Raw genomic sequence first — 72089 nt, forward strand, 5'->3', positions numbered from 1 at the left:
ACATCACCTTCACTTCCCTTGCAGCACTACTGATCGCACACTTGGTTTTATTTTTTTTGAATGATTACAAGATTTTTTTATAATTTTGTTTTCTGATCTGGTTTAACTCTTTACTCTTATAAGGTTGTTACATGTTACTTCTATTTCAACTCCTCCTATTCACATATCAATTTCACTAATATTTTATTTACTTCCGTCTTAAGGCCATTAGTAAATGTTTAATTAATAGGTCAGAAGTGCAATCTCTGTGGCTTAATGATACATTGTTTGGATGCATTGATAATTCAGAGGGTGGAGTATTAATGATTAAGTATTTAAATAAATTTTGAACCCTACTTCTTCTAGTTATGAGGGGACACTTTGCCCCAGTACAAATATATTTTTATACATGCAATAATAAGAGTAACTCAATTTACATACTTATAATAGTATCTTCCTTATGAGGCACTGAGATGATTACAATTCCATTACTATCATCATCTCTTTTCATAGATAAGGAAGAAGAAAAAAACACACTCTAAGCCTTAACTGTATGTTAGTAAGACAGTGAAAGACTTGTGAAGAAAATACAGGCCTTTTCTTTATTAGCTTATTGTCAGCTCAGTCTTTATAAAATTGTTGAAAAGGGATGCTGGGAAAAGAAGCAACTGGCAAGTAAGAGGCAGCATAGAAACAGAGTCATAATTGCATCTGAGGGGCAAAGCAAATGTTGGATTTATTCTCTGAAGACCCTGTCTAATCTTCTTGGACCTTGACTGTACCTTCTTGGATGTAGTTATCCTTAAACACACTCCATCTCTCTATTCTACTCTTTTTTCCCCAGCAGATGATTTCCAGAAATTTAACGCTTCTGTTGTTGTTCTTGTTGGTTTTTAAATTATTTTTTTAATCTTACTAAATATCACAGGTACACTGGCTAAGAGAAGCGGCATATAAAACCAGACTGATAAGAAATGGCTTCTTGGTTAAATATTTAGAAATAATTTCATGTCCTTGTGGTTAAGAGCATAATTTAGGTTACTGAAATCTAGATATTAACATCACTTTTTCAGGACCAAATTCACAATTGTATGCAGTATCTTTTCTTGCTTTCACTCTTTGTGGTAAAGGAGACTTTTAACAGTTGCAATGGTATCAGCAGTTAACAGTCTGCAGAGCACCATGGCCAACATTTTATAGCTCTCCCAGCCTCCTAAAGACCCCACATGGCCACATGGACTCACAAATTAGCAGAAACAAATCTGTATCCTATTTTCTGGATTTATCTGTTAGCTATTTTCTGTTATTTATCTGGCGATAAACAATATGGTTAGCTTTTAATCTTTTTTTTTTTAGACAGCGGAACAAGAAGTGTCTGATGCCACACCTGTATGTCCCATTACAGCTATAATGGTGATTGCTGCTCAGATGGCTATTACACCTCTTTAGAAAGACACACGTTAAAGTGACTGATACACATTATTGCGTTATGGCCACCTCCTCTCTGAAATACTCTAATAATGCAGTGAACAATGGTGATATGTTGTAATAACTTTAAGCCCTGATCTGGTATTGCACACAAATGCATCTTTCACCCATGCACATCCTTAAATTTACTACACTGAGCTGCCCAAGTAAAACTACTTTTACTTGGTTCTTTCTGATAGTCTAAGTATTTTCTCCAAAATCTAACAATAGCTGTGTCTCAAGTGAGGAATTTATGAGGGAAGATGTCTAGAATAGATGTTGAACAAACTCAGGTCTCAGATTTCTTAAACTGGGTGGCATTCACCAATTATATCCCTCTGCCCACACCCCTTGTTTTCATCAAAAAGTAAATGGGAGTCTCTCAGGGCTTTCTCACTCTTTAGGGAGTGGCAAAAATAGATTCAAGTTTCTCTGGCCATGCTTAAGTAATCACATAGGAAGCACATGCAGTCTAAGGGCTGTGCAGAGGAACTCTGCACAAACCAGCACATGCTGCTTTCCAGGCAGGTGTCAGAGGACTGTCCCAGTACAACTGCATCTCTTCTGAACTGGACTTTTTCATGTCCAACTAGAATGTAGGCAGGAAAGATAACTTGTGACTATCTGACTAATTGGCCTAAATTGATCGCTTTTGCCAAAGCTTTAATCTCAGAAGTAGCAGAGAGCATTATTTACAGTTTTAAAGATCAAACCTCAGATTTAAAATTTCACTAAGGAATTGAACAGCACACAGTGTAACAAGTTTGATAGGTTTTAATGCAGTTAATATATGTTATCTGACATTTTTAGAAATATTTAAGAATGCACTAATATAAAGTGTGCAGCAGTAAATATGGGAACTGTACCATGCTTAGCTTCTATAAAATGGACACTTGAAATTTCTGACAGACAGATATATATATGTTTTATTTTAATTTTTTTACAGGGACATTCAACAGAACCCATGGATCCAGCATGACCCAAAGCTGTGAACCAGCACAAGCAACATTTTATGATTTCTCAACTCTGTTCTTTTCTAGTTATTTCCAGCCCACATAAATCTGTAACTCAGTTTGGTCATAAATGAAATAAGCTGCTGAACAGCACCAGCTGGATCTGATGAAATCAGTGTGTACAGCTGGGTATTATCCTCCTACTGGAGGTACCACAACTCTCATATCATCACGGATTTCCTGTGTGGCCTCATACATGCATTAGACTGGCCAGATAACAGAACAAAACACAGAAGAGCTCCAGCTGAAAAGCCATCCATGGCAGATTACTAATTATCTAACAGGCAGGTGAGCAATCATCTTTGTTGTACTCAGTGTCAACCTGGTTTACAGAATCCCCTGAGAGAAGTCCTGAGGGCAAAGGAGTCCAGGATGGTAGGACATTCTTCACGGAAGAACTCTCACAGGCGTAGGAGCGGGCCATTCCCATGTGCCAAAAGGTGAGCCAGCAGGGAAATCTGGCCTGGTAGAACAGAGAGCTTGGGCTGGAGTAAAAAAATAGGGTGTACCACCTTTGAAAGAAGGAGGAGGCAGCTTGGAGATGCTACTACACAGATGTCACAGGGTTATGCAGGGAGAAAGTTAGAAAGCCAAAGCCCAGTCAGAACTTAATCTGGCTACTGACATAAAAGACAATAAAAAATGTTTCTATAAATATACCAACAAAAGGAGGGCTGAGGAGAATCTCACAGAATCTCACAGAATGGATAAAGTTGGAAGAAAACATAGAGCATCATCTTGTCCAACCTCTCTGCTCAAGAAGGGTAATCCTAGAGCACTTTGCACAGGATTGCAACCAGATGAGTTCTGAATACCTCTGGTGAAGGAGACTCCACAACCTCTCTGGGTAATCTGTTCCAGTAGTGGTCACCCACACCGTGAAGTTCTTCCTCACGTTTTCCATCCTTTATTGTATGCAGGGAAACAGTGACAAAGGACAAGGAAAAGCCTGAGGTACTAAATGACTCCTTTCCCCCAGTCTGCAAAACTAGTAGTTCTCTCAGTATCCAGCTCCCTGGGGTGGAACACAGGGACCAGGAGGAGAACTAAGCCCCCAAAATCCAAGGGGAAACAGCAATCTGCTACACCAAACACACATACACAAGTCTATAGGGCCAGATGGGATCCACACAAGGATACTGAGGCAGCTGGCAGAGGTGCTCACCAAGCCACTTGCAATAATTTCAACTATCTGTGATCCACATATTACAGGTGTTCTGGAGTTCCACTGCAGTCTGGATCCTGTCCAGTTTTCAGCTGTTTGGAGGGCCTGGAAGGGCCCGGAGTGGCCTTGGGGCAGCCCGCGTATCAAAGGACGAGAAGAGGCTTCAGTTCTTCTTTCGGTCTCTATGTTTATTAATTGTTTATCTAAAAGATTTTCTTTCGGCCCGACAGAGGTCTGCTCAGCAGCCAGCCATGAGCACACTGTCCTGCCCTCCGGACAGTCACCTATCTTTATACCCATAGTTACGTGTACAATATTTATCATTTTTCCCCAATACCTTTTATTCTTATTGTCCGGTGCACTTTCAGTAATGACCAATCCCAAAGTGCCACCATCACCACAGAAGATGGAGGAGAAGAAGAAGGACAGGACACGCCCCAATTCCTCCATCTTACTTCTCTAAACCCCCCTGTACAGAAATCCTAAACCCTGTGTCTCACCCTCTAATTAACTAATCCCTTCACCACTCACCCCGGTGAAATCCTCCTATCCTCATACAGGTGTCGTCTCCCGTGTAGGATCAAAGTCCAGCCACCAGACACTTCTGGCAACATTCCAGGACTCCCGAGCCCCCCAAGGGTGGTCTCGGTGACTCGGCACCTCAGTCCTGAGGTGCTGAGATCCCACAGGATCCCTCTGTGGCAGAGGGTAGGGCTGTGTTTCCACTCTCAGGACAGTCAATCCCAGGTGCACTGGATGCCCCGTGAGCAGCGTCCTGCACTCTGCTGCCAAAGGAGTGAGGAAAACACATGAGCAATGTCAATTGTGATATGCTTGTTGGCTGCCTTTGACTCCAGCTTGTGTTGAAGTTCCAGCATGTCCAGTATGGCAGCACTGAGTGGTGGCATGACTTCATTCAGGCCACAGGAGTCCATTGTGCGTCTCCTTTCTCTGTTAGACTTTCACACTGTCCATATGGGACTATTAAAGGGTGAGTCCTGCTGATCACTCCTTGGCTCTCCACCTGATGAATCAGCTCATGGATGGGAATCAGGGAGTCTCAGTTGGTGTGATAATGCTGCCAATACACTGCAGTGTTAGGAATCAGAACCTGCTGTTCTTCAGCCTTCAGCAATGCTGAAGGGACCTCTGAGAGACCTGGCAAGATACAGAGATGCCTAATTCCCTCCTTCTCCAAGGCAGCTATACTGAAAGCCCACCAATACACTTTTAGTCTTTCAAATACCCTCTCCTGAGATGTCTACAGGGGAGATACATGGAGCCTCTGGGCCAGTCACAGACAGGGGGTTTTGCCACTCATTCTCAGTTAGACTTAATTCAACCTTCAACATAGACAGATCCTGTGATCTCCCATTACTCCAGAAACACAGGTGAGTTCTGCCTCTTTGTGATCTGATGGCATTAGTGGACACTGTGAACTGGTATTTACTAGAACCTTGCAGTCCTGTGGATCTGATGTGGGAGGCCATTGGGATCCACATAGTCAGTAAACCAGGCTGTCCCCTTCTTTCACCTAATTGCAGGAAGAGCTCCTCTAGTACTGGTGATAAACGTCTCCATTGACTTGTAAAATCAAAATTAATTTCCATAGGATCAGAAGTAAGACCAACCTTTCCACTCTGACTGGGGAACTGCCCAATGGAGACTGGAGCAGAATTTTCCTGGAAGAACCTGCATTTATGATTGCTTTTCTTTGCAACCCATGTACCTATGCCTCTAGAGTCAAGGTAGACTTTCTACCCCATTTCCTCATGTCTTCTTTGTGGTCCCTCAGGTAAAACCACAGGGTATCTTGCGGTGTACACTCTCTATATCCTCCCTCTTGAGCAAAAGAACGCTCACTGCAATAGCTGAGATACTGGTCTGTACAGGTGATGAGTAGGACCTATCCCCTCTTTGTTGCTGAAACTCCTGGAACAGCTCTTCCCACTTTTGGACAAGTTTTCTACAGCCAACATACAGCTTAATAGGGAAGAACAGAGATTTTCTTCACATTGCTGGAGTTGGTGAGCCACTAAATCCATCATTGCGGCCTCTGTTTTTCCAGATAATGACTGCCAATGAGGTGGCATAGACAGAAAGTGTGTTCTGTACAAATGTCTGCCACATGGGTCATGTACATTAGATTTCATCTTGATCTGTGAGTGACTGCCTATTGTTTGGGGCAGAATAAATCATCTCTAGCATGGCTAATTCCTGAAGGTACTGGATACTTGTCCTCATGGTGGTCCATCTGTCTTTCTTGAAGGGATTCCTTTCCTTCATGCCTGACAGGAATCATCTCCACCACAGGCTGAGAACTTGTGTTCCTCTTTCCATTTGCCTTATCAATACTCCCTTTACCCAGAAAGTGATCCCAGCTGCTTGGCTTCCTTACCCTCTAATTCCGGGATACTAGACCCATTATCCCAGCACTGGAGCAGCCAAGTGACCAATGTGCTCATCTGGATGATGGCTGAAATCTTTTTGCATATCCTGCAGATCATCAAAGATAGGGATCAGTGGGTCACCTCTTGTTCTGCTTTTTCCTCCTTGTTCTTTTGGTAACCCACCTCTGTCCTTTGCTAAGTGAACTTTCATGTCCATTTCTTCTCATCTACAGGAGCATCTGACACCAGCACGGGTTGATTCTCACATTCAGCTGCAGTGCCTGTCAAGGGAGTTGGATCAGCCGTGGTGTCTGTCCCCAGGGCTGGGGTAACCACAGTGCCTGTTGTTTTGCTCTTTCATCCAGAGACTTTTTCTTCCCTGCAAAACACTGAATAGTGATGAACTTGGTAGGTAAAAAAGTTATCGTTATTAATAGTCTCCAATAGATGGCTCCCAAAGTACAGTGGTGACAGCGATGCTGAATACAAATACTAGATTTGTTTCAGGACCAGCAATTCTGTCATACCATAAGCCAGTGCTACAGAGTAAAGCAACATGATAACTTTAGCTCAGTTCCCATGGGTGAGATACTGCAAGTAAGGTATGACATAGCACAACTGAAAGAACAAGCACACCAACTTTGAGAGCAAATAAATCAACACGGTGACCAGGGACTATTAAACTGATATAATAAATGCTTATGATAAAATTGTTCTAACACATTCTAGTCAGATTTGTCATTGTCTCAAGACATCATGCCCCATGTTGGGAGCCAAAAAGAACTGCTAAGGTTATGGTTAAACCACAGCATCTCTCACCAGTCCCCACCCCACCACTGGTGGTATGAGGAGGAGAATCAGGAAAAAAAATGTAAAATCCATGGATGAATTGAGATATGTACAGTTTAATAATTTAAGTAAAATAAAACAAAAAACCCAAAATAATTTTAATGCAAAAAGGAAGACAAAAATAAACCAGAGAGAAATAAAACCTAAGAGAACAACATGATGCACAATACAATTGCTCACCACCTGCTGACCAATGCTAATCCTGTCCCTGAGCAGAGATCAAGCCCTTCCAGCCAGCTCCTCCTAGTTTATACACAGGGCATGATGTTCACAGATATGGGATATCCCTTTGGCCAGCTCAGCTTAGCTGTGCTGCTCATGCTCCCTCCCAGCTTTTTGTGCCACTCCTCACTGGCTGAGTATGAGAAACTGAAAAGTCCTTTACTTAGGGTAGGCACTACTGAGCAACAAACAAAACATCAGGGTGCTATCTACACGATTCTCCTACTAAATCAAAACTACAGCACTTTACCAGCTATAAGGAAAAGAATTCACTCTATGCCAGCCAAAATGAGGACAATGTGGCACTTAGGGACGTGACTGAGTATTGCACCTGCCTTTCTCTGTGTCTGTCTCCCCCATAGAGAACCCGCCTCTAATTCCTTTTTCTCCATTGGTCCCAGTTTTGATAAATCTACATTCACATCTGGTATGGCTGGCACCATCACCCAGGTGACCTCATACTTCTCTGGTGCTGGTATTCTTAATGTGGTTATGTAGGTGCTCTTCATGCTGTATGATCCTGCTACATGAAAGGTGACCTTTTCAAAATATTCCACTTCAACACCCGTGAAGTTTGGCTGTCCCTCACACAGCTCCTCCATAATGACACGTGAGATCCAGCCAACTTTCACTGTTTGATCTGTAGCTTTCATCAGCTGCTTACAATGCTATGCTCAGCAACTTCTCATTACATTCTCTACATTTCCACCTCCCCTCAGGCAGCCTAACCTCCATCCAGGCCCTAGTCAAGAGCCTGATCATTTGCCTGCAGCCTTAACACCATCTCTGTATCAAGTTAATCACCAAAATTTAAAATCACCACTATAATACAGACATCACAGTTACAGCCAATCCATGAGGTATCCGTCCTGACATGAACAGCTTGAACACTTCTTATTGACACTTCCTTTTTGAAGTCTGCTCATTAGCCACTTTCTACATCAGTATTTTGTGTGCATGAAAAACTGTGCATTTTATAGATCTCCAGCAGAAATGGAATCGGACAACACAAAGAAGACCAAAAGAGCAATGGTTCTCATTATTTTATTTATTGACTATGACCATCAATATAGAAAAAAGGTTTACTTTCCAAGACCAGTCACAAAGCATGCATCCATTCTGTAAATTAAGAAATACCATGGAATAAGATCCATTGATACACAAAAACAACAAGAAAAAAATTACACATAAATCTCAAAGTAGTCAGTAGTGACAAGGAGTAGTATGTCATGGAAATGTAAGATGTAGGAGGACTGGGAATACCAGACATCTGGTGATTATTTTTGCTGCTCAAAATCTTAATAGTAGTTACTTACTCACTGCTTTCAGAACAACTCCTCAGTCGTTGGGGTGACTCTGCCATCTTGAATGTTTGTTTGCTTCTTCTCACGGACATCCATAGGTTGTGGTCCTGCACTGGAAGTCAGGAGTAGTCCAGATACTCTCAGTAAATGATGCCCATGAAATACTCAGCAAAGCTTTCTCCAAATGCACTTTCCACCAAACCAACTACACTGAGTGTCTGACAACAGTTGCAATCAAAGACCTATCATTTCTTTCCCTTTAGATAAGCCCTTCATAGGCTTCAGACATTAAACCGCAAGTACGAAATTTAGAGGATGGGGGAGTGGCTGCCAAATTTTCAAAAGGAGGAAGGCCTCTCTGTCCTGGGGTGACGATGATGCTTGAATCCCCATTCATCTGTTCTGTGCCTTTAAGACCGGCTCTGAAGAGTGGAAGTTTTGTTTGGGTTTCTCTTATCAGGGACACAGAGACAAGCGGTACATAGGGCTGTTTTTTCACTTCTGGCTTGTTTGCTGCTTTTGCTTGCTCTCTTTTTCTGCTCTTGCTTCTGCTCTGCTTTCGCCTCTGCTTATTAGCTAAACAGTCCACATTCCTTCCTGGACTGTTTCTCCTCTCCTGTTTCTGTGACCATCTGGAACCTGCTCTGGACTGGGACCCGGGAACACCGAAGGTTCGGCTGCAACGGCTGGCCCAGCGCCGGAGGGACTGAAAACAGAGCAACCACCCCCGAAAGAGACTTTCTGATTTTGCCATCTTTCTCAAAGCGGTGTCATCGGGTATTGCTCATTTTGTGTGCTGGGGGGTGCTGGGCCAGTCAAATAAACAGGTTCTTTCCACCTCTCTCCAAGGAATTTTTTCCCGAACCAGTTGGGGGGAGGGGCCGTGTGGGTTTCGCTTTCTGGAGGGGCCCTCCTTTGCAGATTCTTTAACAAATTTGCCCTAAACCAGGACACTCTCTCTTATATCTATTACAGAAAACACCATAGTGTGGTACAAAGATTTTACCAACATTTGAAAAATCCTTCATGACTCACCAGTGCATTTGTTACATTTAGATTCACAACACCATTATCCAAAACAATATCAAATCCTACCATAAGATGAGGTATTTAAAAGAGTCAAACAAGACTCCCCTGATGGTGACTCATTACAAAGACTGACCTCTCTCTCCTTTTGGTGGTTACCCAGTCTAGTACTTGCTTTTGCAATTCACAATTCACTTCTGTCATTCAAAGTGGAATTACCTTCAGGTGGAGGCTACAGTTCATACACTTCTTAAATTCCCTATGTATCTATGACTTTATACTAAACAAAATGAGAAGCATAAACATGTATAAGCAAATAAAGAATGGTTCCACCAACCATTCAAAACCCATACATATTTTATGTTTTGTTGAAGAATGCTAAATGGAGGTTATTTTCTTTTTTTTTCCATGAGGATTACAGCCTTTCTTTCTCTGACTCTTTTGTTTGTTTGAGGCGTTTTTTTTCCCTTCAAGATCTATTCCATCTTCCTTCTATTTATTTTAGTTTTCCCAGGAATCTATATGGTATTGATATTTCTTGTCACAGCTACAGAAATCAAATGACAGCTCCTTAAGGCATTTTTCACTTACTAAAAGAATACCACTTTCCTCTCCTATAACACCCATCAAAACTCCTGCTAATAAAATAATCTGCCTTTATGTCCCTCAAGCAAAGCCAAATGCAGAGCAGATTCGTGCAACTTGCGCTGTTTCTTTACATTTTCACTAGATTTGGATTTTGGTGGAATGCAAGATCACCAACACAACAAACCCATCATATCCACCAAAAATATGGAAGGATGAGTAAGGCAATGCTAAAAAAGATCATCTCACTTAGCCTTAGCTGAGAATTAGAACTGCTCTTATTTAGTACAGAAACACCGGACCTCCATGGGATTATCCATTACATTCTAAAAAAGGTGTTTGGACAAAATGTCCTTGTTGAAATCCTTTTGTTGAGTGTAGAGTGAGCCTGTATCACTAGATGAGCTGAGCTGAGCTATTTAAAATGTAGATGAATAAAGAAAAATGAGATAAATTGCAATGAAAGGCCAGAGTAAGTATCTTTTATTAGACATTATGTCCAATGTCTATGGCAAGCGACTAATTAGCAACTTACCAAATTAATAAGGAATAAATACACATCTGAGCTTTATAATGTGCCATCAATCTTGAAAATACACTATATCTAGCATAATAGTGAATTCATTACAAGCAGCAGAAGAACCACAGCTGCAGAGAACACAAATTATTGAGTGCACCCAGAATGCAAACCGAGAGGCCGAAGCGTTCTGCTAAGTGCGTTTGCTCTGCTCTAGCCCAGGAGCGGGACGCTCGGAGCAGGAGCTGCTTGCAGCAGCCTTGGGCACACTGCAGACACGGGATGGGCCCAGGAACGATTCCACGGAGGGAAAGGTACAGGGAGACGTAATGTTAAGGACACACAAGCAGCTATTCCGTTAGTAAATGAGCTTCAAACTATAGCCGGGCATGGCCAAACGGGGAAAGCATTTCCAGATAAATAATTTAAGTCAGCCGGCGCGGCCCCGTCCCCGCGCTCCCCATCCCTCACCAGTAGCGGGCCGCGGCGGCCCCAGCGCGCCTGCGCACCCGCCCCTCCGCCCGGCCCCACAGGGCGCTGGGACCCGCGGCCGCCGCGCACGGCGTAGCCACCGGCCAATGGGCGGGCGGGCCGCCCGTGTTTCCCTCCTGCAGCCAATCAGCGCTCGCTTCCTCCCTCCCTCCGGCCAATGGGAAGGGCCCTCTTGGGGCGTCGGTCACATTCAAACCGGGGGCAGCGCGCGGACGCGCTCGGTCGGAGCCGCGTCCCGGCCCCGTAGCGGCCTCGGTGAGGGCGGCCAGGCCGGGCGGGGGTCGGGGCGGCCGGGAAGGACAGCGAGGGGGAAGGGACCGGGCCAGGGAGCAGCGCAGTGAGGGAAGGTGGGTGACAGGGCTGGGGGGCAGCAGAGGTGCTGGTCTGCGGTGAGGCCGCGGGGGTGCTGGGCCGGCTCCTCGACAGCCCCGGGGCTGCGGCTTCGCTGGGCTTCCGCCCCTGAGGGGAGGAAAACTGCTGGTGTCTTCCGCCTCACGGTCATTGTTTGTGCCGCATTGCCTCACCTGCTCCGCTGCTGCTCAGTCTCTCTTACTTAGCCCAACTTTGCATCCTGGTGTCTTATCCTTCCTGTGTCTTACGTTAGATTTTAATGTTTTTCTATTTTATTTCTTTCTTAGTGTTGCTAATGTTTTTTAATTGACGACGGTTTTTCTTATCTTGGGAGTTTTTGTTTTCCTTTAAAAAAATTTTCCTGATTTAGGACTTGTAAACAAAACAGAAGGAAGATGATGCACTTTTATAGGTAGTATTTTTTAAAGGCTGGGTAGATGCTTCAGAAACAGGAGTTATTTTACCTCTCCTCTATAGAAGACATAAACAGAACAAGTAGTGTAATGCAGTATTTCAAGACTGGATGCTGTTACTTCTTTGTATTATCAATGAGTATTTTTGAGTGTGTTATATGTGGACTTACCACTAATTTCTGCTGCCACTTATCCATTTGCTGCTCTCAAGTCTCTGTCCTGTGGCTCCGTAGGAGGGGTTGAAGTTACTTTAATAACTATACTTTATTTAGAGCTAGTTCTTGCTGATCTTTGCACTGTGTGTTCTCCCTGTTCCCTGGTTCTCCCTAACCTTCTCTCCTGCAGGCATTTCTGCATCTCAGGTATGCTGCAGTGGAGCTGGTGCAGTTACTGCCTCAGTTCCCATTCAGTGCCTTTTAACAGCGTGTGCCTGCTTTAGGTCTTCACTGTTGTCAGATTTTTGCTATATGTATACATACCAGTGAAATTCATGGGAAATGATTTCTTTAGGGGTAATTATGCAGCAGGTTAACAGACAAAAGAACCTGTGAATATTTGCTTATGGTTGAACATTGGCATGAGTAGAAAGATTGCTGGCAAATCATGACACTATGAAGATGAATATGCCCTCAGTGTACTTACTCTGAAGGTCACAGCAAGCTGACACATTTGGAAGTGCTTGTCCTCCTTCAAAATGTTGTCTTTAAGCTTTTTTAAATTGTTTTTATTACTAACTAGAAATAGTTTAATTGATTTTGATGAAAACTGTATTTCTGGGATATGAAGATTAGGCAAGCTTGCACAATAAGCTTTCAGTGTTTCACCCATCAATTTTTGATGCGCAGGAACTTCTTGAGGATGGAGAACTTCATTTCTTGCCTTTGGGTTCTTGGGATCATCTGAGGTAGTCTGGCCCTCATCCATCTTACCTTTTTGACAAGACACATCCATTCTTCAGGAGAGTTTTTCTCTGTAACACCTTGAATCTAGAGCAGTTAAACAGCACACCAGAAATGTAAGTTTGATGTGTATTGTTGTGACTTAAGATCAAGTTTTACAGAAATTTATTTTTCTTGTTGTCTACTGCATTTGGGAAGCTGTTGCTGCAGGAAGAATAATGAATCTTTGATATTGGTGGAGAAAATATAAAGACTATGTTTAAGAAATCCAAAATCCATCTGGGAATTCTTAGCAGTTATTGTTGTAATGAGATATTGTGGTGTTTGTTAACATGAGGTAAATTTCTTTTGGTTGTCTTGGTGCTTCAGGTTCTGGAGAAGCTGACTTCATACTTTGAGGGAGTGGGTACAGTTGAAAATCAGATCTCTGTGGATATTCTCACCCATAAAGAGGTGATCTGGGGTATCTGATTTCCTGTAGCCCATTCTACAGTGTTTTTAAAAGGCAAAACTGCAATGTGTACTAAAATTTTCCTTATGAAGTGAATAAGTATCATCTGAACAGTGTTAGCTATAGTAATCACCTGTGTAATTTTTAGCAGTGTGATCCCCAAAAGATGTTTGGGGTGGGACAGTTTGCAGACCCATTCCCAGAACCTGAATTGGCTCTGCGGGGGAAAGAGATATTAAAGCAAATTCCAAACAAGCATTGAAATTAAAATCTATTCAGTGTACATTTTTGAATATAAATAAGAGAAGGGTTCCTTTATTTGCTTCTGTTCAGTCAACCAAAAATAGTATTTCAGATACTACTGATTTAGCATACAGTCTTTAGCTTTCAAAAGATTTTGGGGTGTTTTCCTCATAGGTCTTGCCTGAGGCTATTTGAGTGTCTCTCCAGACCCTTAATGTGCTAAGACCTCTTCATAGGGGTAATGTAGATGGTGCTTTTGCTGGACTAAGTCTTGGAGTTTACACAGTGCCACTGTGTTTTGAACCTACAAAACAACTCTTCCATATAGACAAGAGCAGGCTTGGTGTACCTGGCGGGCCATATTTAGGTCAGGATGAACATGGAATATGCCTGCTTTTGCCTTATAAGCAAACTCTTGTAAGCATGATAATCTTTCTGATTTGTGGTCTTTGCCTGGGGAAAGCTGGGAGCCTGGTGCTTTTAAAGACATGCCAACTTCTGGTGAATAACGCTCTAAAATTTATTTGTGGGACTTCCTGAGAGTGGTGCCTGATGCATTTTTTTAGATAATGGAGTTAAAGGTAGATGAGCTTCATTCCATTAAATTCTTTCTCTAGCAATAATTAATCTAAAAGTAGATCTAAAGTTTCTAACCCACTAGCAACTTTTTGATTTGTTTTACACAAGTACAAGAGAACAACAACCAACATTTCATTGTAAAACTGAACTTAGTCTTTCTTTGAGCCTATTTAATCTGTCTGAAGTGCATTACTTTCCTTGTTTCTGGGCCCAACTTCACAGTAATTACAATGTCAAACCCCCTGAATATGCACTAAATTCACCACAGTTTTTACTAGAATTCTTGTGTTCATTAGATGTGGGACAAGCTGTTTATTGTAGGCAGAAAAGGAAGAAATCTTTAGGGTTTTTAAATTTATTTTAGCAGTCTTGCTCTGCTCAGATTGCCTAAATTCTTACCTCTGAGCTATATACATGTATTATCTCAGATGATGATAAACTTTCAGAATGTTGAGGATTTGGCATAAGTTTCTCATAAGAAGTCTTTGAATCTCTAAACCTCCTTTCAGAAACTTAAAAATAGGTGTCACTTGTCTTTGTCCTTTGAACAGAGGAGAATGTGAATTCTTTTCTGCTTGACCCACTGTGAGAACTAATTGCTGTAACCTGTGGGAAAGAGCGTGGATTAACACTGTGCTAAACTAAAGCCAGCCTAATTATGAGTACAGAATGTGATTTCATGTGATGGACTGGAAGCTATTTCAGGCAACGCATCATACTCCTCATTTTATTCAAATGCTGAATATACCTGATTGGAAAGGGCTGTTGTGGAGCATGAATTAGGATTTGGGTGGATCATTTAAGTACCAATTCTTTTTATTTGTCCAAGTTGTCTTCTGCAAAGTAGTTTACTTGTATAACTACATTGGCAAAGGCTTAAATGGAGTATTTGTTACATAATGTCCTTGAGTCTCAAGCTCCAAATGATACATGAGAGGCTTTCCCACGGTAATTCCAATCAAAGTGAGCTACAACAGGGTTCTTCAGTAACTCCATTGTTTTTTAACCTTGTGCCTGCAGATGGAGGAGACAGACCTAAGTGAAAGAGGATTGCCACAGATTACATCAATCATGAATAGAGTTAGAAACTTGAAAAACAAATACAGAAACGAAGAGAATATCACAGATGAATTTAACTATACTAAAATCTCAGCTGATACAACAGGTATTTGGTTTTGTTATTCTACTGTCACTCATGCAAAAGATCTTAACATTGATGGAGTGAAAGAACCATTAACTGAAATGATTTCAAGTTTAATGTTTCTTTAATATTAATGACCACAAAGCTAATTTAATTTCTCCTTATTTCTTAGCTCTGTTGCTTTGATCTTGTTTAAAAATAGTCAGTAACTGTCTTGCACAAAAGCTTATAAAAAATATTTTCTTCTGTACATGTTTGCTGCTATTTTAATCAATCTCATTTTTTGTTTTCTGTCAGATAACTCTGGAACTGTCAATCAAATAATGATGACAACAAACAATCCAGAAGATTGGCTATGTTTTTTACTTAAGCTAGAGAAAAAGGGCGTTCCTCAGATGGATGTTAGCCTACTCAATAGACTCATTGGCCGTTACAGTCAAGCAGTGACTGCCTTGCCTGCAGAAAAGTACAGTCAGGATGAGAGCTATGCTCGCATCCTTGTGAGATTTGCTGAGTTGAAAGCGTAAGTATAAATTTTCAATATGAGAACTATTAATTCTATTTTTGAATTAAGGTAAGAATACCTTGTTTCATCAGTGTTTTCTGCAACAAATTCTCATTTTGAGTGTGGAAGGTAAGTAGCTTTGGTTAGTCAGCTTATCTGTTGTTGCCACAGTACTTGTATTTTTTGTATATGCTAATAAACATGATTGTTTAGAGTTATTTGATTTAGAGATGTTAACACTACCTTTTTTCTTGGTTCTTTATGTAAGGTACAAGAGGGAATAGCATGAAATGCTTTTTTGAGCTTTACTTTAGTATGCTTTCTCTCTTACTGGACAAGATCATCACAGTTTAAGTTAACTGCCTTAGGATAGGAAGAATGTCTCAAAACATCACTCTCTAGTTCCACACTTTGAAAATTAGTTTTGGTTGTGGTATTTTATTGCTTTATTCAGTCCAGATTCAAGCAGTGTGGTTGTAGAGGCATGTTCAGACACAGGGTTATAATTGGAATTTTTTTGATAAGAGGTTCTTTTGTCACTTGAAATAGTACAGCAAATATTTTGATGAAGAGCTGTATTTAAACAATGCAGCAGTCTATCAGAGCTGAGCAAGTTATCTTCCAGTGAATGTAGCTGATCTTTTTCTTGTATATTCTTCCTCTATTTGACTTTTTGGCATATGGTTTCATCTTGCAGTGTGATAAATGTTTGCTTCTCTGCACTGTCCTTTGCATGGACCTTTCTGCATCACTGTTACTAAAAGCATGCAGTGGAAGTAATCTGTTGAATCTCCTGCTGAGAAACAGGAGTGAATAATGACCTTGTCAATCTTCAGTATCTTGAAGGAGGAAGGTGGTTGTAAGTGGAGTAAAGAATCTCTTCCAGAAAGGTTTAAAGATACATTGCAAGATGGCATTCTTATTTGAAGATCAGTTTGTTTTCCTCACAGCAGGAACTGTTATTTAGGTTTCTGGATCCTAGTTTGGGGAAATTCTTTTCCTTAATAGTGATCAAGTCACATCTGTTATCTCATTGTAGGCGAGTTTAAGTTCAGAAAGATTATTTCCCACCTCCCTAATCACTTGGACCTATTTTCACTTGATCTTAGAACATGGTTTGAAAGGTGGGATACTTTTAAGATGCGTGCAAGAGCATCATCTTCAGTATTCTGTGTGATGTATTGCAGAAAGCAAAACCAAAGGGGCTGTCAGTGGCTTGTTGATACATCAATAGTATAAACAGTTCTAGTTGTGATGTCTCACTGAAATATCTTCAGTTGTTTCGCTGCTACAGCCTCTAGGGACCTTTGTGGGAAAGTAGTCTGTCTTGTTTCACTATTAAAATGCACTCAGCAGCTGTACTAAAATATCTTCTACTTTAGTAGCCAGCATTACAGAATTTACCTATCTCGTGAGGTGGCTCAGGTCTGCTCTTTCTGTTTTCTGCTGCATATTTTTTAAATGGCAAATATTATCAGTCATGTTTCTTGAAATAATTGTCGGTTCGGCTGTTGAAGGGCTGGAAAGCGGATTGGCTTGGGGCAGCGCTTAAAAGGATGAGAAGAGGCTCATTCTTCTTCGTCTCTAGTTTATAATTGTTTTTAAAAGATTTTCTTCAGCCCGACAAGAGTCTGCTCAGCAGCCACCATGAGCAACTGTCCTGCCCTCGGACAGTCACCTAATCTTTACCCATAGTTGAGGTAAATTACTTTCATTATCCCCATACCTTTATTCTTATTGCGTGCACTTTTATAATGACCAATCCCAAAGTGCCACCATCACCACAGAAGATGGAGGAGAAGAAGAAGAAGGACAGGACACGCCCCAATTCCTCCATCTTACTTCTCTAAACCCCCCTGTACAGAAATCCTAAACCCTGTGTCTCACCCTCTAATTAACTAATCCCTTCACCATTCACCCCGGTGAAATCCTCCTATCCTCATACAGGTGTCGTCTCCCGTGTAGGATCAAAGTCCAGCCACCAGACACTTCTGGCAACATTCCAGGACTCCCGAGCCCCCCAAGGGTGGTCTCGGTGGCTCGGCACCTCAGTCCTGGGGTGCTGAGATCCCACACCTAATGAAAATTACTTTTAAGAAGATGAACAAGCCACTCCAAACTTCTTTTAAAAACTGTACCCACCAACATCTGATATAGCATCAATCCCACTGGAACTACACTATAGGATCTCCCTAAATGATGATTCCTCATTTGGAAATTACTTTCAGATACTAGCTTGTTCTTAATAATTTTTATAATCTAATACTTTCTTGTCCAGAATAGCATAGAATATCAATTATTCATGTGAAACTACATTTATGAACTACATCTGTAATCTCATCAGCAATGAAATTACTTTTGGCTGGTTGAACCTAAAAACCAACAATGTTGATTCTAATTTTTGGAGATTAACTTAATCAGTTGCTACTTATTTGGATCTTTTGTGTTTGGCATGTTTACTTACTGCTCATAACTTATTACTCATAATTTTTTTGTTCTCAATTTCCCTGGTGTCTACACTCTACCTTCTCTGTTCCTGGCAGTCAGTTTGTCTAGTATTATATATTTTTTCTTGGGTTTAGGTTCTGTTAAAGAAAATCCTCTCATCTTATGACTTTGTCGAGTGCTTCTAGTTTATTTTTTAGCTACTGCAAGTAAAGCAATATTGATACTACAAGTTAAGTGACACTGATAGGTGCTCTGATACTACCTTGAGTGAGAGAAGAGATGTGCTTTTCAGTAGAATTGCTTGCTGTTCTCCCAAATATTCCATGTAAGCAAGGTGGAAGAGCAAATCAGCATCACAGCCTTCAGAAGCAGTGGCAGTGGCTTGAGATGTTAGTATCTACTGCCATCAATGCTATTTTGTTCTGATTGTAGAATGCTAAGTGGTTGGAATGGATCTTGAAGATCATCTAGTCCCAAGCCCTCCTGCTGTAGGCAGGGACACCTTTCACTAGACCAGACTGCTCAAGGCTTTTTCCTGCCTGGCCTTGAATGCTTCCAGGGCTGTGGCATCCACAGCCTCCCTAGGTAACCTGTTCCAGTGTCTCCAGGATTACCTCTTTATTGTGACTACCATAGTTTAGGCCACCCAGCTGAAGTTCCTTCTTGCATTTTGTACCCATTTTTCCTAGTTCTGCCACTAGAGTTCCTGACAATAAGTCCCTTTCTGGCTTCCCTACAGGCCCCCTTCAGGTACTGGAAGTTTGCTATGAGGTCTCCATGCAATCTTCTCTTCTCCAGGTGACCAGCCCCAACTTTTCTAGCCCATCTTCATGGGAGGGGTTCTCCAGTTGCCTAATCATCTTTGTGGCCCTTGTCTGGACTTGTGCTAGGTCCCTGTCCTTTGTTGGGAGCTGAATGTAGTGTCTCAGGTGGGATTTCCCAAGAGCAGAGGGGCAGAATCGCCTCCTGTGACCTGCTGGCCATGCTCCTTTTGGTGTAGTCCAGGATTCTGTGTGGCTCTCTGGGCTCCAAGTACCCACAGCTGGCTCATGTTGACTTTTTCATCAGCCATCACCCCCAAGTCTTTCTCCCCAAGCCTGCTTGCAATCACATCTCTGTCCAAACTTTAGGTGAGAAACTGGATTATTCCATTCTTGGCGCTGGACCTTTTTTGTCCTGGTGTCTGCTTTAGCTGCAGTCTGGCTGTGCCAATACCTTTTGACCTATTGTGATACCAAGATTGTCTGAAGAACCATTGAGTGTGCTCTGAAATAGTTGAAGACAGTAAATGCTTCTATGATTTTCTGTGTTGTACATTTTCAATGCCAAACCTCTTGTGGCATGCTTCTGGCTGTAGCACAGTGCCACCAAGCGTGTGACACTCGGTGCCTATTGCTGGTCTTGGGTCTGTGTATTGCTATCCAAGCTGTTGCTGCTTTCTACAGGAACCTGAATTTTAACAAGCTCTTTGAAAGTGAATGTAATACAGTACAGCTTAATTTCTCTGGCTCAGACTTTGCCTGCACGTGGGTTAGTCTGTGCCCGTCCTATTGTTTTGGATGATCAGAGCTGAGTTCAGTAAACCCATGTGACTGTAGTTACATGCCTAAGTTACATGAACAACTTCTTTCATTCAAAATTTCATAGAATTCTACTGAAAATGTTCTTTACCTTTCCATGTTGTATTTTTCTGTACTTTTATTTTGAGCCATGGTCATAATTTTTTTGCTCTTCCCACTTCTCTAAGTGGTATCTTTGGGTACCTGTTGAGTCAAGGGGGAACTTAGGAAAGAATTCTTTTATCTCTTGATTACAGATGTTGCTGGTAAAAGTGTTAAGCTCCTTTTTTTTTTTTTTTTTGTTGTCAGTTGAAACATAATGTATTACATAGTGGTGTAGATTTAGGCCTTTTGTGTCTTGACTGGTATTTGCAGAGGCTGTAGTTGCTCTCAGATATTTAGATGTTGGTGTGCTGTGTGTAAGTATGAACCTTCTCAGCAATCTGTGGCTGAATGTAACCCTAGGATTAAAATTTGCCAGAAGTAAATGAGCCATCAAGTGTGGAAGAGCTTAAGGATTGAGTCCTTTGAGTTTTGGGAAGGTTCAGTGTGATGTCTTTCAATAATTAGAGTTTAAGATTCTTTGACTCCTTGTAGTTCACTGATTGCTGTAAGGAAAAGGAAAATCTTTAGCCTATAGGTGGGTTACTTTTTCAAGTTATTTAAAGGCTTCATCCAGTACATGGAACTTCATCCTTCTCAGTCCCTTCACCTTGTATAACTGTGAATGTGCTGTCTTTACAGGCTTCAGGATCCAGAGGAGGCACGGGACCAATTTCATCTGGCCAGACTGAACTGCAAGAAATTTGCTTTTGTGCATGTGGCTTTTGCACAGTTTGAGCTATCACAAGGTGTGTAAAAAAAAAAAACCAAAAACAACTAAACTTGTTTGGTGTTGCTGTTCTGTGTTGTTCTCCATTTTGTTGTTTTAAACTTCTGCTTCCTTACATAATTTGTAAGTAAACTGATAGGGATTGAATCAGAAAGAAACAAATTGGGATTTTTAAAATTGAAATTTTACCGAGAACGTGAGTTCACTTTTAAAGTGAAAATATGCACACCATTCATTGTTTTTTTCTGTTTTAGAAATAACTTTCAGACTAGGTGGAATTTGTTAGTAGTTTCTACTTTTCTAATTTAGATCTTGCAGTGGAAGGCTTTTGAGTAAGGCTCCTCCTGCATGGAATGAGGCTCAAATACTTTGCTTGCTTGTGGAAGAAATTCTGTCCTCTTCCAAAAAGCATTTGTAGATTGTTTTTTATTGAACCAAAATACACTGCCAGTGTGCAATTTGGTTGCCCTGGTACTTGCTGGCAAGGCTGTGTTGGCTGCCCACAGGCTTGTGGGCTTGTGTTTTTGAATATTTTGTATCTTTTGTTTCCATGGGTGATTTGAGCAGTGACATATTTTGCCCTGGGTATTTATTCCTTTGACAGTTTTCTCTGTATAGAAAGACAAGCACATTCCATGAAAGCTGTTTTCTTATTTGAATGGAAAAAATTTGATGGCTATATTAATTTTTTTGTGACTTGTTTTCCTTCATGTTTTTTCAGTGTCATGCAAGTTATTGTATATTGTTGTATGTTGTATATATTTCTCATACTGCTTAGTATGAGAAATTCTCCCCGAACTTAGCTACACTAAATAAATTAATCTGTCTATTCAACATTCTAGATTCTGAATACCTTTTACTGGTTATCTGTCTGTCTTTACTTCTGTTTATTTTCCACTGATAGTGGTTTTGTCTATACATTTTTGCTTCAGTGATACTTGTTAACTGTATTTTAGGATATTGTTTAGATGCTCAAAGTGTGGCCCATGAGGCAGAGCCATTTTGTTAAAACCAAAGTAGATACTCATTTGTCATCTCAGTTTTTCCAGTTTTTCTTTTCTGATGAATTGATTGGCTTTAGAGCAGGAAAGGCCATGAACCAACTCCCCCCTCCCAGAAGTACATGTTATGTTTTGTGAATGACTCCTGTACAGGATGGGGAAAAAAAAAGACAAAAACTTGCATGTTTGTCTTGAAATTACACAGTTTCTGTGTTATGCCTGAGGCAGTTATCTGACCAGTCTTGTTCTAATATAAACCTGTGGTATTGAACTTCTAAACAGTAGTAAAAAGATGATGATAATTTTAGTGAGCACTGGATGTTTATTTAAACAGATAATTAAACACTAATACTGCAATAACAAAGATATTGTTAAATAAGTGTAATAAAACCTATTGTGTAATTTAATAAAGTGTAGAAATGCTGCTACAGGTTACCAGTGACTAAATTCATCCTGTAGTTATGGGATGTGTCCATGCAGTACTTTACCTTACTTTGACAGTAGGTAATCAACCTAGAATGAAGTGCTGATCCCAAAGGAAATAAGCCAGTTATGATCGGCTTTGTTTTATCTGCAGTGTGCTCTCTGATTTGTATCTGTTACCCTTGAGCTGCTCTAGGTGTCCTTTAGTAATGTGTATGGAGGTACAGTGTCCCTGCTGGCTGCTTCAAAGAGGATTAGTGGGACATGTGAGCTGTAAATTGTTACTTAAGAGTGCTGTTCCTCTTTCACTGTGTCCACTTAGGCCAGAGGGAAAGGAGGGTAGTGCTTTGTTGCTTCTTCATCCCAGTGATTTCAGCAGTGCTTGGCACACCTGGCTCACCTGTCAGTGCTTTCTTTTGCATTAAGGAGAAAAACTTAATTGCACGTTCTCTTCCTTAGCTCACAGTTTTGCTCAAGATAAAAGCTCAAGTTGTGAAATTAGATTTGGTAAATTAATGTTGATTTCTTAATAATTGAATATTAATGACCTGGAAATGGGGTGACACAGTAAAGGTGCCATTCTGTTTTTTGTGGCTCTTTTTTTACTAAAATACTGAGTAAAATTTCATTTAAGTCCCCCAGATGAAGAGTTGTCTTGTCATTACTTGGGTACCTTGGGTGGTGTGTTTGAGGATGATTTGCTGCGAATTGGTCAGAACTCATGACCACAAAACTCTGCTCTTGACTGTTTCAAGTCTTATGCCAGGGTGCTTGATTCAGGCTTTTGGCATCTGATGAAGTGGACTGGTTGGAATTCAGAAATATTTCTGGCTTGATTTTGTGCCTTGGTTCCTCATCTGTTAAGGGGGATGAAACAGTTTTTCACATACATGTTTTGATGTCATGCTCTTTCTTACTCAGGGTACTAGGAGAAATTACTTCCAAGTAGCAGGTCTTGTTGAAGCAATGTGGTTACTAAATATAGCAAAAGGTCGAATCAGAATGCTGGTTAAGGATTCTTAGAGCCTGTCCACTTTGCTAATGATTTAGGAGAAAAAACAGTATCGGACTATATGGTTAAAAACCAAATTGTAACAAATTAGCACAAAATTTATTTAATGGAAATTATAGCTCATATAATTTTAGTGCTTCCTTGCTTCATGTTTGGCATTATCCATTTAATAATCTTAAAATAGATTACTTAAAGCATAAGTTCCTGGTACCTACACTGCACTTCCACCATCCTGAACTACAGGCAACAGTGATGTCTAACTTCATTTATGAGTGGAGTTTTGAGTGCAGGGGACATGTGTATGCTATTATGCATATACTTGAGTATTTCTTATAATATATATGTAGCATAAAGTTAAGAACCAAGTGGTTTGTTTTGCTGCTTTGGAATGGAGGAAGAAGGGCATTTGGGGTTTCAGGGGCATTGACAGCTGTAGCAAACCATTGCATCATTTTGCCCAGATGTTCTTCAAACCAAGTGAAGTATTGTGGTTACAGTACACTTTTTTCCTTATTTGACTTTTTCTAATAGATGCCTATGTACATGTTTATGTATGTAAATTCGCTGCTTCCATATGGTTTGTTAACACATTCCCTTTCCCACCCCAGCTCTCTTCAAAGTTCTCTGTTTATGCCATTTAGTAATGTCTAAAACTGTAATGAAAAAATATCCTTGCTTTTCTTTCCTCTTTTTTTTGACTGTAGTGCTGTCCAGAGTTGTTTTATTTCACAACAGCTGGTTTTAAATGTGATTTCTATTAAGTGCATTAAAGATGTTTGATAATATATGCATAATACAATTTTTACCTGGTCAGGTGTAAATGGAAGTCCATAAAAGTCATATTCCTTGCTGATATGACAAAAAAAAAAAAGAGAATGAGTAGTTTTCTTACAGTTCCTATAACACTAAAAAAAATACTGAGAATACGTATTTTGTGACTTGGTGTTCAATTTAATGTGTGATTTGCTTTTAACTATTTCCAGGCAGTTTCCTTAAAATGGCAATGTAAGGGGAGGTGTCCCTAATGAACAATGGCTTCATAGAACTATGCAAAGTGAATATAAGACAACATGAGTGTAACCATCTTGTTAAAAAAATCTTGCCCCAGTGTAATTGTTTTGTTTACTTCTGTGATTTCTCCCTCTGTGCTTCTTACACTTAGGAAATGAGAAGAAGTGTAAGCAGATCCTTCAGAAGGCTGTGGAGTGCTCTGCTGTTCCTCTGGAATTGTTGGAAACTGCTCTGCAAAACTTACATTTGAAAAAAAGGCAGTTACTCTCAGATGAGGAGAAGGAGAACTTTGCAGGTAATTGCAGTTTCTTAAAATACTGGTTGCTTATGCATGTTGTGATTGTAGATTGGAAAAAATCACTAGTGTTTGTCCCTTCTAGATACAAACTCAGAATCTCTATTGCCCAATAAACAGATATTTGTCTGTATTATGAATCTTATTCTTTCAATGCTGGTTTCCCTCTTCAGTGCAGTGACTGCAGTTTGCAGGAGCTGTGCTGTGGTCAATTCTGTGATTCTGCAGAGGGTGTTCCTCTGGCTGTCAGCAGGGATTTGCAGTTTGTAATAGAGGCTGACAGCTCTAAGTGTGAAGTAAGAGCTACTTTTGGTAGAGAAGAATTACAACTGAAATATACAGACTAAACTATATTATATAGGTTGTTTGGAGGTGTATCTTGTGGCAGACTGGGAAAGCTTTGACAGTCATTTCAGTGAAGTCAAATCTAGGAAAAATAATCAATTTCAACTTTATTTTGGACAAAACCCATATTTGTCAGTACAAAACTGAAGTGCTTGGCTGTATTGTAAATCCCTAGTGATCCTTTTTGATGGGTATATAATTTCAAAAAGGGAACAGTTATTTCTTGAAGCTTTCAAGAGATACATTTTTTGGAGTGGAATTGAGCAAAAAATATGGTTTGACTTCAGCTTTGGAGTGTGTGTAGCTAACTCTTTCAAGAGTGATGTCTAACACTTCCATATTTTTGCATTGTGTGAGGACAGGATTGATGTGAAATAGATCGGATGTAATTTCCTTAGGGATGTGTCTTCAGGAGTGGTGTTTGAGGTTTGCTTGGTGTCTATTGAATCAACCTTTGACTGAAGCATTACTGGGGGTGAACTCTTTTAATAGTATTCAGTTTTGGCATTCAATTCTAATGAACTCTATTTTCTGTCTTATTCTGTTTATCATTAATTGGATATAGACATCTTAAACGCCACTGCTGATGTACTGTGCCACAGGAGAATATCTTGAAGGATACCAATACCCTTCATGGATTGTATCATTTTTTGCTGACATTGAATTGCTGCTGCAGGGCTAAGGAAATACCTGTGAGAATGAATGGCAAAACTCTGCCTGCCATTTAGGAAGCAGTGAACTGTGGGGCAAGAGTAGGCTCATTTATTTTTTCATCTATATTGGTTTGTAATTAGGTATTTGAAAAATGCAAACTATTAATTTAGTTATTTAAAGATTAAAGTTTAAAAGGTAAATAACACCGGACTTGAAATATCTCAAACTCTGGGACGTAAAAGAGGTAAATCACTAAATTTGGCTTTAAGTGAATTTATATGGTCCTCTGGAGCAACAAAGGCTATTTTAGTATATTGGCATTTAGGTATTTTTTGTATTACCATTTGAAGAGCTGCTTTTGAAAGTTTAATTTGAAAATATGAATGCTGTATATGTAAATGCATTTGTTCACAGCTTCAAAAGATTGTACAGAATGTTTTTGACAGTTACGTGCTGTTAGTGTTGTGATGCAAATATAAACCATGCATCAAGTCTAGAAACCTCTGGTCTAATTCCTTTTTTTCCTCTTTCATTCATACACAGCAGTCTAAAGTAGTTGACATACCAGGTGCAATCAAACACGTTCAGTTGGGAAAATGGAGTTGAGTATTTCAGAAATGTAGAACCACTTTAGAATTGTTTTGGGTGGAAGAAAGCATTGGGTCATGAGGTCCAGCTGTGGTAAGGGGTATCATAAGAAGCAGACAGGCTGTCTTAGACTGTGAAGGAATGAAAGTATTGTAGATCACCAGCTGGCTGTGAGAGTCCAGTGGCCACCTTGTTGGTTTAAAAAAAAAATCTTTGGTGAAAAAGGTGTGAGTTGCATTTGTGAGATGGTGATGGTCCTGGGTTGGTAATAAAACACTGTACACTGAGGCACTTGTTTTATTTGAATGAGTGGTTTGGTCTATTGGCATAAGTAGTTCATAAAATGTTAAGTATTGGAAATAGCCAATACTGCACTGTTCATCTACCAGAAGTCTGACTTCTGGCTGAAAGTAGAAAAGGGATATGGGAGAGTTGAAAAGAAAAGTAAAATGGATGAGCTCATCCATTTTAATGAGCGAAAACAGATTTAAAAATGGAAAGTGCTATATAAAAGTCCTTAAATTGTGATTTATTGGACGGCTGTGGATAGCTGTGGATCTTGTTGGTTAAGCAGACAATTTCCTTTACTGGCAATTTCTTATACAAGGCCTATGTGATGTAACACATCACATTATATACTGTCTTAGTTAGAATCTTTGAATGGTTTGGGTTGGAAGGGACATTGAAGGGACATCATCTACTTCCAACCCCCTGCTATGAGGCAAGAATACCTTCCACTAGACCAGGTTGCTCAAAGCTTTCAACCTGGCTTTGAACACTTCCTGTTGCCTTTGATTTTCTTTTTTTTTTAAATATGCTCTTTGGTGTCTTGTTGGAGATTTTTTCAGAAGTGGCTTAGAAGGCAGCTGTGAGGAGTAAAATTCTCACAGCCGGTTTCTGTAAACAGCAGAAGTTCTCAGGTTGTTTTTAATTACAAGTAAAAGTGACAAACATGAAAGCCTTGAGAACCTTGCATACCAGAGTTCTCAGGCAGCTTTCTCATAACAAGTAGATATTCTATCTTTGGCTGTTTTGGGAAAGCAAAAATAATTTTGAGAACCCAAATCTTAGTTTTGGAAACATAAGGAGGAGTTGGTTTGTTATCTCTGACCTATTGTGAGCTCGGGTTTGCAATATGCATGAACTTAATTAACACGGTTATAAAAAGTGACTGAGTGAATAAACGGAGTCGATGCTGAACAAGGAAGTTGGGTCTTCTCCCTCCATCTTCAATAGTGTCTGTCTTAAAAAAAAAATCTTGTAGCATTGAAGAGATCTTAATCAAAATAACCAGATAGTAATTTACATTTTTGAAAAAGGGTTTATCAGAAAAATAGCTGAGTTCAAGTGATTATTGTTTATCTGAAGGTGCTTAAAATAGCTTGTACTCCACATTGTTCCCTAAATGACGAATTAAACTGTGTTGTAATGTGAATGTGTGTTCGTTAAGGTGTTGATAAATTTTCATTTGTGTATTCTGAGTTCATGTGATTTCTTGGTCTCTAAGAAATGACCTTCCCTTCACCTGTAGACAAAAATAATGTGGAAGATAGTGTTGTTCTGAACTGTTTATTTGTGGGTTTGAGGTTCTATAATGACTTTTCAAATAACTTGAATTCTGGTTGTGTTTATATCTGAAATATATACTTTCAAAGTTTATTAAGTTGACTTGACACTTAATTTTAAGACTAATGTACAACTTCATAAAACTACTGCTAAATATTCATTGATCAAGCAAGAGTCTCTTCTGGATTAAGATGGGGCTGGTGAATGAGCTTTTTGCTATTGCCTGCCTTGATACTCCCTGACATTGCACAGCTTATATGACCACTCTCAAATTTGCTATCAGTGAGATCAGCTGGTTCAATTTAACCCAATTAATTGCTTAGAATAACTTAGTTGAATTTGTCTGATATGATCTGAATGATTCTATTTTCCCTACAGTATCAAGTACACAGGAGTCTGGACTTCAGAATATAGGTGGAAATTACAGAAGCTTAAAAAAGAATGATTCTAGTGAAAATTCTTCAACTATTAACAGATCTTTATTTAGGTAATGTCTTAATTTCTTATTTAATGCCTTATAATATCATTTAAACCAAAAGTAAACACACACACTGCAGTGTTGTGTGTTTTGTGGGGTTTTTTTGTTTATTTTTTTCTTTTAGGGAAGAGAAGTCACAGGAGCTGGGTGCTCTAGTTAATTACCACAATCCATTGAGATCACTAAACAAATCTAACCAGGTAAAACATGTAACATTTTCTTTAAAATCTTAAACTCTTTATTTTGCTGTACACACCTGGTAATTTTGAATTTGTTCTAAGATTTGCCCATTTGGGAGGATTCCTATTACCCTGGTATCTGATGATGGTGATGACATGGAGGATTCAGATGTCCCACTCACGGCCAGTGTTACAGAGAGGTATGGTTATTGGGTTTACCTACAGCACCACAGACTTTAGTAGTCCTTTTCACTGATACTTTTATTGGGTAGTGGAAATGTCAGATGTCAATGTCAAATTTGACCTGAAGGATAGAGACAAATAGTCAGTATAGTTGCAATGGGTAGTGCAGTAACCTACTTCAAATCTTATGGAAATTCTTTGTATGAAAGCATGTGAAGATGAAGAGAAAGCGTGTTCTGGCTAATCAGTAAGCTCAAAAGAAATGGAAATTAAAGTGGAAATAAATTTTGTTCAAAATATTTAAGTTTTTGTAGTCCAGTTTTTTTAAAAAAAGGAGAAAATACAGTCTTGTAACTCAAGATATTTTTAAATCCTCATTTTGCAGGACTTCTTTGTATTGCTTCTCACTTTGCTGAGTAAACCTGCTTTTCTGTTTATTTGAAACTTGTGGCCAAGTCTTCACACAACTACTTTTTATCATCTCTTTCACAAAAAAGACCATTGCCCCACTGTGTTGGCATGTGATGTAACTAAGAATGTTACTTCAACAGGCAAATGTCCAGCTCGAAACAAGCAGCCTTTGTTGCACCTTTTCCACCATCAGAACCGAAACCTTGTGGGCGTGATTCGTGCAGCCTGAGAGATTTGCAGGTAACTTAAATGTTTTTTAAGTACATGAAGGAACTCTAGCCATCCTATGATATTAGTAAAAAAGTTAATAACAGCTTTTTCAATTCAAGAAAGAAATAATGTAGGATTTCTCTTTATGTAATCATTTGTGGATAGAAACATTCATTATGGCTTTTAAACTTGAAATTTGTTATGCGTAATAGGGCATTAAAAAAGAGCTTTCTCTGCTCCTATCAGATGTCCTGTTCAGTGGGAGTGGTGTTTGGAATATGATTTTTGAAGAGGAGATAAACAGATTTCAACTTGACTATAGGGCCTTTTTCAGCTGAAGTCATGAAGTTTACCATGGGAAGACCCTATTTAAGGAAGTCAGTTCAACTCAGTGCTCTATGGAGCCATGAATTCCAGCTTTTGATAGAGATTTTTTTCATCCAAAACCAAATGTCTTGCATTACTATGTCTTATATTTTCATGTCTCATGTCCCCATCTGCTAAAAGAAAATTCCAGAATAGAAAGCACTTAGGCCTTTATTATAGAAACTGGATTATGAAAATTCAGAATGTTGATATATTTAAAAATAGCATCAGTAATAGTTGTCTATGTAACCTGCACAGTTCCCTGAGGCATGTTTGCTTCGCAGTGCACCTGCCACTTAATCACCTTAAGGAAATGGCTTTTGTATACTACTCCTGAGTTTTCCTTTGATTCTTTTTTTAAGATGCTTTTTATGTTCTTTAGTCCTTAAAAGAAAAAACAGCTTTACAGATGTTGGATGAGGGCAGCTCAGAAACAGCTACCAATTCAACTGTAACTCTCAAAACCAAAGTGGATGCAAGTCTTGTGACAAAAAGAGCAGGTAACATTAATGTCATGTCTGAGTAGTTTGAAATAGAATGAGCGTTGAAAATGTGCTAATCTGTATTTTTTAAAAAATGCGTTGCTAAACAAAATGTTTTCAAAAAGTGGAAATTACTGCATTATTAACATACCTTTGGGGAATAATTCTTCAAGTTCTTTTAAAAACAGTTTTGTTGTATTTCGGAAATACTTCACTTAGATATTGCATGGATTTTGACTGTTGTGTGAAGTCAGGTAAAAATAGGGATGGTATTAGATTACATTCTGTTGTCTTTCTGGAAAATGTTGTAACCAGCTTGGATTTATAGCAAGGATTTCAGGGCTAGTTAAATCTAGAAAGTTGCTATTATTTATTTACCAACTTCATGGAATATGGAATACATGTACTAACCTCCTATGGTTAGTTGCTAACAACTTCAGTGTTTCATCAGAAAGCTGGTTCCCTAAGTGGTGTTCTCATCCTGCTGAAAAAATTAGGTGAAAATGTCTAATATTGCAAGAGTTAGATTTAGGGTTTTATAAGTACATATGTATTGTAGGAAAGAAACATTACAGTTGAAAAAATGTAATTTTTTTTGAACTTCACTGTCCCCTCAGCTCCTCAGTGAGCTTTTCCCACTGACTTGCATTGGGAACAGTTTGGTTTGAGGTCATACTCGCCCTGTTTGTGCCTTGTTCTTGTTTCCAGGTTGGATGTTGGTTGAGGTAGTTAGTCCTTCAGCAGCTGACTTGCACTGAGCTGCTCAGCATGGGATGTTGCTTTCTAGTAATTTGAAAAGAAAACTTTTCAGGCTTGTGAAGGAACACTCTTAAGCTGTGCTGTTTGCAGCTTGCACTGTCACATCCCACCATTTCACTCTTGTGCTACCTGTGCAAAAGGAACTAGGAAAAAGTGCCAAGTCCCTTTAGGCCTCTGGCTTCAGTCATTGCACTTGGATTATAGGTTGCCTATTGTTGCAGACAACAGACTTCTAATTTGGAGTATGGTAGTAAGCTTATCTCCACTGCTTTATAAACCTGCTCAAAACCCCGGGATGTTGTGGTATGATTTGTGAGCCTACTCTCATTGCCTGTGTTGGTGTAGGAAACAGTTGCATCTCTGTTACTGTTACAGTGTTATCCTAAGACTTTTTGAAGAAAGTTGCCATTTTACTACACTGAATTGAACATGCTGTTGAGGACTTCATTAATGTCTTTTAAGGCCTAATTCCAGTAAATCATCTGTGTTTTAGTCTGATCTAGAAAATGAGGGAAAATTATTGTAACTTTTCAAGTGTTGAATATTGATTCATTTTTATAGTCTGGTTTTTGTTTTTTTTTTTTTTTCCACAGAAAGTAAAGTTCAGCATCTGGAGCTGAAGACCCCAGAGCCCAGGAGTCTGGAAAGTCAACAACAACAATCTAGTTTTGGTGAAAGCTATAGAAAGCAGTTGGAGCAGATGAAACTAAACTGTGTTAATGCCAGAAAAAAAATGCCAGCTCAAGAGGTGTCACAGAAAAGCTGCTATGGAGAGGTAAAGTAACAGAAATGTTACATGTGTGCTAGCAGCCTTCTCATGTTGAAGAAATTATTTCTGTGTTCTTAATTGTGGCTCCTTGTGTGATATAATATCTTGCTTTGCCCTTTGTAGGGAAAACAAATGAACATTGAACAGTCTGGTCATCCTGTTTCAAGACGATCATCGCCATCAGATGCTGTTTCTAAGAAAAGTGACCCATTGCACGTTTATGGAACACCAAGCACCACATCTAATGATTATATGGCCTGGTAAGCCTACTATAAGATGGTAGTTGATCTCTGGAAAGGTTTAAGCAGATTTTTACAGGGTTTGAATTTTTCTGTTTGATAGCAAATATTCCAAGTGCTTCTGTGAAGTGCCTGACTTTGAGATTCAGATTGCATTTAGGGACCTTTGCCTTTTTGGGCAGCTTTTCAGCATTTGAATATTTGCCATCAAATCAGTAAGTCCCTAGTAGAGTGTTTACCTTTATCACCGATGCTGCTACATGACACTTTCTTTTGGATAAATTATGTGGCTGAGAGACTTTTTAGATTGATAACGATATATCAGTTTATTTCCCATGATGCAAGTGTCTGAGGTTTTTTAAAAGCACTTGGATAAATCCAGAAGCTTGCAGAATTAAGGACTTATGTTTGGAAACAATAGCATTTGTTTATCCATGTTACCCTAAATAAGGCATAAACTCCTATGCCTGTGTTGGCAAATCTTTCTAATTATATGATTACTTTTTGTTTTCATAAGTCTCTAGGATGAATCATATAGGTCAAGGTTGTATGCTGAGTAAGTACTGTTCCTGTTGGTAGGACCTCTGTCTCTACAGCTGCAGAATTCAGACTGTAGGTAGGGCATGAACCACATAATTTCATGAAGAAATGTGATAATAGTCCTTGAATAAATTCTCTTTACTTAGTTTGTACATGCTAAATATGCAGAATTGCTCAGTGTTTCTATTTCTCTATTTGGACTGGTTTTGTCCTGTTTTTTTTTACTTCTGTGGTTTTACTCTACCAAATAAATCCTAGTTCTATACATTTTTTTCCAGTTCTTGTCTTGGCATTAGTTTCTGTAAATACAATTGGGGAAAAATTTAGTATGTTTAGAAATATAACTAAAGAGATGGTAGACACATCAGGAGAACAAATAAAAAAACCATAGGATTTTTTACAATCTTTTGTTTTTTTAAATCAATGATCTTTCTGCTCATACACAGTGTAGCTAAAGCTGTCAAGGCAATAGTGAGAGTTTTTGAAGTTAACTGTCTTAATATGCTTACTCTAAAAAATAGGTAATCTAAAAAGTTTTTGAATAAATAACAGTAAGCTGGAGAGGAGTAACTGGCTCAAACTCTCTTAGTCAGTTCTTCTAGCTTTATAGTTCCTTCACTTTTCAGTTGCTGGGAAGTGCCAGCTATTGTCTGAAGATAGTGAGTTTGTGTTCTTCAAAGTATTTGCTAAGTATTGTTAAAGTTTCAGTGTATTTCTAAAAGGACTTCTAAATGAAGATGTTGAAGTGGTCTTAATGATAATTATTGAGTGAAGTGGAGGCTTGAGCTCTTGCTAGTCACTAGCATTTAACTTTCAAGAAACATTGAAGACTTCAACTCTGTTGTTAAAATAATCTTAGAAAATACAACTAATGCAGATACTGTTTAATTTTTTGTTAGTTTCAGCACACCAGTTGTAAAGGACAAGTTTCTGCCAGGATGTCAACTTTCTACTCCCTACAGCCAGTTCCCATATTATTTACCACATACTCCAGCAACTCCATTTCAAAATCAAATTGGCTTGCAGGTAACAATTTTCTGTCATTTTAGCACATATTTTCATTGGGAACTACTTTGGGTAAAATACATGTGTGTATATATTTTTTTCATCTGAAGTTACTGTTCATCTTCCTGGAGGAGTAATGGAAAGTAGTCTAGTATTCCTAAAATAACTTTCTTCATTTGTATGTCTCAATTTAGATGACCTAAGTCAGATGTTGAAAAATCAGTTCAATTTTGTCAAAATGCTAGAGCCTCTATGTCTAAGCCTTTTCTAAGCAATCTAAGCCTTTTCAGGTCTATCTTAATGACACAGAGAAGAACTAGAGCCGCTATTTTTGTTCTGCAGTGCTTTTACAGTATTACCCAGTACAGTACCATTAAAGAGAAGCAGTGTGTGTTGAAAATCATGAGTTTGAGAGAGGCAAAAGATTGCATTTCTCCTCCATTTTTTTTAGATTTCACAAATTTTGATACGTTTGTTGTGGCCTGACATAATGCAAAAATGGGTTACCTTAGATGTGTTGCATATTCAGGTGGGAACCTTCCCAGTTGTAGATAAAACTGGGGGATAGGTTTAAGTGTCCTACCACAGGATAAGTATTGATAAATTAATAAATCAAACTTGAGGCCTTTCTATGGCTTGGTGTAGCAGATATGAGCAGGCTGTTTCAACTTGACACTACTGCAGTCTTTTAGCTATTAGCTTCAAAAAGAATGGTAGATGGTTTCAGTACAGCTCTTAAGTTTCATGCTGAGACTGAAAGTCTCTTGGATAATGTAGTTTCTGACATTATATGTAAAGAGGGAGGTGTCTCTAATGATCTGGAAAGCCTTATTAAAGAAGATCCTTTCCTTGATTTCCAGTGTGAGGAGCACTGGCACCTTTTACATGAGTGCAGTGATGTTACATGCCAAATGCTGATCAGTGTATGGGGATCTAGCTTTCATTTGGAGTTTCTTTACTGCTTCTAAACAACTTTATAATCTTCAGGAAGAGCAAGACCACTTAAAGCATTTTAATGTAATAAACAGTAGAGCTCTCAAGTTCTGTTGCATGTACCAATATTTATTTCTTAACCTTTTCTATGTGTGCACAGGTTCCAGCTTCTGTACCTTCGCATGAATGCCTTGTCATCAATGGAAGAGTTTATACAGTGTTAAAGCAAATAGGTAGTGGAGGCTCAAGTAAGGTAAGGTGCTCCTTTATCCTTTTAGCAGTCACTCATTTACACAGTACTACAATCTATTATGAATGTTGAAATCACCTAATGAGTGCCTAGTGTTAACATGTACACAATATTTGAACCAGGGAATCTAGAACTTTGCTGGTGTGCCATGCTTAGACTTTTTGGTCTTGAAGATAATTTCTGTGGTAGAGTAAGCATTATAATTCCTGGTAGAATCAGTTGTTCTGTTGTAAGAGATGTGCTGCATTGTGTACATCCTAATGTGAGAGGCTGTTGTTTAGAGCAGTGTGATTACACTGTTGGGAAATGGGTAACTTGTCAGGTTGATTGAGAGCCTGAGGGAGACAGACCATCTCTTAACTGCTTCTGTAACTTGTGTGAGGAGTAGAGTTGTAGCTATGTGTGAAGTGGTGAGTGAGATGCTTTTTACATGGAAATTTGGGGTCATGGGAGCTTGGGAAACAATATTGGCAAAACCTCTTGGGCTTGTTAGAGTTCTTTAGTTTCTTAACAGCATAAGCAGTTTAGCTGCATGTTGTGGGAGACTATGTCAAAGGCCTTACAGAAGTCCAGATAGATGACATCTCTATCTCTTCATTTGTCCCCTGATTTAGTCCCTCCCTCACAGAAGGTCACTGGGTTGATCAGACAGTCTTGCATGTGGGGAAGCAGTGCTGGCTCTTTCAAATCACCTTCCTGTTTTCCATGTGTTTTAGCAGAGCTTCTAGGAGGATGTGTCCTAATGATGCTTAATTTAACTACTTACTTAGAGGTCTTTCCCTTTGTGAATCCATGTTGACTGTCTGATCGTTGCATTTCAGTTGTACCCAGTAGGATATTCTCTGTAATTTTTGCAGCAACTGAGGTTAGGCTAACAAGTTTGTAGTTTCCTGGGTCTGCCCTCCCATCCTTCTTGTCAGTTGGACTAATATTAGCCAGCTTGCAGTCAGCAGGGAACTCCAGAAAGAGGAGCTTTCTGTTTCCAGTGTATGGTTGTAGAATGAGGTAGGATGGCAGGGACTTCTGTGTGTCACTCTCATAGTCTGCTTAAAACAAGGCTCAAATAAAGCAGGGTATGCATGAGGTTTTGTGTAAATATTGCCAAGGATGGAGATTTCGTAGCCTATCTGGACAAGCAGTTTTCCTGTTGGTCTATATGACAGTGAAAAAATCAAAACATCCAATTGTGATTTTCCTTGTTGTTAGCTATGTCTGCTGCATCTCATACTTTGATGGTTCAAGAGGAGTCTGTCATACCTTCCCTTTAAATAGCTCAAGACTGCATGTAGGGTTTCCTGCAGCCTTCTCATCTTAAGACTAAATGAGACTTTGTGCTCTCAACCTTTTCTAATGTGCCATATGATCTAGCCTCCAAATGATCATGGTGTGACAAAGTGAATGTGTGAGGGCAGATCAAACCTTTATCTCTGAGAGTGTTATTTCATAATCTTTATCTTAGGAACACTGCAGACTCATGATGACACCTGGTGAAATACAATGTGGCACCAAGATAGCTTCTGATAGAGGGTTGTTTCTGTTGTAACTGGTGTCTTTGATTTTTTTCATGCTGACTTGTATGAATTTCTTGATATTGTTTCTTCCTTTTGAAGAGGTAGTCTTCTTTGGTATTCTGGCTGAGTTGAGTTGGAATTAGGGATGAATGAAGTTATTAACTGACACTGTTTTGTAGGTGTTTCAAGTACTGAATGACAAGAAGCAGCTGTATGCTGTCAAATATGTGAACCTAGAGGAAGCTGATCAACAGACTGTTGAGAGCTATAAGAATGAAATTGCTCATTTGAGTAAACTGCAGCAACATAGTGATAAGATCATCCGCCTTTATGGCTAGTGAGTAAATACTAACCTTATTTAATCAGTGTTTCACTGTAAAAAGATATTTCCTTCACTTTTAACACACATGTTTTATTTTTAGTGAAATTACTGATCAACATATCTACATGGTAATGGAGTGTGGAAATATTGATCTCAATAGCTGGCTTAAAAAGAAAAAAAAGATGGATCCACTGGAACGAAAGAGCTATTGGAAAAATATGCTGGAAGCTGTTCACACAATCCATGAATATGGTATTGTTAAATAATTCTAGGTATTTGTGTAGGATATATGGCAGATAATGTCTCTTGTTTTAATTTTGGAGATGGTATTGTTTTTAATGTTAGTGTAATCTTAGTGATCTACAAAGATGGATATTTACTGTATTTAAAAAAAAAGCAGTGATGCAAAAAACAAAGTTAAATCTTGATCCAGAGACAGGCTTGGTTAACTCAAGAAGGATCTCACAAATATACTATGTAATGCTATCTGCTTTCTTTCAACAGCCAGAAAATATTTTCTGTTTTAGACTACCTCGTATACTCCCGCTTGTTCTGTTAGACTCAAATTTTAGCCACTCAGTCTCTCCATACTTGGCTTTGACATTGACAGCTCTGCCATCTTTACTTTGACAAAGTGTTTCAGCTTTCTCCTAGACTTCTTCAGGCCTTCCTCTCCTCTTTACCTATATAATTGTGTATGCGTCCATAGCATCTATATTGTTTGTCTGTATAGTATAAAGGAGAGGCAGACTTGGATCTTTTCCTATATAATAATGAAGTGAAGAGTAGTACATGTAGCAGAAAGCATCATCTATTTTAGGACTAGAACATCCAAAAATATAGCAAACAGCAAAACCTACTGAAATTCAACAGGCATACATATATGTGATGTTTTGAAAAAACACGTAGATTTTTGTAAAATATCAAGATAGATTCGTTGATTATGTAGCTAGTAACCAAAATTCATGTTAAATTGTGCAAGTAGAGTTTGTGAGAAGTCAGTTGTGTATATTCCTTAGTGAATGGTACCTTTTATCAGACTAAGCAATGTAATTTTATTTTAACTACCTGCTTAGCTAATTAAAGAGAGAACGACAAGCATGGACAGGCCACTGAACTGCTCCAGAGCGGCAATCCAGTGTGGCCATGTGCCCACAGAGCTGCAGTGTCTGTCCCAAACTGAGACAAACTGCAACTCAAATTGCTTGGAGCTCTTCTGGGGTACCTGCAGGTTTGACTAAGTAGTAATTTTAACTGTAAATTCATGCAAGTTAAGAACTCTTCAGGAAAAAATGGAAGCACTTTTGTGAAATCTGCAGAGACTCAAAGTCAATCTGCACCTTCTCTCTGTGCAAGATTTATGGGAATTGAGTAATGCTAAACCTTATGGTAGTAATTTGGATTTACTTTAAACTCTTTTTTACAGGCATTATTCACAGTGATCTGAAACCAGCGAACTTTCTGATAGTTGATGGAATGTTAAAACTAATTGACTTTGGCATTGCAAACCAAATGCAGCCAGATGTGACAAGTATCATTAAAGATTCTCAGGTGAACTACTTCTGGAAAATTGATGTCCATTTTTCTGTGAAATGCAATAGTACCTGCTGATAACTTTGATTGTAATAACCTCAACTACTATTGAAATCTTATGCTGAATGGTTTTATATGTGTACATGAATATTCGTGTATATTGTTTTTTACATGTTTTAATGAAGAAAATAATAATGGCATTCGACCTTAATAGAAACAAACTTTTAAGATGCTTTTCAGTGTTTTGGGACAGAAATCTAAGTTTTATTAAGTTAATAAAATTTAATGCATGCTTTACTTAAAATATTTTTTCATTTTTATGGTTAGGCTGGCACAATGAATTATATGCCACCTGAAGCAATAGAAGATAGGTCTTCCTATGGAGAAAATGGCAAACCTCGTTCTAAGGTAGTATGATCTTTATCCTCCTATTCCCTTCATGTTAAGAAGGAAGGAATTCAATCATACATCTTCAGATTTTTTCAAAATCTTTCACTGAAACTTGAATACAAGAGAATTTATTGTGCTGTGATGGTGTGCAGAGTTGGAAGGTTAAGCTTAATCTCCCTACCTAAAAGCATTTGGCAGATGGTGTTTAGAAAAATGGAAGCACTCAATTACTGCATAAAATTGAAAGTAAAACAGAGGCACAGGCATGGGCATTTTAGGGCCACAAAATGAGTTCAGTGTATCCTATTAATTTTTCTCTGCTACAGAGTATTGTGTATTGTAGAAAATTTTATAACCTCACCAGGGCAATGGAATGTGAATGATGAGAAAAAGTACTGAAGGGAAAGCATTTTTGACGTTGGCAGTCAAAATTCAACTGAGGGTTACGTGGTTTGGTGCAAAAGTATTTAAAATCCATATGTACTCGCATGTACATGAAGATTAACTTTTTAACAGTTGAATGGAAGTATTATTATGTAATGAAATAAAATCTTGGCTTCCTAAATAGAGAATAAAATATTTCAAAAGTGGATTTTTTTTTAAGGATGGTAATTTTTTTACCTTTTGTACACTTCTAAATTAAAACTGCATGCAAAGTGCAGATTTTTCAGCTCATCTAAGCAGAAATCTAACCACTGTGCTGGGAGTCAGATTCTCTGTATGCATCTTTCTCCACTTCACCCTCTCCCCCACTCTGTGCTTCTCTTGAAATAATTCAGCTTCAAAAGGACAAGTGCGAAGTTGTCCTGCAAGGACCAGCCTGAGTGTCATAGTTGAAATGTGGATCTGAATCCTTTAAACCCAGGGGAATTGAATTGTGGCTTTCCACTTAGGAGACACAGCAGTGATCTCTCACCATTTCCTGGATTTAAATAATTTAGTATGCTTTTAGTTGTGTTTATTTTTAAATCTGAAATTAGAATCCTGCAGTTTGACTTGTTAAGGACTAACTTTATTTTTAAGTTAGTTCTTCATGTAAGTTGATTTTCAAAAATAGTTTAGAACAATAGTTTTCTTATGGAATATCAGTGAAGGAAGCCACATTACTGTCTTAGTAGATAATGGCGTGCTGTCTTGGTGATTTTGTGTAATAGTAACAAAGATCTCTTACACAATGAAAACTGTACAAATATGTGATAAATTGACTGAAGGGTCAGTTTCTTAAGTAGAGAATAATTTTTTTTTAATTTTTAATATTAGATAAGTCCCAAAAGCGATGTGTGGTCACTGGGCTGCATTTTGTACTGTATGACATATGGAAGGACTCCGTTTCAGCATATAACAAATCACATCAATAAAATGCATGCTATTGTTGATCCAAGCTACGAAATAGGGTTCCCAGATATTGCTGAGAAGGATCTTCAAGATGTGCTGAAGGTAACTGTTCCTTTTGTTTTAAGTAATGGTAATTTCTTTATTTAAAGCATATTTTATAAAACTGAATGAGTTTTGCTTGAGAGACTTTTTCCACAGAGAGGTGGTCACTGCTACTTGTAGTAACAGGCCTTATTCTAAAAGAAGAACTAAACTATAGCTACTCATGTGGTTTCCATATTAAAGTCTCTTTTCAGCTCAATACCAGCTACGTAAGTCCTTGGGTTCAACAACCAAAGTAAATACTGTTAATTCCTAGGACAATTCATAATTTATAGGCAAAACATTCTTCCTCTTTCTTCATTTGCAGCGCTGTTTAATAAGAAATCCTAAAGAGAGAATTTCTGTTTCGGAGTTGCTGGTACATCCCTATGTTCAAATTCAAAGTCATTGTCCAACAGGTACATTTATTTTAAAATACATTTTATTAAATAGTATTTTTAACTATGAATTAGAAATAGAAACCACTTCACTCTTAGAGGTACTATGAGCTTGTTGGTGTGACTCAGTTTTGTTTGGTGCCTACATCTGCTTCAGAAAAGACTTCAGTATTTTAATTCTTAAACCTCTTGCAAACTGTTCTGGCAGTTTTTGTGCTGATAATGTATATAATTTCACCATAAGTATAAATTACCTGCAGGTGTTCCAAATGCAAAAGGAACAACAGAGGAAATGAAACGTATCCTTGGCCAGCTTGTTGGCTTGAATTCTCCCAATTCTATTTCTAGAGCTGCGAGGGTAAGTAAATTGTCTTTTCTATTTTGTGTAGTAGTACATGCTCATGCAGACCAAGGTTAGAATGTTTAGTAGTGAAAGATGAAACAATACATATATGAAATCTTCAGCCATAGCTGGGAAAACATTGCATATCTTAGTGCTTTTATTTGCAAGGATGCAGAATGTCTCTACATTATTCTGAACTGGAATGGTTAAAAGTGATGCCAGTAATCCTTAGTCTTCGTTTTGTCTTTCCTTTCCACCTCCTGGTAGATCTGCTTTGCTTTTAAGCAGCCCCTCTGTGGGGGTCTGCTAATTTAAGAACCCTCACTATGGAAAAATTATCTCAATTGATCTGTTAAGTGTGCACACTTTTGGAGTGCAACTGTTCCTGCTTCCAGGAAGTTGCTGAGCTGTTAATGCCAGTGCTATGTGTAAATTAGTTCCTGTGTGTTGAAGTACTGCAGCCTCTCTGTTTATTGCCTGAAAGAAGCTGGGTAAATCTTCAACTCTGTTCTTTCTATGTGTGTCTCAGAAGTGATGGTGTAAAGTATACATAAGACCTAGAGAATGCAAAGCTGCTTTCATGGGGAGGAAAGCAAATTCAATGTATATTAAATCTAAAGGAGTTCATGCTTACACTTCTAGTTGCACTTGATCTGTTTTGAATATGAGGGTGAACAAGTAGTTTATTCTTCTAACAAAATGGTGATTTGGCCGTTTGTGGGCATCTGAGTATCTCATGTAAACCTTGCATGCCCCCAGTACACAAATAACTCCTTCCATGCCGAGGTTTCCATAGTGGAGACATTTCATAGAGTAAACTTGAATTTTAGATCTCTCCAGCTCATTTGTGCTCTCCTGACTTGTGAAACTCTATAACTTTGCCCCCACTGCAAAGTCAGCATATGTGTTATCCCCTGGGCACTGCACTGCATTACAGCTGGTACAACTAAGCTGTCCTAAGTGTTCTATTTTTTGATTTGACAGAGCAATTTTAGTATGGAATATTTCAGTATGTGATGATTTATTTCAAGTGTAATGTTTGTTATATAGTTTGAATCCATGTGCAGTACAACTGTGTTCACCTGAATACCCTGTGTGTTTGTTAACTTTCAGACTTTATATGAACAGTGCAGCAGTGGTAAAACTCTTGATGTATCAGCATTTGCAAAACCTGGGAGTCAAAAAACATGGACAACAAAATGATGTGCTTCTGTTCAGGACACAACAGATGTCTGGTCTGTTCAAAAAGTATTTTGTGCTGCTAGCTTTTAAAAGGACACTCAGCATAAAGTTTGCATTTTTATATGTTTGTTGTGTTCTTTTGATAATGATTTCAGGTCATTAAAAAGAGCTTAATTGAATGCTTTTTACTGTGGGCTCTTTCACTCCTTGCATGCTGCTTGGGTTGAGCAACAACAATGGCTACTTGGTGATTATGGTCTGTGTTACTTACAAAGCACTACAGTGTCTGGAGTACACAAACTTGTATGAGAATCTTTTAAGAGGAGATCTTATGAGAAGCTAATATAAAAAGTTCCCCAAAAATGCCAACTGATGTACATGAAAAACATGGAATACCTTTGCTAACAAATACCTTGCTAACAAATACCTTGGAAAGGAGCATTCTGTATAAACCACCAGTTACAATATTGGTAGATGCATGTAAATGTCACCCAGTTTTTGAGCTGTTCCTGTGGTTAAGTGTTATGATGGAATCATCAGTACTGTGTTGAACTTGTATGAATAAAATGGCTCTTGTAATAGCATTTCTAATACAACAAGTTTAGTCTGCTTTTCAAATTTCAAAATAGAAATTCCTTCAGGCTTCACAATGCTAATAAATTACTAATTTGGGTTTTTAAAAGCATTGATACTAAGCATTCTCTAAAGTGCACTGAATGTAGGAGAAGTGGATTTTACATGATTGTTATTGGATTGGTTAGGTTTTAACTGAGTTACATTTCTGGTGTGAGTGTATGTTCATGCCTACCCTCCTTTGTTTTGGATTAGCTGTGATTCTCCACATTACGCAGGGAGAGTGATCAGAGTGGGAATTATTCCTGACAAGCAGGGGCAGGGAGCGTGTGCTGCACTGCAGTGTTGGAGCACACAAAGAACAGCAGATCTCCTTCCTAAGAGTAAACCTGGAATGATAAACTTAAGGTGTTGGTCTCGTTGTCATTATGTGAAACAGGGTGTGGAATCTCAGTCCTCTGTCGGGATGGGGGTAGTTGTCTCATATTTCTAGTGAAAAAGGCTTGTTTCCTGTAGAGATCTTGTTTTTGCTCATTTTTTTTAAAGACTTGGTGCTGCTGCAGAAGTTCAGAGGTATTTCAGGCATAAGGAGTACCTTATGCCTGTGCTAATTGTACTCCTCCTTTTGTTTATAGTTAGTTATATAGATATTAAAATTTTCAAAGTTGAAGCCAGTGAAGAAAAAATTTTATTGTTCTGCACGTTTCATATTCTAAACAATTTGAGAGACTGCTAAGGTATGGGAACTGAAACGCTTTGGCTTTCTCTGGAAGGAGGGAAGAAGTATCAGCCTCTTCAGAGAAAAACCTGTGAAGAAAATCTTTACTCTGCAGAAGTGTCTTTTCATAAAGTGAAAAGTTTCCCAAGTCCTTGTCTAGATTACAGCGCTTGAAAAAATTATTTGTAATTATTCTAATGTTACAATTGTTTAACTTTTGCTGTTTTGCTTTCCTAGTTTGTGTTGAATGTTGAGAAGCAGTGCTACATTACTGCACAGCAGTGCTACAATAGCTACAGCTATTTTTCTTTTGTACTGTATGATTTATCAAACCTTTCTCTTATTCCATGACTGTTGAAGATCCCACAGGAAATATAACTGGCATGAGAGGGAGCTTATGAAAGAGCCCTGGGGCTGATAAGAGGCAGTGGGTTGTTATCAGTCATCCCTTTAAAAATAATTTTTTTTCCATTGCAGATGGGCAGTTGATTTATATTCCTTCCCCACCTCAATGACATGCTACAGGATATCTGTCTACCTTGGTCGCTGCCACTTACGAGTCTTCATTCTATTCCAGGCTTTTTTCTGCCTTATAGACAACTATCTCCCTTCTCAGGTTCTTCTGGAGTCTTAAAAGCATACGTGAATTACAGAAATGTGTGATTAGCTTTAAAGGACAAAAAATGACAATCTTAAATTTCGGGTAACAGGTAACTGCTAGAAGCTTTTTCAAGGTTACAAAATGTCCATCCTGTGTTACTGTCACCATCAAGGCTGCATTTCAGGATATTGTATATAATGAAGAGATAAGATGGCTGGTAAAGCAGAGTATGTCTCTGTAAAGAGAGAAATCTACAGTATAATACTGTATCAGCTAATAATGAGATTCCACAGCTATGTGAAGGGTACAAAGGTAAATGAGAACACTAAGTTCCCTGTTGTAATTCTTGTTGGAAAAATGGGTTTGGGAACTTACAGCCTGTAAATCTAAAACTGTACTCCAAAAGCTCTGCTCAGCAGCTAGCACTACAAAAGAAACCTAACTGCAGAAGGGTGACTTCCCTGTTCATTTGTGAATGGGTATAGCATGACTCAGTCTCCAGATTCCTCAGGAGGGTAAGTGGAGGGACAGGGACTCCCATCACTCCTCTGTGGTGATGGAAGCTGAGGGAATGGCAGGAAGCTGTGTCAGGGGAGGTTTAGGTTGAATATCAGAAAAATATCTTCACCCAGAGGGTGGTGGAGCACTGGAACAGGCTCACCAGGGAAGTGGTCGTAGCACCAAGCCTGACAGAGTTCAAGAAGTGTTTGGACAATGCTCTCAGGCACCTGGTGTGACTCTTGGGGTGTTCTGTGTAGGGCCAGGAGCTGGACTTGATGTTCCTTGTAGGTCCCTTATACCTCAGGACATTTTTTGATTCCATGATTCTATGACTTTGCCTGAACTCTGCTCTGTAAGGTTAGTTGGAATTCAAACACTAAATAAAGTTTAAGTTTTGAAGGCTCTGCTCATGCAGTCATTCTTCTTGTGACAATACCTAGAATTGAGTCCTTGACAAGCTCAAGAAAAGGAGGCTGTTTGCTTGCATATACCTCTGCTCTAAGGACACTTGACCAAGGAGCAGGAAAAATTATTCACAAATCCATCACCACAAGGCTGGTGGAGTCAAACTCCTCCTTCTCATCTAGCCTTGTGGAAGACACTCTTAAGGTGCTACTGCTGTACATATTATCTGTGCAGGAGGGAAATGGTACAGTCCCTAACAGTAGAGTGCAGAGCAGAGGGTGTGAGTTAGTCTGAAGGTAAGTTGTCAAATTGTCACTATTTTGGTCCCTCCTGTGGATTTCTGTTCTTCCTTTAAGTACTTAATAATGGTTGCATGCTCAACAGTTTTAACTAATTCTGGGTGTGGTGGTAAGTATCATGTTAAAAATTCAACAGTTGAACAAACTTGAGTTCTAGCCCTGGTGTGGAGTCTAGCTTGCTCCCTGAACTCCTCAGCAAGGATCTCTGGCTAATCCTTGCAGGTGCCAGTTATGACAACTCCTTGCTTCTCTGTTCCAGTTGTTTACACTCTTATTGCCTTGCTGCTCACACAAAACAGAGTTCTCAGCGGCAACAAATAAAACAAATACCACTTTTTATTTTAACACTTTTATTGTTAAGGCATGTCCTGTTTCAGCTAAGGGTAAACTGCTAATATGAGAGTATTCCCTTCCTGCTTGATGTGTATATCTCTTCCCAACTTGGTTATCTGTCCCACCTGCCTGGAGTACAAGGCTTGTCAGTGTGCCCTTGTTTGCTTACTGCTTCACATAAAGTAATTAGCAGATAAATCTTGTGAGATAAAGGCTATAAAGAATGGAGCAGGCACTGCAGTGTGATTTACTTGTAGCATGTAGAGGTGTACACCTGTGTGGACACAGAAGAAATCTTTATACAGCCTGTCCATACACTTTCATGGGAGTTGCTGAAATGAAACCTGAGATAAAAATCTGACTCCTCACCTCAATTCCTTCTCTTGGCAGGTAGACTATTCACAGCTAAACAATGATGCAATTTGAAGATTCTGGCTCTAATCAGATGAATTGCCAAAATCCAGGCAGATTTTGCAATGAAAGATATGACTAATTTGACGTGGAATAGTGGTACCACTGTTCTGAACCCTGAAAAATCATAAGGAATAGGTCAGGTTTAAAAAATATCTGTCCATTGATCTTAACCCTTGTATATTCTAAGGCTCTCTGGCTTGTCTCTGTACCCACTTAATGTGTATGTTATGTGGTAAGTGCCGGCATGCTTTGAATTCCTCTTTGTAACATGCTCTGTGTCTCTTGCTTTTCCCCTATTTTTTGTCACTGTTATTTGTATTTTTAATTGGCTTTTAAATAGCTGTGTTTAAGGAAATAAGAATTGGATTTGCACTTGCTTCCTTTGTAGTCTTGAAAAGACAATGTCTTAGACATCTCAAATGATCCTGTTAGCCTAGCACTGTGAAGTCATGGATAAAATATTTCTGTGAGTCTTAGCTCTTTACATTCCATGTCTTGTTTGCTTTGAGTTTGTCAGAAAGCTGTTCAGTACCATGGATCTGTACAGTGCTGCTTGTGTTCAGTGACTCATTGGGGCATAAAATTCTTCACTGCTATTGCAGAGTGGCATTGTACTTTGAAATACTCTTATCAGACATAAAATGTGTTTGGATGTTCATGCAATGGAACACATAGTTCTGTGCAGCAGAAGGCAGTGAAGTCCCCTCCACAGTGGTGGGGAGATGCTGGGCTCTGCAGCAGCTGCTGTGTGCTGCAGGGACTCCTGAGCCATCCAGCAGGAAGCACTCAGCAACACTGCAGGAAGGTACCTCAGTAATGAGAAGTTCTGAGTCTTCAGGAGGTCTTGGGTACCTGAGTGAAAGATGAGTGTCTGCCTAAATCTCTTTCAGTCTGATCTTTGGATTTAGCAGATGTCCAGCACTGCAAAGGTAAAGACGCTTCCTACTGTGGTGATGGATGCTGAGCTATGCAAATACGAACACAGCATTGAGTTTTGGGACAGCAGATGAAGCTTCAAAGAAACCCAGGCTTTTGGCTTGCGGTTTGCCATGGGTTAGAGAATGCTCCTGTTGCTCTAGGTTCTCATCTGGAAAGAAAAGCCAACTCACGTGCATCAATGTTCAGAGCTGAGAAAGTTGGAAATTCTCACATCAAGCTGTGCACTGTAAGATATCAGTCCAATGATCTACTTGAAATTGATGTGCCAGTAGCAGCCGTTTAGGGCAGTTGATAAAGCACTCCAGACCCAGGTGGCTTTGACTGCTGGAGTCTAAAGGAGTTTGTAAGAGCTGTGTGAGGTGTTGTCCTGTGTGATTTTTAAATTAGCCTTAGGAACACAGAAAGAGAAGGTAGTAAATATGATACTTGTCTTCATGCATGTTGAAGCTTCTAAATGAGACTACCAAATATGCCTTCCATAGTAAATAAAGCCTATGTTGGCAGAACACAAAGGAATTCACATGGGAAAAAAATATCCTAACATACATACAACACAAGGGGCTGTTGGAGTGGTATTTGGGGATGGTTCTTCTGCATTATACATAGTTTTCTGAAAATGTCTGTCCAAACCTTGTACCAAAGGAACCAATTAGAATATTAATTATTGGGAAAGGATGAGAATGCAAGAAAATATTGGTGCTCTGCTATGTAAATATATTTGATTTAAATGCTCTCTGCAGTCCTTGAAAAGGTTTAATAAAGCTAGAGAATATGGAGAGACCCAATGCAGGCCTTCAGGGAGATGGGAATGACTTCCATACAAGACTAAAAGCGGAATGACTTCCTCAGGAAACTCTCACTAGGAGGAATCTGCATTGCGCAGGGCTGGGAGCTGATGAAATGATCAGTCAGACTGCTAGAAAGGGATGAAAGGAAGATCTTGGGGTTTAGTATGCAACATGTAAGTACATCTGAAGTATTGTAGAAGCCAAAGATACTAGTGTGTTCAAAAAGAGATGGGATATATTCAAGGAGGTCAGGATGCTCCTTGGCACTGTATGTAAGTGGTGAGATGTAATCTCTGGCTTGGGAATTCCCCCTATATATATCTCTGATTCTAAGTGCCTGGGCTGTTTTGCCAGAAATGAAATTGCTTATCTTGCTCAAAGGGTTCATGATAAAGTTTAGCAGACCACACTGCCTTGTGCTCTGACCCCTGTAACAATAGATTCCTTAATTGGTTGTGTTTCTTTGGGTCCTGGGTACTTGATTTCCATCTCCATGCCTGTCAATGTGGCACCTTTTGCAAGCAGTGTTCGAATGTATTTGCTCCATCAGTGTCAATGGAAAGCAATCGTGTTTTAGCAGGCATTGTGTACCAGCAGCAGCTTGGCCAGAGCTGCCTTATCTTGCTTCCCACCTGCCACCTGAGCCACTGCCTCAAGGAGTCAGGCAGGTTTTGTAGCTGTGCTGTAACTTCCCTGCTGAGATCATAGCTGTACCTCAGAAGGGCACCTGGAAGCTGGGATCGTGGCAGGCTGTTGCCTGGGTGTCAGCTTTGGAGCAAGGCTACAAGAAAGCAAGTAGATAGAATAGACAACTAGAGTGGTGGTAGAAGCAGGGTTCAGATCTGCTTGTCAGAGGTTTGGTCCCACAGACCCCAGTTTTAGGTTCTGTATCCATGCTGTGGCTTTCTTGACTCTGCTTGTAGCCATGTCCTGACCTAGTTGGCACTAGGTCCCACTTCACACGCTGCCTGCTGATAACACCAGCAGGAATTCCTGCCAGCAGCTTAGGTCGGTGCAGGTCGTGATGTTTCAATAACACTTTGGCACACTGGTGGGTTTTTGTACATGGGTGGGTCCTGCAAAACTTGTTTAGCTAGCCCTTCTTTTCCAGAGTTCCCTGTGTGCTCAGTCTTCCCACAGCACCTTGCCTCACACTTTGCTGTATGCATGTCCTTACACCCTGTTTCAAGGCAATAGCTGGAACCTTTCCAGTGGTGGTTTCATGGGGAAATGCTAGTTCAAGGGGTTCACAGTGGTCCTTTCAGATTCTTCTGGGTTTCACTTTAGACAGGGGCCTGGTATCATTTGGGTAGGCTCCTGCCCATAATTCTGAATATAAGACCTCTGTGTCCTGGAGTTTAGGTTCTCCCAGGATCTGGAATAAGTGCTGAATAATAAGGATCCTGGGGTATCTGTTGATCCCTTTGTGGTCTGTCACTATATTGGAGTATTAAATCTTGTCCATTTAAATTCTGGCCAAGGATCTTTTTGAGTTCAGGGAGATTCTGCTTTATGGAAGACAACTCAAAAATAGACTTTGCTACATGGTGAACATCCTGTTTTATGTCTGAAAACCTATATGTTTTCAAAAGGAATATTAAGCCAGAAAGACTGCCAGTGTTATGAGTCAATCCATAAACATTGCTAATGCATGAGTTGTGCATCCAAAGCTACATCCAAGCACATTTTCCATAAAAGCTTATTCATTGTGTCTGATTCCAGTAAACAGGAGTCACTACAAGTGAAGGCTTACTCATTCTATGTACTGAAATATTGTATCTTTCTCTCAATTTTGCAATTAAAATTATAACTTGAAGTCTTTATTGACATATGGTAACACAGGAGTTAATTGATTTTCATCTTTAGCATCTCTTAGAACATCATAGCCTAATAATGAAGAATTTCCCTAAGACAGGCCAAGCATAAAGGAAAGATGAAGATATAAATCCAGGACTAGATGAGGCATCTACTTTATCTAAAGGAAAACCCTATTGTTGTGGCTGATGTGAATGCATCCAGATAAAAAAAAAACCCCAAAACGCACAACAAAGCAGAAAAGTCCAGCCAGAGACAGGGAGGTGCTACATCCCCACTGTTCTGCCTTGTGAGCCGTTCTGAGCCTCTCTGGGCTGGTGTCTGCTCTCCTTTCTCCCAGACTTCCTTCTTGGCTGAGTGAGTCAGAACTTTCTATAGAGTGTTTTCCTGATCCACCTCCTGAACTGTCTGTGCCTTTCTGTGCATCCTGGTTGGCCACATTCAAACACTATGCATTGAAAATGAAAACATCTCACAAGTCTCACCAGGTGCCTTTTTAGAAGGCAATATTTAACAATCCCTAGGCAGCATTTTTTTTTCTTGGCTTAGGCAGTTATGCATCATAGCTAGTAAAAAATTACTAATGCAGAACTCTTCTTCTGCCCCCTTTTTTCACTTCTAACGGCTTACAGCACACAGTGAAAGGCTTTGGCACTAGCCTATGTATGATTGAGGTTACTGTGACTTTTTTCTTTACCACCTAGACCTGAATGACTGATCCTGAATTAAGGATGATAAAGGTAGAGGTAAGAATAAATTTTATTAGAATATTGGTGGTGTCATTAATTATCTGTGATCCTTAAACTTTGAAGGTGCTCCAAGAGCCTTTCTTCAGCCTACTGGAACTGCTTTGCACTGGCTCCTGATTTCTTTCTGACCAGCAGGATAACATCCAAAGTCACATGATGAACATGAATGTTAGTACTGTATGTTGTCATCTGTCTTAATGGTTCACTTTTCCCTTATTTCAGTCATTAAAAAGTCATGCCAGAAGATGCATGGGAAGATATATGCAATGCATCTTGATCTTCTGACTGCCATAAGGAAAGAAACTATTCAGTAGTGTCTCATTTATCATTAATAGCCAAGCTGCATTTTGTGTCAATTTCTACATTATTGTTACATATTTTTAATCAAGACATACTTTTGAGGTCAGGCTAGTTAGTCTTGCATGGATCAGCACATTTATTGCCTTTTGTAGTCTTGCTCATCTTCAACCACGTTACATTCACTTCAAAGTGAGTCTACCTAAGTTGTCGTTTCATATACCCATCCTTTCAAAGTTACTGAAAAGCTTGTTCGGGTTGTTGGGGTTAGAATTAAGGTCCCTGCTGCCTCAGAGCTTGTCTCTGGCCAGTATGGGATGCTAAGGAAAGAATGGCCTGGGGCGGGTGTGCAGTGATCAGCACCTTCCCTTCCCTGCAAGTACAGCTGCTCTTCCAGTTCCAGGACAATGGAGTTGTGCAACAGCATGCTCAGGTTCAATTGCTCCCATGCCTTTGCTCCAAGGAGACATCATGGTCCTCACTGAAAACTGAGGCAGAGAATAGATTTCTTTTGGGGTTAGATGTAAATTTAGTTATGCGTCTATTGTCCTCATTTTCCCTGTTTCTTTTTGTGTAGGAGAACATCCTGTTCATTTTGATTGCCTTTTAGATGAAAAAAAAGTTTTGAAAAGTTCTAACACTTCCCTCCCCCCCTTTTTTTTAAAATAAAGTTCTGACGTGTTGTATGTGGAATTCCTGCTTTTTGAGTTTTTTAGAAATCAGAAGCTGTATTCCTTGATCTGCATTTGTTTGCCCTGCTACTTTGACTCTGTGATCACTTGTTGTTCCTAAAAGACTATCTTGCAGTCCTTCTATCCTCTTTGCTTAACAAAACGAAACTGCCTGGCTTTTGGACTTACAGATTTAGGAGCTATTTGGTAAGGAGAAATGTCTCTCTCTAGTTTTTGCCTTGAATTTTCTATTTTTGAGGTTGCCAGCCTCCCAAAGTGTATGGCATATGGTGATATGAATCTCTTTTTTTAGCCTCTATTTCTCTGGAGAGCAGCTCTTTCCTGTAGGCAGTGCTGCTGGCCAGGGTGGCAGAGGTGATGTCACCTGCTGGCCAGAATGGTCAGAAAGGAATCAGAAGCCTGAGGAGCTTGGTCTGAGGCAAGCCATAAATGAGTGCTCTCCTCATGCTTCTGGTTTGGTGTGGCCACAAGCCTGCCCTGGGAAGTGCATTTCAGGTTGGGCCAAGACTGGTGCTTGGTGAGCACTAAGGGCCAGAAGAGATCTCCTCAGCAGAAGGATATTCTGCTGCATCTTCTACAGCCTGAACTCAACTATTTGCCTTGATCAAAGCATCACCCTTTAATTGCTTCATGTTTCATTTCTGCAAGAAACTTAAAGTTGAATTTCTGTTGCAAGTAACTGCTGCTTGCTGGTTGCCCTTGTATTAATGAGTGCAAGCCTTTAATGTGAGCTGTGACTGTATCCAAACCAGGTGTGTACCAGTGGCAACCAGAGTGCAGGTTTGTTCCTTCAGCTGTCCCATAGTCAGAACAAAGTGCCAGGAGTGAGCAGGGTTTCTTTTGGTGCTGTCCTGGGGTTTGTTATCAGGGATGATGCTACAGAGCAATATGTCATTGTCCAGTCAATGCCAAATTGATAGTGGCACTGGTGTAAGAGCTGTTGTGGCAATGGCAGCAGTCCCTCCTGTTCTCTGCAAGGGCCTGTATTATTGGCATAGAACTGGCAGGTGTTGACAGTGTCCTCAGACCACCTTCAAGCAGTATAAAATGTCATTTAGCTTTCTTTAATCTCACTATAAAAAATAATTTTATTACTCACAGTCTAGGTGCCTTAAAACATGTTTCTACCTGTACTGGCAGCTTCCTCATCCGTCACTAAGTGATTATGAACAATCTTTTGTATTCATAGCTCTGCCTTCTTTTGGTAAGGTTTTGTGTTTAGTTATAGCTCTTGTAATAGTTGGCTGAGCTGTACAAAACTGACATGCCACTGGCTGTGCACTACAGTTTAACTCAATCCTCAGGGAAAAAATTCTGCACTCATCAAATATCTCCAGGTTAGCATTTGATTTGTGTGTTACCTACGCTGACTGAAAGCACACAGAGCTTTTTGACTGTCTGAAAGGCATGTTTTTTGTCCAGAGTCAAATACTGATCTTCCAGTAGTGAGTCTAAAATTTTCTGTGACTATAGGCTGTGGTCAAAGCTGCTGTTTCTGCTCAAACATGCTGCTTGCTGGGGTCTGTTTGCCTGGCCCACATGCTAGAAGCTCCGTGTCCAGCTGGTGTTTTAGGAGTGCATTGCCCATGCAGTCCTTCAGTGACTTACAGGTATTGCAATCAGGTTCTTTAATTAACTCCTTTGAGAGTTAAATCTTTACCAGGTTTTTAACAGTGGCGTGAATACTTTTGCATAGGAATACTCTTAAAGCAGCTGATTCAGAGAACAAAGTTACGTAAGAGGTTTCTGAACTTAGTTCACTGCTTTAGGAAGTTTTGCACTTATTTCTGCTCAGCTGGACAGCTGCTTCTGTTTGAGATTCCTCTATGCACCTAGGAATGTTTTTCTAATCAATATGGTTTGAGGTAGCTTTAGTCTTGTATTGCCAGTTCTTTCCACAGCTTCTCACAAGATTAAGTCACCCTTGACTAATCTGATGGCCTTCTGTGGTGAAATGACTGGATCTGGGAATGGGGGATGAGCAAGAGATGATATTTCCTTTGACTTTAGCAAGACTTTTGGCACCGCCCCTCATAAAACTCTTGTGAGCATGGCAGGATATTAGGGATTGGGAGGAAGGGTGGATGGGCAGCTAGAAGATGGGTGAAACACTGGCTGGATGGCTGGGATCAGAGGGCAGTGGTTCATGGGTTGCACTTTCAGACCCCTGCAGTTCTCTGCTTGTTGCTGGGGTGTGTCCTGTTCTACATCATCGATGGCCCGGAGGAGGCAATGCAATGCACCCTCATCAAACTTGCAGATGATTAATGCTTGAGGTCAGGCATGCTTTTCCCAGGTAGGCTGGAGGAATGGATAAACAGGAACCCCATAAAATTCAGCAGGGGCAAATGCCAAGCCCTGCCCTGGGCACCAGGATAAGCTGGGACTGCTGGGGAATAGCTCTGTGGAAAGGGCCATGGTCGGCAGTGAGCTGGGCATGTGTGTGCCCCAGATCAGCACCTGCAGTGCTCTTCCAACAGAACCTCTGCCTCTGGAGTGTTTAGCTCAAGAAAATTAGCCAAACACTGCTGCTAAGTTCTGTGTCATTCCCCCATGATTCAAGTTCTCTCTAGCAGTAGCATGATTTTCCCTGCCTCTGAGCAGTAAGCACAGCCATGCTCACTGTGTAGTCTTAAAAGAAAGTTAGGGATTTTTAAAAATTATGTGACCTGGGTGTCAGGATGTTTTTATTACCCTTCCAGCCTCTCAGGGTCTTCCCTGTGTTCTTTAAGGCTGGCTGTGAGAGCCTGTGCTGCCCCTACATCTCTGTGATGTGACAAAGAACACAGCATATGGGAAGGACAACCAGGAGGAGGAGGAAGCCCTGCATGGGTAACTTGCCACCAGTGAAGCAGCAGGTGGGAAATGGGGTATTTCACATCTGCTGGCACTGAGAAGTGGTTGGATGGCACATTGGTAGGGACTGATGTCAGGCAATTTGGTATCTACTGCCAATTTCCAGAGGAAGGCCAGCAATACTGCATCTGGTGAGGGGAGTCAAGCTCAAGGGCATTTGGTCTGTGGTTGGACCCAAAATCATCTCTTTTTTCAGCTTATTCCTTGGAAATATCATGAGGGTAGTGTTGCAACTAATCCTCCTTTTGAAGTTTGGTTGTTTTTTTTTTCATAAATCAAATAATGTCTTGAAAAATAAATTTTTCTTTAGTAAGAAACTTTTGGTCTGGCAGTCCTAATGTTGAAGCACATTTATTCCTCTGGCACTGCAAAGAGCTCTTGTGGTGGGCAGGGCTTTGTTTGCAGGCTGGGCTGTGAGGCAGGGACTGCAGTGTAGCGCATTTCTCGGTGTTCTGCATCCACTTGAGGGCACCACAGCACTGCCGGTAGCAGGGATTTTGTTACGTGCCTGCGGGACTGTACCCTGCAATATAAAGGAATCCTTCAGGAAAAAAATAAAAAAGCCCTGCATAGTTTATTTAAAACCACCCCCACATTGTAAGAACGTGTATTTCTGCTCTGTTTGACCTCCCCCGGATTGTGGGTGCTCTGCCCCAGCAGACCCTCTTGTGGTGCACAGTTATACCAGCCCTATCCCTGCCAAGAGGGTAATGTGCTTGTGGGTGAACTGACTCAAACGGAGGAAAAACAAAGGGTAATTTAGTTCTTAGCTCTGGTGGGGTACCAGCTTTTCTGGGAGAGCCAGGGCAGTGACAACTCATTTATTTGAGAACGGCCTGTGAGCCAAAGGCAGAAACAGTGCTCAGCAAGGGGAGTGGGCTGGGCAAGCAGCCCTCGGCACCCTCCCACCAACAGGCAAAGCTACTGCTGCCCCTGAGATGCTGAACCTCTTCTCCCTTCCTTTTTCCATTCCATGTTTGCATCCCATGCTTTCTCTCCTTCACGCACGGCTTCACCCTCAGGCTCTGACCTTTGCATCCGCAACCAGCCCAATGCAGGCATGTTTGTTACTGCCCTCTGCAGCATCCCCTGCAGGCACGGCACAGTCCGGGCTTGGGTGCAGCCACATTCCCTTAGCCAAGGAGTTCTTTTGGCGATAAGGTCACCTTTGTGTGGCTGAGGAGGTCCCCCCAGTGTGGCAGCTCCTAGAGAGGCAGAGGCTGAGCAAGCCCCAGAACAAGAATGCCCGTGGTTCACCCTGCAGCCCCTCAGAGGTGCAGCCCCTTGGCTTGGCTGCTTGAAGGAGAGCAATGCTGGCACTGGCTGAGGGATGGTTACTTACTGGTTTTAGAGGGAGGTTTCTGAATTTTCATAGAATTATTAAAGTTGGAAAAGACATATAAAATGATCAGACTTCCAGCTGGTAACCCAGCAATGCCAGGTCCACCACCTTCCAGGGATGGAGATTCCATCACTTGCCTAGGCAACTGATTCTAATGTCTGACCACACTTTCAGTGAAGCAATTTCCTCCTAATTAAATGCATTTCCTTTCATCCTGTCACTTGTTACATGGGGCAACAGCCTGATCCTCACCTGGCTACAACCTCCTTTCAGTAACCTGTAGAGCTGTAGGCTGATAACAGGTGTTCTCCAAGCCTCCTTGTCTCCAGGCTAAATGCCCCCAGCTCCCTCAGCTGCTCATTATCAGACTTGTCCTTCAGACCCTTCACCAGTTTGTTGCTGTTCTCTGGACACGTGCCAGCCCCCCAGTCTCTCTTGTGGTGAGGGGCCCAGAGCTGGACACAGCACTCGAGGTGTGTCCTTGCCAGGGCTGAGTACAGAGGAAAAGTCACTGCCCTGGTCCTGCTGGCCACACCATTTCTGATACATTCCAGAATGCCATCGGCCTCCTGGGCCAGCTGGGCACAGGTGGCTCATGTTCAGCTGTTGTCAGCCAGCACCACCAGGTCCTTTACCTCTGGGCAGCTTTCCAAGCACCCTTCCTCCAGCCTGCAGGGGGTTGTTGTCACCCAAATGCAGGACCTGGCACTTGGCCTTGCTGAATTTTACAGATGGCTTTGACCCATTGATCCAGCCTGTCCAGATCCCTCTGTAGAGCCCTTTTGGCAGAGAGGTTTGGCTGAGGATGTGACTAAACCACAAAATGGTCTATTCCTGCTAGGGCCTATTGCTAACAGGTCAGGAGTCCTTCACAGCACTGTGAAGAGCTGCCTGGTGAAACCTCCTGAGGGGTACATTGAATTTAAGCTTATTACCTGAGAGGAATAAAAAGGAGGAGGTGTGTGCTGCTCTGGCAAGTGTTGCAGGCCTTGGAGTTGTGCCCCAAAAGTGTTTCTGTTTGCATTTCAGAGGCTGGGCCACGGCAGGCTTGTCAGCACACGAATGGGCTCCCAAATACATAAAGCTTCAGTAGGAGAGATCTGTCCTACAGTGCCAGAAAGAATAAGAATTGCTTTAGTCTGGGGCTCAGCCCAGGATTCCAAAGGGCCCTGGCTGGCACGGTGCCAGACAGACAGACAGGAAAAATGGGTTTGAGTCTCAAATCTACCACCAGGTTGTGTGAAAAACTGTATTCTCTGAGCTTCAGCTTCAGTAGCTGCACACTGCACTTCATTATGTTCACATTCAATGGCCTAAAATGTAGGGGTGACATTGCTGTCTAGATTTGTTATTTATGGCCTCATTGAGAACCTTATCTTTCTCAGTGAGTCATCTCTTTCAGAACTCCTCTGCAACAGATGAAATTTCACCCGATAAAAAGACTTTGGGCAGGCTGGTGTTGGTCTAAAGGGTGGGAAAAGTGAATGCCTCTTGTCCCTGGGTCAGCTGCTTCTTTGCCAACTATTATCTCTCTTTTAGCTTTGTTGAATGAGGTTGGTGATCAGGCTGTGAGATTTGGGACCGCCAGTCAATCTGCTGAGCTTGTGCCAGCTGGGAGTGAGGTGCAGCCTGCACTCCCCACAGAGGCTGCAAATCAAACAATGCTGATTTTAATGAACTGTTTGAAGAAAAAACATTGGTATCCCTGGGTTTCTACAGGAGAACCCAGAAGTCTCCTGTTGCAGAGCTGTTGCACTGGGTGAGCTGTGTGAGGGTCTCCCACTGTCCCAGCCAGCCCATGCACTGGGACTGTCTCTTGCTTCTTGAATCAAAGTGTGGTCTGAAAGCCCAGGGATCAACTCCACAAGCTGTTTTATCTCTTCCCTCTGTCAGACCAGCTAACCAACCAATTTTCTGGAAAGAAAACAGCTGTGTGCTGTGAACATTGACTCCAGCAACGTTTCCATCACCCTTTTTAAGCAGTTTGGTGTAGATATCAGAACAGAATGGTTCCTGTTCACTGGCATCTAAGAGACCATTATTTAACAGTGATCTCTTTGATTGATCTCAGTGATCTAACTGTGCCTCTGCTCAGTTCAAAAGGACACTGAGCATTAGGCTTGACTATACTTTTGTGGTGTATTTCTACTATCTTTGGAGGCCCTGGGCTCTTCTGCAGTTGTCTGGGAACTCTACTCTCCCTCTGAGGTGCTGGGTAGTTCAGTTCTACTTCTAAGTCTTCAGTTCCATTCTCTTCCTGTCCAATTGCTCCATCTATGCCACAAAGAGTATCTGCATGCAAATCCCTCTGGCTCCTGGCTTTCTTTCATATAAATCCATTGGCTTGGCAGCTTCTATTACCTTTACACCTGCCATGGTTCAACCCCAGCCAGAGGCCAAGCCCCATGCAGCCAATTGCTCATTCCCCCACCTGCAGGATAAGGGAGAGAATTGGAAGGGTAAAAGGTATAAAACTCGTGGGTTGAGATAAATACAGTTTGATGGGGAAAGTGAAAGCTACTCAGACAAGCAAAGCAAAGCAAGGAATGAGTTCAGTGCTTCCATGGGCAGGCAGGTGTTCAGCAGTCTCCAGGAGAGCAGGGCCCCCTCACACCTGGTGGTGACTTGGGAAGACAAACACCATCACTACAAACATCCCCCCTGCCCCTTTCTCCTCCCCGCCTTGTACACTGAGCATGAACTCATATGGTCCTGAGTATCCCTTTGATCCATTGGGGCCACCTGTCCCAGCTCCTCCAAACCTGCTGGGCTCCCCCAGTCTCCTCCCCAGCATGGCAGTGCAGAGTGAAAAGGGCTTGGTTCTGTGTGAGCCCTGCTCAGCAATAACAGAAACATCTCTGTGTCATCAACCCTGCGTTCAGCACAAGTCCAAAACACAGCCCCCTGCAAGGCACTTGGGAAAAGCTAACTCCACCCCAGCCAAACCAGTACAACACCTCATCTTCTCCAGGGCATGCTTCTCATTCAAATTCTTGCTTTACCACAGGTGGTCCCCCTGGCCACTGTCTCTGCTGCAGTGAGACACAGATTTCATCTCTGTGTCCAAGGAGAGGCCATTGCAAACCTGTTCTGTGTTTCTAGTTCTAATCCTGTACTAATGATTCAAACTGCCTGGAATATCTACATGCAGTGGAACACAGGAATGAAGGTGCAAAGGATTCTGTTAATAAATTTAAGTGAGGTTACACAGTTTACCTTTTCTTTTTTCCTACCCTATATCTCCTGTGAAGATAAATGGGGAAATCAGTGTTAGAGTTATGTAACACTGGAGAGAAGTGCCTGTTAGTGTTTAAATGCATGTAGGTGTAAATGTTTTTTTTTAAACCAACTTTTATGTCTGCTAAGTGACCACTAAAGCACTAGTTTCACAGTGTAAAGGCAAAGCCAAAGCAGTCCAACTTGAGAGTCAGTGTTGAATAATACTCACTGCACTGTGGCATCACAGGGTAAATATGGTCATGTTAGACCAGAGATTAATGGTTTCCATTAATTTCACTTTTTCCATAAACAAGACAGGACTGTGTTATTTTTTTGCCTTTAAAATAGCATATTAACAAGCACATGCTGCTGCTGGATCCCAATTAAAGGTTAACTGCAGTCAGCTGTTATATGGATGGCTTATCAGTTGTTTTCTATCTGTGAAGTCAACCTGAATATGATTCTCTGTCCTTGAATTTTGCAATTGCATCTGCGTAGTTTGGTTCACCTTTAAGATGGTTAGAGTGAAAATAAATAACATACTCATGGAGGTGATTGTCAGATAAAAAGTCACTGGGTTCTTGCAGAGAATTACCAGGTGTGTGTGGTCATCATCCTGTTTGGGGCTAATCCAGCTGTGCATTTAAGGACTCAAAAGTCTACCTGGATTTGTCCAATGGTGGAGTGAGGAAAAAAAAATAGGAAATAGGGAGTTGGAAATAGGATGGCAGAGCAAAGCTTAATGATACTCTACAAACAGGGAAGTATTTTCCTATCAGCACTGCTCTTGTTATGTCTACTATCATAAACAGCACCTGCTGCATGATACAGATACACGAGGGCATATCCCAGCAACTGTCTTAGAAATAATGATGTTTGTGTGTCAGGGTTAATCTACCTTCCTTCTTTCACATTTAGAAATCTTCTGGGCTTTGAGAGCAATAAGCGAAGATGCACCTGTAATCTGCTGGAACTTGTTTACTTCTTGTCCTAATTTGTTTTGTGATAAATCCAAAGAAGGTCAAGGTCCAGTTGTTTTACCTGCTCAAACATCCAGTGACAAACAAGCAAACAAAACAGAAGGCAGGAAAAAAAAGTTAGAAGAAAACACTTGTTTACGAAGTAAATTAATGCTCATTTTGATGTATCTTCATATATCATTGTTTCTTTTAGCAGTTTTGGATCACAGTATCAGCTGTGTGCAGCTAAGGCACATCCAAACCCAACCACTTGTGTGGTTTCATGTGAACATCAGTGATAACAATGCTTATTTGAAGCAAAGAAATTATTTTGGTGTTGGAAAAGAAAATTAAAGGGGAAAAAAAATCTTCCCACCTTCCTCTATTTTATCTTCTTTGAGATTAATACTTCCATAGTAAGCTCTTGGCTCAGGTAGTGAAGTGCTAATTTCTTAATAAACAATAACTGAAAACAAATAACCAGTAGTAATATTTTTTTCCCAATAATTTTATTTGCTTGCCAGTTTTCTTCCTTAGTTCTTCACTTCTTCTGAATTCCTTCATCTGTTGAGATTTCTGTGTCATGATTTAACATGTAACAAAATGCACCAAGGCCTCACACCTAATCTCATCCTTGTTCTTATCAAAATGTTCATTTTTCAGAAGGTTTGATATTCCAAAGACCTCTTTCTCTCCTGCTATAATTATTTAATGGGACTTTCTATCATCTACTGTTTTGTTTTTTTTTTTCTGTTCTCTTGCTGCCTAAAATGACATTTTGGGTCAAGATGTGTGTTTTCTGAGGCTGTATTAACAGTCTGCTAATCCTCTGGTCACACTGAAACACAAAGTCAAACAGAAGGTGAGGAAGGCCAGCTAATAAAACAACTCTGCTTGCTTTTTCTCAAACCATATTACTTGCTGTGGACACATGAATTGGGACTGGGAGTGATTCTTCCAAAAATAAATATTTTTAGCTGTTCTGCATGCTGTTTTTAAATACATCCTATATTATTTGTTTTAACTTTAGAAGTTTTTCAAGTGATGTCTTGTTTTGGCATTACAAACAAAACCAGAATTAATTTTCCCTCTATGTGTTTTGACTTCATTTTTGCCCCAGGTTTTTGGGATTTAAAGGTGACACCTGTAGTCACAATAAACCAGACATCCCATGTGCATAGTTACTCATGAAAAAACGTGTGAAATTAAAATTTTCACAGGTTTGTTTTCTACTGGGTGTTCCATTCCAACACTTGTTCTGAAAAACAAATCTGTTCTTGGTCACAGTTTATAGTTTATGAGTAAAGTGATGTTATCACTTTGCCAGCAGAGCAAAGGTGAGTGCTGCCCTTTCCAGACCCTGCTTGCAGAAGTGTGGGGCACTGGGCAGGAGCACGGAGCTCTGACGGGGTGACCTCCTGCCACAGGATGGGACCTGCTGGGCCAGCTCAGTGCAGCTTGTCCCAAAAGCCTCTTCCCACACTGGGCTGGGAACTGGGCTGAGGCACCCCCCAAAGCCCTGCCACCACAACACGTGTGGCGCTGCCAGCTCCAGTCTCCAATGAGATCAATAATGAGCTGTGCCATTTGCTCACACTTAGGAAATTGTGTAACACGTGATGGGCAGGGTACTCGTGTGGGTTCAGAGGAGGAGTTCTAGCATGAAACATTTATATAATGGGATTTGGGCATTTCCCAGATCAGTTCTACTTCACGCTGAGCTGAGAACTTGGTAAATCCTGGCCCACTATGGGAATAGCTGTAAACTGGGCATGGAGAAATCCTTCTGCCCTGTCCAAAGGAGAATTTAATCTCTACAACAGATGGCATCAAGTACTGACTTAGTGGAAGGAAATTCTAGAGCCTTTCCTGCTTGACCTAATGAACCAGAGGCATATGAGGCAGGAGGAGGGAGGAAAAAGGGGAGAGGTCTGGGTCAGAAGGACCTGCACTGTTGGATCTGGGCTATAAAGGTAAACAGGTCCTGAGAGTATAAATGCTTTGGTCCATCTGAATTTGGATGTGACCTCTTACAAGATTATCACAGAGCTGTCACCATCCTGTCACAGGAACTGGGGAGTGTGAAAGGACTGTTGAGCACACTGCAGACTTGTGCTTCTCTTGGTCTTTTGTTTCTTTTAACGCATTCACGCAAGCCTTGCAGTTAAACTGATCTGATTCGTGGTTTTCAAACCCTGCCTTTCTGAGCACAATTTCAATGCACAATGGCAGGACTCTAAAGTCCCACCTTCAAGGTGGGAGATTTGGGTATCAGATACACTCCTGAGGACAAAACTCCTCCTACATATGTTTCCCCAGGTAGCTAAGGAAGAAAAAGGTATGTCTCTGCTTGGTTTCAAAGGCTGGTTTGAGAGGTGACAATGGATGCACCTCTGAAGGAAAAATACCTTCCAGTAGCCACGGTGAGCTAGGAGCAGTCACTGGCATGTAGCATGATAAAATCATGCTGGAACTGTGTGGGTTCCAAAGGAGAATGTTGCACACTTGATCTCTTTCCCAGTTTTATAATGTGTTTGAAATCAGTACATTGCATACATTTCAGTTTCCACTGCTCTAATGGTCTGATGATTTCCTGAAACACTTTAATGGAGTTTCCACTGACCTTAGAATAATAGTGTTTTTTAAAAAAGTGGTTAAGTACAGACTTTTATGAGACAAATGGAGCCAGACTTCTCCTTCAAAAATATGATTTTTGCAAATGTGCATGGTTCTAAAAATCTCAGAGCTGTTTTTCAGAGTGACAGAAATAACATAAATGCCAGAGTAAGCAGCAGTTGATCTTGCAACACTGAAGTTTCAGTACTAAGTCATTAACTAAATACAGAAACAGGTCCAGAAGAAGGTCTGAATGTCTTTCAAACTGCCACTGAACAGCCTGGAAGTGCCTGTGTCTTGTGGCCACCTTTGACTCAGCAATTCACATCTTTATACAACTATTTGCATTTATCCTGTCATAATCTGTTCTTATTAAATGTGCTTAGGTTGATCTTTCCCTCTTTTCCCTCCCTTCTATTTTTAGCCTGTACTATTTAACATTTTCAGCTTTCAGAAACTTCTACTGTCTCAGCAGCTTAGTTATTTCTACAGAGAGACTGTGGCTATCCTTCCCTGGGTTTGAGCATTTGAAATCCATTTCCTTAGCCTTAATCTCAGATAACTGTTTGTTTAAAACCATACATGCTATATGGAAAGGTTTTCAATCTTTTTTCTTCACTCCTGCTGGACTCCATGGTTCTCAGAAGGCTGTCTCCTTCCCCAAGGTACCCTGACAGCCGAGCCTCTAACATGGAGATAGAAAAAGAAATTCATTTGCAATTTACAGTGTGACTCAACATCTTTTCTTTCTCCCCAGTTTTGTCAGACCAACTTGTTTCTAAAGAAATGATTGCCTAAAGGCAAGCAGACTTGTGCCCTTCAGTGCTGCCAGTCAGGTAAAGGTTTGACAGATTAAGTATCCATTGTTTGTAATACCAGAGGATTTTCTGTTTTTAAGTACTCTGAGCTCTTAGCAAATCCAGATTTTGAGACAGAACTGCTTTGTTCCTCTTCCCCAGTCTAAGAAGACAGATATTTATATTAGTAGAGAAGTTATCCTATGGCAAACAGCAAGGGAAGTTTGGGCATGTTAATTTTGTCACAGGGAAAATTCAATACATTAGTCCTATGTTTCTCACAGAAGACATTTCTGATCTGTTTGTCCCCTATATATTTCAAAATAAAATGAAAGAGTTTGGGATTCAGTTTCTTGGGCCTTGCTAATCTGATCATAAATGAAATGCATAAAGCCAAGTCTGAAGATGTACACCACATATCTAATCTGCCATCTAACCTTCACTTGCCAATCTGTGGTATTTACAGAGTGCTGATCACTAAATTAGGCATTTATCTTCAATGACACAAGACAGACTAAACTTTGATATGATGGTGGGCTCCATACTACATTAAATATTATCATCTATACCACTCTTTCAGCTGGGGAGGGGGCTGAAGGGGGAGTTCCTTTTCAGTGCCACTCTGGAGATGGCATTGCTAGCCAGGAACATTTTCTAACTGTGCTTTGCATCATTTTTCACTTGCTGAGCAATAATAAGTGGTACATCTATCTGCATTTAAAATGACAGAAGGTGCCTGTCCCAGTGCTGATAGGGGTGACTGTACAAACACCATCTACTCAGTGGGGGAGCTGGAGAAAAATGGCACAAACCTGTACAAGGTCACTTCTGGTTTATTTTAGAATCTCTACATCCCAAGGTGTGCCCTTATAAAAAATGACAATTTACCCTTGTAAAAAATTTAGTATAAAGAAAGCAAACAATTGCTTTTGGGCAGCCTGAAAGCCATTCATGTCTCCAGATTCATGTCCATTTCCAAACATGACTTAAACCAATCCCTTACCTGTCACCTGTCCCTGCACACCTGCTATGGTGTGCAAAGTGCTGAAGAAGGCTCTGACCCATGTGACTGTGGGGCAGGTTAGAACTATTAAAAAATTGTGCAAAGAGTTTACTTATCCAGCTGGACTTATTTGTTTTGCTTGTTTGTTTGTTGTTTTGTTTATTTGTTTCTTTGCTTTCTTAAACAACATGAACAGACATTTTGGGTTTATTTATGCACATGTATTCAAAGAAATCTATTGCTTCTTTAGATTTATAAGAAGCTGAAGAGTTAAGAAATATGTTCCTGTGTCATCCCTTCTTCTGCCTGAGGAGAACTGCTGAGCTGTTATTTACTTTCTGTGCTAATATTTTAGTCTCATATTTGTTATAGCTCCAGATGGCACATGTTTGCATTCACATTTGCAACAGCTGAGATATAGTCAGGCAGCATAATAACTCTAACAAAATGTCCTTGGTTTAAAATGAAGATGAACTCTGCCCCTACTTCAGCTAGTGAGCAGCACCTGCCAAAAAGTCACATTAAATGCTACCCCAAGGTTTCTTGAAACAAAGAATGAGTTAAATATGATGCCTTGGATATGTTTTTAGGGAGGGGGCTCCCCAGAAGTCCTGTTTTGCATCAAGGTTTGGGGCAGAAGTTCAGAGACACTTGCCTTCTATCTAACTCAGCCACCAGAGGCAAATTTAAAACAGGCCTAGTTTCAAGGTTAGAAAACATTTCATGGCAGGGCAGCCGCCTCTCTATTAGTTTGCAAAGTTATTCAAATGGCTATCATCAAAAAGATGCTGATTTTATCAGACATAACCAACAAAAGCATTTTAAGCACATGCTTACCCTCAATCACTTGAGCTTCAAGGTAGGCTAAGCATGTTTAAATTAACTGGATTTGTTATTCATGTAGATTTACTTCAGATATTAGGGTCAAATCCTACTTTACCATGGCATTCTCATTGTTTCAGAACTTGTTTAAAAGATGAGCAGGCTTCAGTGTGGACTTGGTATTTCCCAGTATCTGCCTAGCCAAAGCTGGCAGTCTGAGTGGTAGCTTTTAGTTTCTCTGGCTGAGAAATGAATGCCTTTATAGCTCAAGAAAGATGGAGGGAATTGAACCCTTCTAGAAAGATAATGGTTTTATTGCTGTTTCCTTTTCTTAAGGCTGTTAGAGAGGTCAGCTGCCCTCAAAAGTGCCAGTGACACGGAATTCACCCAACCTCTCCCAGAAAACACATTGTATAAAACTCCTAGAGATTCCTGTTCTGAAGTCATATGGATGTTTATAGGCCAATAAATGTTTTCAAGTGAGACCAGAGTGATAAGAGGTCACTGAATCAAGGAAAATGTGCTCATATCAAGGTGGTGTGACGCCAGAAAGGCTGCTGTCAGTTTCCTGGGGAGGCATTTCCTTCTTAAAGCCCATTGAAATAATAGCAGAAGATTCTTCTCCTCCAGAAACACATCTGCCTCCAATCTTACCTTTTAGGAAAGTAGGAGAGTTCCCATCAATGCTTGGAAATAACAATTACTATAAATATGGTGTACATATGTACAGTCCAACATTTATGTGCTTGTATATATGGACACTCTACTATAAGGACAGTGTCAGATTTCTGTTTCATAGTTAAATTATTATAGTATTTTAAACGACTCACAGCATTGAGTGAACTGCTCTGAAGAGCAGTGCCTTCAAAGTTTGAGAATATCAATGTCTGCTGATGGTACAAAATTATTTGGAGGAAGACAGGACTTTCAGAAGAATTGCCGAAAGGCTTCATGAAAATCATCAGCTAGATGTCAATGATTATTAAGAATATATGTATATGCATATATGGCAAAAGATGCACATAAACCACTCCTGACTCTACTCTTGATGAAGTTAAGAGCCTCTGAACTGATGACCATCACTCAGGAATAAAACCTGGGGGCTGTGACTGTTCCACAGCAACAACAGCTCATTGTTCAAAAGTGACTTCTGAGAAAGGCATCCTGTCTCTGTATAAATCCATGCTTTCCTAAGTCCTGGATACTGTGTCCTGATACTTCATGCACATCCCTCTAAAGAATATCTTAGAAAAGCTGTAGGGCTAGGAAAGATTCAAATAAGGTTAACAAAATGAACAAAGGTCTTGTGTCACTCTACAGAAAGAAGCTACATCTCTTTAGTTTGGACAAAGGGAGTGTTACTGCGATTTATAAAGCAGACCAAGCAATAGGATGAATAGGGATTGATTGATTGCCCTTTTCCCTCCAATAAAAGAGCAAGAAGGCACCAGATCCTGTAAATGTAATGTTTGATTAAGTTTTGTCTTACTTACAAGCATCCACAGAGAATTCCTTGATGTAGACCAATGTGGATGTTCTTGTGGCTTTAGAAGCAGACTGCATAGGAACAAAGGTTAGAAATTAATTTAAAGTTATTAAATGCACAAAGTGATTCTGGTTCAGGATTTCCCTAAGATACAAATTATTCAAGGCAAGAAAAACAGTCATGAGAAGAGTATCATACACTGTTACTGAAAGATTCATGTTGGGCTACTGCCAAGGCAATAAGTATGTCATGCAAGCTCCTCTACTATCTGACAAGTCTCTTCAGACTTCCAGGTATTCCATGAAGTGATTTAATGCTATGGACTATGAGCCAAAAATAGTACACGTCTTATAAGTTTGGAGCCGATGAGATATTTATTATTTTAATTCCCAGCAATGGGGTGAATATACATAGAATGGCTTAGGTTGGAAGGGACCTTAGAGATACCTAGCTCCAACCCCTCTGCCATGTGCAGGGACACCTTCCGCTGACCAGGCTGCTCAAAGCCCTTCTAACCTGGCCTTGAACACTCCCAGTGATGGAGCATACACAGCTTCTCTGAGCAACCTGTGCCAGTGCCTCACAGTAAAGAATTCCTTCCACATATCTAATCTAAACCAAATCTCTCTCAGGTCTTTTAATTTTGTGTGTGAACTTGGGACACATTTTATTGTTGTCCAAATGGCAACACTTGTGCTGGAGAAGCAATTCTGATGGTTTCAGAGAGAATGTGGTGGCAGTGAGTGTTTGTGGGCATGGGTGTCTCCTAGGCTGAAAAGGTATATAAACGCAAAAAACAAAAAATAACACTGATGTGATTGTGTCTTATTGTTCTCAAACCAGCATGCTAGAGACAGCTAAAATAGATAGAAATCCATGGGGATTTATCATCTCACAAAATTGGGTTTTGTATTGTATTCTTCCTTAACATTTGAAAGTACAAAGTATTGCTACTGCAGCATGGAGACAGATGCTTTATATCTAAGTGCATGTGGCTGTAACCATTCTATAGGTAAGATTTAGAAAGAAAAATTAACTATTGCCTAATTTATGAGTATGGAGCTAAATCTGGCTGCTGGTCTTCTACCTTTGAGAAAATTGGGTCACACAGGCAGTCAGTTTTGAATCGGGATGACCAGGATCAGTTTCACCTGCAATTCAATATTGACTCATAATTATAAGTAATCATTTTCTCAGGAAATCTGATAATGCATAATGCATCCTAGGCAGTCATACTGGTGCAGTGACCTTTACTCTTATTTTTGGTAAATAGTCACAAAGTTATTATATAATTATACATATATATTTATATATACACACTGGGAAATTCTGAGAGAAAGAAATATAATTTGCTTCTGCCTCTTAGCTCTATACACAAACAAAGGAAATAAATGATGACAAATAAGAATGGTATCCAATACCATATGTTGCTGACATCAGAACTCTGCATATGACTGATGGAGACCTCAGAAGGAAAAAAGTAGGAAAAGAACCAATTTAACCTGAAGGAATTTTCATAAGCACAGTTAATAGGAGCTGTGAAATAATGGCATGTACCAAGAGAGTGAAATGGTTAAACATTTGATGTTGCTCTTGGAGCACAGGAGCTGGGATGCTCAGAACTCTGCTGCCTAGATTACTGAAACACCACTCACTCACCAGCAGTTAGGAGACAGAACTCCTTTTCACAAGTAAACTCTCTGCAAGAATGATTGTAGCAAGCTCAGTCAGTCTTTCTAGTCAATGTAATTCATGCTGAACCTCAGATGGCAATGCCCCTGTAACTGGAGTTCATTCCATTCAGCCTCAGCCCCGCTTGAATTTACATCATGAATAAGAGGGAGGGCCTTTCTGGGGACCTCTTGGGGATTTCTCTTTTGCTGTGCCATTTAACTTACAAAATTCTTTGATACCCAGCAATGGACATTAGCAGGGAGCTGTTGAATGAATGGAGAGGTGGACAAGCAAATACCACCAGGTATTCAGTGCTGTGTGTGCCCTGACCCTCCACAGCAGCCAGCAGTCACTGCACCTCAGCAGCACTACACTCCTAAATTTCTCAACTTTGGAGCAGACATCTCTTACTCCGCTTTTTGCCTCCTCAGAAGGGGAAAATTTTGCAACATAAATATCACGAAGAGGTAAAGAATGTACTTCTTAAAATAGCTCAGCATGGAAAAAACCCAACCTGGTGTAGCAAAACACAAATTTGCAGTTAGGCATCTGATGGCCGGGGGAGGCCTTTGCACACCAAAGGCTTGGAGATCTGGCAGATAGAGACCTTCAAGCTGTTGTTTTTAATGCCCAGTTTTTGCTGACACATGCTAAGAGCCCAGATGGTAGGAATGCATAAACATCATGCTTGGTGAAAAAAACTTAGTACCTTTTCCCCTGCATAAGAGCAAGCAAGACAGTAGAGTGTGAAGTAACAAAAACTTGAAGTACCAATGTCTTCTTATTAAGGGTGAGTTGCTTTCATTCCTGCTACCTAGTGTTCCCTGATGTTGGCTGAAGAGTCCTGACAATTCAATCATTCAGCTCTTGTGCTGCTACAAAAGTTCCCATGTACACTAGTACGAATTTCCATTTTTGTTTCATCAGTTTCTATGAGGAAAATTTAATTACACAGCCTGTCTGGGAGAAATATTCTGAAGGAGGAAGCTGTACTGGATGTCTTGTGTTGTCTTGTTCTACATCAATGCCCAGGTGCCCAGGCTGCTCAGGGAAGTGGTAGAGTCACCATTCTTGGAGGCGCTTAAAAGCATGTAAATGTGGCACTTGAGGAATGGATTAGTGGTGGACTTGGCAGTGTTGGGTTAATGGCTGGACTTCATGATCTGAAAGGTCTTTTCCAACTTAATCAATTCTATGACTTAAGCCTTCACATTCTGTGTTTGAAATTATCATTTGTGAACTGCAAGAGAGAACACTGTCATGAACTCCCAACAGCTGACATTCTCTGAAGTTTCTCTCAAATCTCACAGAAACCTGAGGTAATTGTGAAACCCAGGATTTCCATCTCCAGGACAGTCCCCAGGACTGGCCCATGCCAGCAGCCGGCAGCCACGCCCCATTCCAAACACACTGGTGCAAGTAAAGTTCAAGGTAACCTTATGGATCAGGGTCATATCACCTTCCAACACCTGCCCAGGTCTATATAAGCACACAATGCCTCCCTGTGTGGCAGAAGGGCCCTCCCCTGCTGCTGACGCACAGCTCCAGACATGCTGCTTCCTGCCACAGGGAACTCTGACTGCATGGCCACCGACATCCCTGCTGAGAAATGTGGGAAATGTCAGTGTGAGACACTCCATTCTAAAAGCATCCTGTACCAGATCCTTAACAAAGAGCATGGAAGTGAGACCAAGTGGCACCAGCAGCATTGCAGCCCCCACTGCTCTGCAAGAAGCAAATGCTGCCCTTGTTTGGACAGAAGAGTTGTCCTGAGAACACCAGAAGCCACATGCAGAAGAGCTTCTGAAGTGCTGTTGAAGACTTCAACTTTTATTAGAAACTTACCTTCTTTTTATCACATGCCTTGGGAGGATCAGTTTGTCCTCATACAACAGAACTGGGTCCCCCTTTTTGTCCTGGGCATGGCACAAGAAGGAGTGGATTTTGACCTGAGAGAGGTTCCAGCCACCAGTTTATTGAAAAAAATCCTCCTCAATCAGTCTTCAACAGCTATGAATGAACTGGGCAGCTCATCAGCAGGAGCATCTTTCACAGAAGTTCAGAAGATGAAGAATTTATTGTGGAAATTCTGGGACCTGGACATAAGTGCAAAAGAATATGCCTATCTTAAAGGAATTATTCTTTTTAATTCTGGTAAGTCCTCCCAGAAATTACACAAAATATTATGTGCCTAGAAAGATATTTGACATTTTTTTATTTACGTAGAGAAAATGTTTTGTTTTACTCATTTATATGAATAGATAGTTAAATGTTCTCAAAAACCTGTATTCCCTGATTTAACAGTTTTTCTGCCTGATGTGGTTTATTTGGTTCCTTGGACATGTGCAGTACGTCACCCCCTGTAAGCCAAAACAACTTCTAACTGAAAAATTGTAAGTCATAAAGATTTGTGTAACTTCAATGACTTCCAGTTCAAAGGTAATACAGCAGCCTGGGCACATGATGTGAGCTTTAGAAATATTTTAACAATGGCTTCTTCAGTAAGAAGAACACAAGAAAACAACCATCTGATTTTCATCAGTTAGGCAAAAGGATGCTGTGTTGAGTTTACACAGCTTTTATGTATATTTATATAATTTAGTATCTCTACTTTCAAAGCCTGGGACAGCAAACTAAGACTTCTGATTGCATCTGCTCACCTCTGATGCCAAGTTCAGGCTCCTTAGGAAGGAAGGTTGCCTCAGTCAGCACCATGGAGTGCATGAGTAACTAAAAACTGAGCTCCAAGTCCACCAAAGTAAATGGAAAGACTTATTGACTCCAGCCTGCTCTGGCTCAGATGCCCAGCTCCTTCCACAGCAATCACTGCAGCTGGCTGCACTGTCAGCAGTGTGCTGTACTTGGGGATGCACCAAAAGGATGCTTGAATGCCTCAGTTATTCCATTATATTTCTCATGGTGGATGGTTTATAGGCTGCTCAAAGGCTGTGTGACTTTATAGTTGCTTCCAATGGGATTCAAATTCTGTTTCTTGAGGTGTAATGTCATCCAGATGCTTGGTATTGCCTTGAGTGTCTGTGCTGCAGCAGCAAAGCAGAAGAGTTTGTTTCAGTGCAAGCTTTTTTCACAATAAAATCAGGCTAAAAGAAACCACTGTTTATATCCAGGGGGATGATAAGAGGAGAAAGGCCTCATCTGCAGCAGCTTACAGAGTTTAACTAGCTGGCATTTTTATTGTCTCTGTGGGTAAAATGCAATATTCACTTAAGGAGAAACAGCAGTAGCAGGGTTATGTTCTGGATTTGAGCCTCCTAAAGGCCTGCTGCTTCCCCAGGGTGCTGTATGAGAGAGCCAGCAGCCCTCAAAGCCGTCTGCAGACACATTCCACAGTTTCAGGAATGACACAGCTCTTAGCTGGGATGACCTGATTCCCTGGAATATTTCTCCATCAGCTGCAGAAGGCAGCCTGGAGAACAACAGTTAAGCTTAGATTCAGTTAAGCCTCTGTATGAAACAGAGTCACCATCTAAATCTGGGCTGAAACAGGTACTCAGGACTTAAACACAGCCCAAACCACCCTTTGCTGCAAACAAATCTGTGCAGCTCTTGTTTCACAACTACTACTTTTAATAGTTTTCCAACACTTTCCACCAAACTCAGAAAATGTTTTCTACATATTTGCAACACATTTTCAAACTTTTCAAGTTTTGGCTTGATGTTTGGCCAAATGTTACTATTTTTGCAGGCCTCAGTATAAAAGACTTTCAGGAAGCCACCAGCAGTGACAATGGTAAATTAGCTCTCTTTTGGATTATGGAGTGCCTCATTACCACCACCCTTAATGTTTTACTTCCATTGAGACCAGCAAAACTGACTGAAGCAATGGGGAAGGGCCAGGACCAGAGTGGTCCAGAGCTGGTCATGAGCTGGAGTTCCACAGGACATCCAGCTGCAGCAGCCATCTTTTGGATAAGAAGCATGACAACTATGCAAAGCTCTGCTTGTACCCTGAGTGATCTCTTGTGGCACAGACATTGTGCTGACTATGATTAGAAAAATCCCTTTGGCAAGAGGGTGTCAGGCAGCACAATGGAGCATAGGTCCTCCTGCAAGGATCATAGCATGCTTTGGGTTGGAAGGGACCTTAAAGATCACCTAATCCAACCCCCCTGCCATTGGAAAGGACACCTTCCACTAGACCACGTTCCTCAAAGCCCCATCCAGCCTGGCCTTCCGGCCAGCCCCTGGGGCTGCGGCATTCACAACATCTCTGGGCGAGCTGTTTCAACACCTCACCACTCTGACAGTAAAGGATTTCTGCCTACACATCTGACCTAAGCCTACCTACCTTCTTTCAGTTCAAGGCCATTTCCCCTTCTCCCATCATTACAGGCCCCTGAAAAGTCCCTGTCCAGCTTTCTTGTAAAGCCCCTTTAGGCACTGGAAGGCTGCTCTAAGGTCTTTCCAAAGCCTTTTCTTCTCCAGGCTGAACAACCCCAACTCTGTCAGCCTATGTTCATAGGAGAGGTGCGCCAGCCCTCTGATCATCTTCAGGGCCCTCCTCTGGAGTCATTCCAGCAGGCCCATGTCCTTCTTATGATGAGGGACCCAGAGCTGGAAATAACAACAGAATCTGTGCAGCACCTCTGTGTGGGAGGCTCTGGCTGGGTTACTGATTGACCACATCTGGGCCAGCAAGAACCTGCAAAGAAGAAACTGCACCAGCCCCTGAGGGGAAACCAGCGCCTTACATCAACAGAATCCAGACTCTCCAGAACATACTGGCATCCCCACTCTTCCCAGAGGAGCTTTGGCTGGGTGGCTTTGGAGCTGTCTCAGTGTCTGTGGGTGAAGGGTCCAGCTGCAATGCTTTCTCTACTTGGAACCAGGCAATAAGTCAAAGGAAGGAGCAGGTAGGACTGTTCTGCCACACAGGAACAGCACAGAGTGAGGTGAAAACATTTTTGTGTTTTTGACAGTTGTCTGAAGAGCAATTGGGACTGCAC

General features: G+C 40.6%; 2 protein-coding genes across 2 annotated transcripts in view; both read left to right on the plus strand.

The window, feature by feature from the left end:
* Positions 1–11131: 11131 nt before the first annotated feature.
* Positions 11132–41811, plus strand: TTK (TTK protein kinase). Its single transcript, XM_064707446.1, has 23 exons — positions 11132–11264; positions 12619–12788; positions 14966–15110; positions 15384–15609; positions 20343–20449; positions 24029–24172; positions 27704–27812; positions 27928–28003; positions 28085–28182; positions 28717–28816; positions 29535–29652; positions 30987–31168; positions 31286–31422; positions 32841–32967; positions 34040–34132; positions 35820–35977; positions 36063–36214; positions 37389–37513; positions 37823–37903; positions 39146–39322; positions 39630–39720; positions 39960–40057; positions 41156–41811. Exons 3-23 carry the CDS (start codon positions 14966–14968, stop codon positions 41243–41245), a joined length of 2634 nt encoding a protein of 877 aa, XP_064563516.1. The 5' UTR covers positions 11132–11264; positions 12619–12788; the 3' UTR covers positions 41246–41811.
* A 26894-nt stretch (positions 41812–68705) lies between these two features.
* Positions 68706–72089, plus strand: part of LOC135446331 (nuclear receptor subfamily 0 group B member 2-like) — a 5355-nt gene continuing 1971 nt past the window's right edge. The window contains exon 1 of the mRNA XM_064710101.1: positions 68706–69276. Within this exon, the coding sequence (XP_064566171.1) occupies positions 68706–69276 (571 nt within the window). The remainder of the gene's footprint in view (positions 69277–72089) is intronic.

Source organism: Zonotrichia leucophrys, chromosome 3 (assembly GCF_028769735.1).
Source record: "Zonotrichia leucophrys gambelii isolate GWCS_2022_RI chromosome 3, RI_Zleu_2.0, whole genome shotgun sequence".
Lineage (NCBI taxonomy): Eukaryota > Metazoa > Chordata > Aves > Passeriformes > Passerellidae > Zonotrichia > Zonotrichia leucophrys.

Coding starts and splice junctions, on each gene's coding strand:
- TTK (XM_064707446.1), top strand. CDS start 14,966: ATGGAGGAGACAGACCTAAGTGAAAGAGGATTGCCACAGATTACATCA. Junction 27,813..27,927: donor ATTAACAGATCTTTATTTAG/GTAATGTCTTAA, acceptor TTTTTCTTTTAG/GGAAGAGAAGTCACAGGAGC. Junction 39,721..39,959: donor TCAAAGTCATTGTCCAACAG/GTACATTTATTT, acceptor AATTACCTGCAG/GTGTTCCAAATGCAAAAGGA.